At 33.7% G+C, this 60,948-nt stretch overlaps 3 protein-coding genes and 1 pseudogene across 4 annotated transcripts in view; 1 reads left to right on the forward strand and 3 right to left on the reverse strand.

Moving 5' to 3' along the window:
• LOC132053256 (probable bifunctional methylthioribulose-1-phosphate dehydratase/enolase-phosphatase E1 1) overlaps positions 1–300 on the reverse strand; it is a 6,701-nt gene extending 6,401 nt beyond the window's left edge. Inside the window, exon 1 of the mRNA XM_059445206.1 lies at positions 56–300. Coding sequence (XP_059301189.1) covers positions 56–124 — 69 coding nt within the window. The 5' untranslated portion in view covers positions 125–300. The remainder of the gene's footprint in view (positions 1–55) is intronic.
• Positions 301–33,899: 33,599 nt separating this feature from the next.
• LOC132053257 (early nodulin-like protein 1) lies at positions 33,900–36,253 on the forward strand. 2 transcript variants are annotated; one of them, XM_059445208.1, is made up of 3 exons: positions 33,901–34,223; positions 35,523–35,768; positions 35,808–36,253. In XM_059445208.1, exons 1-3 carry the CDS (start codon positions 34,058–34,060, stop codon positions 36,032–36,034), a joined length of 639 nt encoding a protein of 212 aa, XP_059301191.1. In that variant the 5' UTR covers positions 33,901–34,057; the 3' UTR covers positions 36,035–36,253. The 2 variants fall into 2 exon arrangements, with proteins under 2 accessions (XP_059301190.1, XP_059301191.1); XM_059445207.1 differs by having other exon boundaries at positions 33,900–34,223; positions 35,523–36,253.
• A 10,057-nt stretch (positions 36,254–46,310) lies between these two features.
• On the reverse strand, positions 46,311–48,262 carry LOC132053258 (early nodulin-like protein 3). The gene is made up of 2 exons (XM_059445210.1): positions 47,917–48,262; positions 46,311–47,325 (listed from the first exon to the last, which is right to left on the reverse strand). Exons 1-2 carry the CDS (start codon positions 48,080–48,082, stop codon positions 46,517–46,519), a joined length of 975 nt encoding a protein of 324 aa, XP_059301193.1. The 5' UTR covers positions 48,083–48,262; the 3' UTR covers positions 46,311–46,516.
• A 2,768-nt stretch (positions 48,263–51,030) lies between these two features.
• Positions 51,031–59,213, reverse strand: LOC132054098 (protein DETOXIFICATION 19-like; annotated as a pseudogene).
• Between the last annotated feature and the right edge of the window lie 1,735 nt (positions 59,214–60,948).

A 60,948-nucleotide genomic window follows, 5' to 3' on the forward strand; every position in this document is an offset into this window, starting at 1 on the left:
TCAAAATCTATAAATTTCAAAACCTAGAGAATGGTCAAAATTTTCAAATGCTTACCCTTAATGGCTCAATGTCACCGTTTGAAGCAGGACCACCCGCTTTTGCAGACATCTTGACATTTTGCATGCTGCTTAAAGCACCACTGGAATTACGAATAGGACCAATTTTACCTTTAAAAACAAAGGAGCACAATCAAAACACTTGGGGACTTATGCACGTAACGTTTGGTCGATGCTGCAGATAACACAGACTCATTTGAGCCAACACATACATATCCTCTTCCACCATTCTTTCCTTTAGCACCCCTAATCAAACAACCCAAAAAACACACAGAACTCAAAGAAGATAACAGAAAAAAAGATCAAGATTTAGTAGAGTTACATAGGAAAAGTTTTTAAATTAGTCACTATTTTCACCAAACCAAATTTTTTGATAACTGTGGTATCTGAGCCAGTTTGCACACACTTCAACTAATTCTACGGGTAATCCATTTCATTGATCACTATGCCACACACTTGTGTGACTTTAGGAAAGTTACTATCCACAAACTAAGACCAAGGGTGGATCTAGCTAACAACAAATGGATTCTTCAGAACCCATTAGCTTCAGAGGCGAATCTAGGATTTAGTACTTCCTCCTCTCAATTGAAGTGTTTACTTTCTTTTTTTGGTTTGTCCCAAAAACAGTGTATCTTTCTATATTTAGTAAGTTGATAATTCAAACATCATACGTGACAAGTTTAAGACCATAAGATTCAAAAGGACATTTTAGTATATTATACTCCCTCCATTCCAATTTAAATGTTTTAGTTTGATTGAGTACAGAGTTTAAGAAATAACGGAAAACTTTTGAATTCTGTGGTCTTAGATTAAAGATGTGTTTAGTCTTTTAAGTCTTGTGATCTTAAATTTACCAGGTAGAAAAAGTTAGACACTTAAATCGGGAAGGAGGGAGTACACATCTTTAATTTAGGATAAAAATATTCAAAAGTCTATCTTTATTTTTTTAATTTTGTGTCTACTCAAACTAAGACACTTAAATTGAGTCGGCGGAGTGTAAATAAGTACAGATAATAAATTTCAAGCTCAGTAAATTAAAGATAAGATGTTATATGGGTGCTTGCCTGAAGGGGCCATGACGATAAGTTGTTGAGATTTAGGAATGGAAACCCAACACTGTTTGTAGAAATGGCAACATAGGCCTTTTAAGTATGCTTGTGAATTTGTGGCCATTTTCACAACTCCATTCATTGCCAATGGGGCTGCTAAAGCTACTATAGCCATATTTGTTTTCTGCTAGTAGAATACTATGGTGTGTGATGTATTTCATAATGTATGGCTATATTTCTCTCAGTCTTCAGAAAAATGAAAAGGAAATGTCTTACACTTTGTTTGGATGATTGTTATATATTGTTTCATGATGTATAATACTGTATTGTAATGTGTTGTATTGTATTGATTTGATTAACATAATGTTTGAATTGTATCGATCAGATCGTTTCTCATTATTACATAATCTCACACATCTTTTGTATTTGAAAGATAAACCTAAAAAAAAAAAAAGTTTAGGATTTGGGGAGAAATGATTTTGTAGCCTTTTAGACATAAAAACGTATTGGTAAATGATAAAATATAATTATTAAATCCAAGTAAAAATGAGAAGGAAAAAAAGGTAATGACGCGATAACATTAAATCGGTCGTTATATAAAATGGGATTTTTCATCGTTACGTAGCGATGAATTTAACGATACGATACATTAAAATTCCCTCAAATTGTTGGTGTTTAACACTAAAAAAGACAATACAATAGGTAACAACCATCCAAACAAGCTGTTAGGCTCTTTATAAACTTTTTTTAGGTTTGGGCGAGAAATGGTTTTGTAGCCTTTTATAAATCTTTTGTAGTTTGGGGAGAACTGGTTTTGTAGTCTTCTATAAACAAAAATAGTTTACAATTTGGGGAGAAATGATTTTGTAGCCTTTTATAGTTGTTTTAAAAAAAAAAAGTTAGTGGGTCAGCAGATAGCCCAAATTTCAGGCGTGGACTGGTTTCAACATTTTCTAGGACTGATTTACGAAATATCTTTTTTTTACGTTACCTTTTAGATTTTTTTCCTATTTCTAAAAACTATGCAGATATAGTTTTAAAAAATTATCCTCCTGGACGGCATTAGACTCCGGTCTAGTGTTTGCTCATATATTACTCAACCTTACAGATGAAATATTAGACTATTGTCTAGCTTTTACTTATCTTATAGAAGTGTGAACGTGGTCTAATAATTTTTCATAAATAAAAAGATCACTCGTTTTTAAGAGAACTCTTTTAAAGCCCGGTACCGATCAAGAGCTCTCGACTCTAGAACAAGAGTCGATTATGGAATAGTCGTTTAGTCGGCTTTTTCGTTCTTAAGGACCTTCCTGCCGGTAAGTTAATTTTATAGAGGATATGTTTTGTTGACAACTAATACAATAGATGCATATTTTCTTGCTTTTACGGGTATCGAACACAGTGGCGGATTCAGGATTTTCACTCAGAGTGTTCGAAAAATAACATTATAATATATGTTCAGGGTGAATACAAAAAATTTACCTTAAATATACACTATAATTTTTTGTCTAGGGTGTTCGAGTGAACACCTGGCCCGAACACTCTGGCCTTTTACTGTATCCGCCCCTGATCGAACATCAGCTGAAAAATCAAAACAACAAAGTTATTTCTTATTATATATCAATTTTAATTTGATCGTATAAAAATTCTTTTATACCGTCAATCATGTAACATAAACTCATAAAGGAAAATTTCAATAGACAATTTATTTAACCGACATCAAGAAATTGAAAGTTTGACCAAATGCTTGCTGGGGAAAGTATTACTCCTAAGTCCTAAATTATTTATTCGGAAAAGGCTCAAATATGCCATCGAATTATAGAAAATCGCTCATTTATGCCATCGAACTATAAGAAATGAGTCATTTATGCCACTCATCAATAGTTTGACTCATTTATGTCATCGTCTGTTATCAAAATGACTCATCCATGCCATATTTCATTAAAGCTAGTTTTACAATATCATATATGACACGTGTATCATTTTTTATTAATTTAGTAAAAATTTGGTTGGTTTAATTAAGGTAAAATTTCTCAAATGACTACCTTTCCTACCATTTGCAGCTATACCCTTTTTAATATTATGGTTGTGGTGGGTAAGGTGTATGGATCGATTTTTTATTAATTTGATATTTAAAATTTGTTGATTTAATTAAACGACGTAGACCTTTAATCGGATTGACAAAACAAACACGTGTCATATCAATAGTATCATAAATGACGTTAATGAAAAATGACATGTAGATGAGTCATTTTGGTAACGGAAGATGGCATAAATGAGTTTTTTTTTTTTAAATTATTTTATTACATATTTGATGGGGGAACAAAAAACATAAATATATGGGGAAATGTGGGAGGGATTACAAAATACACAAATATATAGAAAAATTCAAACCCTATCACAAATACATATGATTCGTTTTCAAATTCTTCGTAGCCAACCAACAACCCTACTAGATCCCTACATAGATAAATGAGTCAAACTATTGATGGAGTGATAAATGAAAGCCATTTCCTATATCGTTATTCGGTGGATAAATGTAATTCAAATATTTCATAGTTCAATTAAAATAAAATTTTTAAGATAAATGGAGCCCAAACTATCGACATTAATGAAAAATTGATAAATGAACCATTTCCGATAATAGTTGGATGGCATATTTGAGCCTTTTCCGTTATTTACTATCAACAACAATCAATTTACACTCTACAAGGATGATACATATCCACTGGTAGACGTTGCCAATTCAAATAAGGAACGAAAAACAATTGACATGGACAGTTTTTTTAGCATCTTATCTTATAGAGACTTTGGCTCTTTATTTTATTTATGTCTATTAATATTCAAAATAACGCGAAAGTGATACATGAATTATGAATATTATCAATTCATATTGATAGTCGACCTTTTCAGAAAGATTTCTATTTTTGCTTTTGGTAGGGACCTTTTTGTTGCCAAAATGTACACATCGCCAGCTAATATTTTCAACGCGCAACATTAATTTATATATGAAAAATTTCCAAAAACTTTAATAAATATTAAATACCATTTTATAATTTTAAAAGTGCAATGAATTCGACGCTAAGAAATTTTAAATTTTGAACCCATTTCTACCTAAAATGTTTTCCAACTCAGTATTTTCTGATCACATACTTGTGCCTAATCTCAAGTAAATTGGTGATTGTCTTAAAAAAGTCTTGACATATTTTTTTGAAAAAGGAAACTACTTAACCAAACATATTAGTTTTTCCAGAAACCGAAAAGACATCACATTTTAAAGCAAAAAGAGCCACAGTTGAATTAGCTTTTCAATTATCACTGAAATTTAAAAACTTTTCCTCCAATTGCAATGCAACAAACTTTAGATTTTTTTTTTTTTTTTAAGTACTGTTGAGCTGGTTCAAAGGTAACTGTTTTTTTTTTTTTTTTTTTGTAAATGCATCCAAAGGTTGAACGATGATTGATAACTTTTCCTATTTAACGAAACGACAAGAAGAATACTACTAAAAAATTTCAGTTGAGACAGAGTCACTGAGAGAGCTTGTAGTAAGAAATTAAATTGTTGTGCCACGATTTTACGTGATTACGTTGACAAGATAAAAAATACTCCCTCCGTCCCAATTTAAGTGTTGTAGTTTGACTCGGCATAAAATTCAAGAAATATAGAGAGACATTTGAATTTTGTGATACTAAATTAAAGATGTATGTAATGTAATAAAATGTTCTTTGAATCTTGTGATTTAAACTCTTGGGTGACTTTAGGAAAGTTATTATCCACAAACTAAGACCAAGGGTGGATCTAGCTAATAACAAATGGATTCGTCAGAACCCATTAACTTCAAAGGCGAATTTAGAATTTAAATTCTATGTGGTCAACCTTTAAAGTTTTTAACATTGAAGCCGTTGTATTTTTAAAATTGTGGCATACTATTCTTTACCAAATAAAGTTGTGGTATACAATTTGTTGCCAATTTAATAATTGTTACACATAAATTCATACTCAGCCTCGAAAGTATTGGGTTAAATGAAAGCACATCCGCCTCTATATATTTTGCTTCGAACCCTCACTAAATTAGTATTCCTTCCTCTTAATTTAAGTGTTTTACTTTCTTTTCTTTTGTCGGTCGCAAAAACAGTGCATCTTTCTATATTTAGTAATTTGATAATTCAAACATCATACATGCAAGTTTAAGACCACAAGATTCAAAAGGACATTTTAGTACATTATACTCCCTCCATTCCAATTTAAATGTTTTAGTTTGATTGGGCACGGAGTTTAAGAAACAACGGGAAACTTTTGAATTTTGTGGTCTTAAATTAAATATATGTGTAGTCCTTTAAATCTTGTGGTCTTAAATTTGCGGGTAGAATGTTGGAATTAGAAAAATTATTAAATATAAAAAGAGATATTTTTTTTGGGACAAGCCAAAAAGTAAAGTTAGACACTTAAATCGGGATGGAGGGAGTACACACACATCTTTAATTTAGGACGAGAAGATTCAAAATCTTTATTTTTTAAATTTTGTGTCTAGTCAAATTAAAACATTTAAATTGAAACGGGAAGTGTAAAATAAGTACAGATAATAAATTTCGAACCCAGTAAATTAAAGATAAGATGTTATATGGGTGCTTGCCTGAAGGGGCCATGACGATAAGTTGTTGAGGTTTAGAAATGGAAACCCAACACTGTTTGTAGAAATGGCGACATAGGCCTTTTAAGTATGCTTGTGAATTTGTGGCCATTTTCACAACTCCATTCATTGCTAATGGGGCTGCTAAATCTACTACAGCCATACTTGCTTTTTACTAGAATATTATGGTGTGTGAGGTATTCCATAATATATGGCTATATTTCTCTCAGTCTTCAGAAATTTTGAAAAGGAAATGTCTTACACTTTGTTTGGATGATTGTTATATATTGTTTCTTCAGAAAAATGATGTATACTTTGTTTGGATGATTGTTATATATTGTTTCATGATGTATAATACTGTATTGTAATGTGTTGTATTATATTGATTTGATTAACATAATGTTTGGATAGATTGTATCGTTTCTCATCATTACATAATCTCACACATCAACGATTTGAAGGATAAAAAAAAAAAAAAAAAAAGTAGGATACGGAATAGAGTTACCATAAAAAGGTATGGTAAATGATAAAATAGAATTATTAAATAGTAAAAATGAGAAGAAAAAAAAAAGGTAACGACACGATAATATCAAATCGGTCGTTATATAAAATGAGATTTTTCGTCGTTACGTAACGATGAATTTAACGATACGATACATTAAAATTTAAGTAACACAGTACAATACAATAGGTAACAACCATCCAAACAAGCTGTTAGGCTCTTTATAAACTTTTTTTAGGTTTGGGCGAGAAATTTATCTATTCAAATTGTAAAAGGACAAGAAATCACATTTCCAGATTGGTAGATAAATACTTACTCGATTGTGTTATTTACCCAAATAATTTAATCTTATCATATAAATAGAAGTGACTGTGAAAGATATATGGGTTGGATTTTGTGTAAATACAAAATGCGTCTTAGTTTTTACTTTATTTGGTACGAAGGGAAATGTATTGTTTTTTTTCAAAAATAAGTTATTTTTTAATATTTGTTTGCCAAGGAAAACACATTTCTTTCACAAATATCCTAATTCTTGACGTCGTATTATTGTTTTAACTAACATTTAGACATTATTACACTAATTAATCAAAAATTGCTTCCTAAATTTATTATCTATATTATTTTTTGAAAAATATTTTCCTTTATCCAAGCATATGCCAATAATATTCTTCAAGGAAATATTTTTCAAAAAAATATATTTTAAAATAACAAATTCTATCATACCAAATACACTCTTGAATAAAATGATCAACTTTGTTCCTGATTTTATGGCTGAGAATTTGATTTTATCCCTGGTTTGTTTTATCTGCATCCTCATCGTGTGATAAGTAGTCCCATAACACTCTTAGCTAACATTTTTTTGTGCGGAATGTCCTTCAAAGGCACTAGTCTTTAATTTTTGTCCCTTAATTGTTGGTCTTTAATTTTTGTCCTTCGCCTAAAAACTCATGGATTTCGGGTTCGTCTTCCGTTCAATAAATTTTTTTTTAAAAAAAATCGCAAGACATGGTTTGGGCAAAAGTTAGGCCTTAAGACGGAGTTTTGTCTTAAGGCCTAATTTTGGATAAAAGTTTGACTTAAGGCAAACCTCTGCCTTAAGGCTTAACTTTTGCCCGCATAGGTCTAATTTTGCTACAAACCTCTGCCTTCCGATTCTTTTTTATTTTTTTATTTTATTTTATACTGAGCTGGGGTTCGAACCTAGAATCTCGGAATATTAGAAAAAGGCTAAAAATTAAAGACCAACAATTTGCGGGACAAAAGTTAAAGACCAGTGCCTTTGAAGGAGAATCGTGCAAATGACCCCTTAGCTAATACATAGCAACTGGGCTGTTGGATCAGCCCAAGAACCCGGCTGAAACTATCCAGCAAAAGAAAGCCCATAATTGGCCCAAAAAAAGTTACTGGGTCAGCAGATAGCCCAAATATCAGGCGTGGACTGGTTTCAACATTTTCTAGGACTGATTTACGAAATATCTTTTTTTAGGTTACCTTTTAGATTTTTTCCTATTTCTAAAAATTATGTAAATATAGTTTTAAAAAATTATCCTCCTGGACGGCATTAGGCTGATTCTAGTGTTTTCATATATTACTCAACCTTATAGATGAAATATTAGACTATTGTCTAGCTTTTACTTATCTTATAGAAGTTTGAACATGATCTGATAATTTTTCATAAATAAAAAGATCACTCGTTTGAAGAGAACTTTTTAAAGTCCGGTACCAGTCAAGAGCTCTAGAATCTACAACAAGAATCGGTTCTGGAATAGTCGTTTAGTCGGCTTTCTCGAACTTAAGGACCTTCCTGCCGGTAAGTTAATTTTATAGAGGATATGTTTTGTTGACAACTAATATACTATATGCATATTTGCGCTTGCTTTTACGAGTATCGAACATCAACTGAAAAATCAGAAAAACAAAGTTATTTCTTGTTATAAATCAATTTTAATTTGATCGTATAAAAATTCTTTACACCATTAATCACTTAACATAAACTCATAAAGAAAAATTTCAATAGACAATTTATTTTGCCGACATCAAGAAATTGAAAGTTTGACCAAATGCTTGCTGGTGGAAACTATTACTCCTAAGTCCTCTATTATTTATTATCAACAACAGTCAATTTACACTCTACAAGGATAATACATATCCACTGGTACACGTTGCCAATTCAAATAAGGAACGAAAAACAATTGACATGGACATTTTTTTTTAGCATCTTATCTTATAGATGTTGCTTCTTTATTTTATTTTATCTTATTTTATTTATTTCTATTAATATTCAAGATAACGCGAAAGTGATACATGAATTATGAATATTATCAATTCATATTGATACTCGACCTTTTCAGAAAGATTTCTATTTTTGCTTTTGGTAGGGACCTTTTTGTTGCCAAAATGTACACATCGCCGGCTAATATTTTCAACGCGCAACATTAATTTATATACGAAAATTTCTAAAACTTTAATAAATATTAAATATCATTTTATAATTTTAAAAGTACAATGAATTCGACGTTAAGAAATTTTAAATTTTGAACCCATCTCTACCTAAAATGTTTTCCAACTCAGTATTTTCTGATCACATACTTGAGCCTAATCTCAAGTAAATTGACGATTGTCTTAAAAAAGTCTTGACATATTTTTTCGAAAAAGAAAACTACTTAACCGAACATATTAATTTTTTGAGACACCGAAAAGACATCACATTTTAAAGCAAAAAAAGCCACAGTTGAAGTAGCTTTTCAATTATCACTGAAATTTAAAAACTCTTCCTCCAATTGCAATGCAACAAACTTTTGAAAAATTCTTTTTTTAAGTACTGTGTGAGCTGGTTCAAACGTAACTGTTTTTTTTTTTAATGCATCCAAAAATTCTTTTGAACGATGATTGATAACTTTTTCTATTTAGCGAAACGGCAAGAATAATACTACTAAAAATTTTCAGTTAAGACAGAGTCACTGAGAGAGCTTGTAGTAAGAAATTAAATTCTTGTGCCACGATTTTACGTGATTACGTTGACAAGATAAAAAATACTTCTTCCGTCTCAATTTAAGTATCTTAGTTTAACTAGGCATAAAATTCAAAAAATATAGAGAGATATTTGAATCTTGTGATCCTAAATTAAAAATATGTGTAATATAATAAAATGTTCTTTGAATCTTGTGAATTAATCATGTAGAATAATTTAATTGTTAAATTATTAAATATAAAAATAGATACTCTTTTTGGGACACATAAAAAAAACAAAACACTTAAATTAGAAAGGACGGAGTAATATTTAATAATACTAAAGTATGGCATGAAATGGACCATGAAAGTCCAGAGTCGTATATAAAAGTTTAATTTAATTCATGGATATTCCACACGAAATATAAAATTCCACATGAAAGTACGTCAAAAGGAATATTGATGGCATGTTTCAATTGGACTTTGTGCTGTGAGACGTGATGTGACATGCCGTGTATATTTTTGTCACATATCCGTCGATTTATTTATGTGCCTTTACTTTATTTTAAAAATATTTAATTGTGATTTGTTGATGTCAGGCTTTAAATATTATAAATTGTGAATAATTATGATTTATTGTATTTTTTATGTAGTTTCTAAATAGTAAATTATTTTTCAAAAAACTTAAAAATTTTATATTCAAATTCACATACAAAATAAAAGCTTAACTATCGAAATTCAAATCGTGTCACATGAATTAAGACCGAAGGAGTGATAAGTTAGTAGCAACACGTTGAAGTCGAGCATCCAAGAATTCTTTCTGTCTAGAGAGGAAAATGTATAGAGCTTACACTTTTTATGTTCCTTGATGTACCAAATTAGTTAGCTAGAAGAGGAATATTCGTTCTTGTCAGTGCCTATAATTTTTTGAGAGCTTATCGAGAAATTCTACTTATTCGATAGAATGAAGCTTGTTTCTGTATAGTCCTCATATATTCTGTATGTTTCTTTATATATATATATATATAAATATATAAAATGCTTCCAACTCTAGAAATAGAGATGGAGGAAATTGATTTACAAAAAAAATATATGGGTCAATACTAATCTCGTCATTAGTTTATGTAAGTGTATTTAGTACGAAGTTTAAAAAGGAATAGAGATTTTTGAAATTTGTTGTTTTAAATAGTCATGAGCCATGACGTTTTTGTGGTTGTAAGTAGAGGTGGATTCATAATTTAAACCTTATGAGTTCAAACTCTGAATTCATTATATTTTTAAAATTATGAGTTCAGACCTATAATTTTTTTGTGTTATTAAATTTTTGTCGCGTAAATTTATTTGCGATCAAAGTCTTAATTCGGATGAATAAAGGTAGACCTCACCAACTCCTAGTTGTAAAATAATAATATTAAGAGCAAATGGAAAATTTAACCTTAAATTGTTTTTAGGATTAATTTCAGAGACCTCCCCTCTGACTTATAACACTCACCTCCCTTGTGATTCGAAATATTACGTTCACCCCCCTTATTTATATATTTTTGTAACAAAACTAATTTAAATGATAAACTATTTATAATATTTCAAAACTACCCTCATTTGTCACCTTACTAGGGTATTTTTAAATATAAACCTCCTCCCGAAATTTTTCAAAACTAAAGAAGGTTCCAAAGACTAATAACTTGATATTCAAACGAAATATCAAATTCCTTAGCATGTGAATCTATCAATCCACTTCTGCAGATTGCAGCAATTTGAGTTAAAATGAAAAACTAAAAATCTACTGAACGATAATTAAACTCTTAAAATCTAGAGGTGGAGTTAAAGGAGTAATCACAAGCCAATGCGGAAATATGCCAGTTTATAGTTTCAAATTGCATGTTGAAAAAAAATTATAGACTTATAAATCAACTAGTTTCATGAGGCCAGTGTTAAGCCCGAATCCAAACTCATGGTACAAAAATAGTAATTTTAAATAACAAAAATATAGTAACTTGTGTCACGTTTTTCTACTGCATAATTAATTTAATCTAATGATACATTAATCATTTCTAGTAGGTAAGTCTTGTGGATATAATTCTTCACAAAATCTTCTTATGCAGTTTTAAAAAATTAACTAGGAAAAAAGATTAATTACACGAGAATCCCATGATTCAATACAAATAAAATATGACATCCTACAATCACTACAATTCAAGGTAGTTTTAACTGTTTCAAAGTGATTATTGAAATATATGTTTCTCTAATATTTCCTCCGTCTAATTTATGTGATACGTTTGACTTGACATAAAGTTTAAGAATGTGGTCTAAATAAGCTTTAGATATTTGTGTATCTATAAATTATTTCATTAAGGGCAAAAGGAAAAATTTAAAGTTAAGTTATTTTTAATTATAAAAAGGTGACATTTCTTTTTGACAGATTAAAAAAGAAAATTATGCCACATAAATTGAAACACATGGAGTTTGAGGTAAGAAGAACTTGACGAAAAGTTACCTCTTTTATAGAGTCTCAGGTAAATTGGGTTAAATAAATCAATGATGGAAAACTGAGAAAACATAAGTAAAAAGCAGCATCCATGTGGAGCAATTACATAGGGTCAAATAGTATGTGAGGATGACAACTCTTTTGAATTGACGCTTGTATATAATAGTAATTTCTAATTATAAACAGATGATATTTCTTTTTTACAAATTAAAAAAATTATGCCATATAAATTGAAACGGTTGGAGTAAGAGATAAGAAGAACTTCAGAAAAAGTTACACCTTTTAGAAAAGCCTAGGTAAATTGTATTAAATAAATCAATGATGGAAAAATGAGAAAACAAAAAGAAAAAGTAGTATCCATGTGGAGCAATTTCACAGGGTCAAATAGTATGTGCAGACGACAACTCTTTGGGATTGACGCTTATATATAATAGTAATTTCTAATTATAAAAAGTAATTGTTTTCCTAGTGGATCGGGTCTGATTCCTTTTAAAAAATATCTATGTGAGTTAAAAAAATAAGATTATTCATTTTTTAAACGAATCAGACCTAATCCACAAGAAAAAAAATTACCACGTGGCTTTAAAAAGTATGTCTACTAAAACAATGGGTAGACTTTTTTTTAAAATCACATGACATTTTTAAAATTAAAACATAAGCTAAATGAAATTTAAAAAAAAAATCCTTAAAAATGATATATTTGCGTGTTTGCCTTTGCGGTATATATATATGGGGCTAGAGGAGATATATTTTGCTTAATTCGCAAAGTTGAGGGGTATATTTGCTACCTTTTCTCTTTTTAAAATTATGAGTTCAGACCTATTATTTTTATAAATTATTAAGTTTTTACTGCAAAATTTAAAATCGCATCAAGATTCCTTTTCAAAAGGCGGACTTCATCTCCTGTCTAAAATAATAATATTAAGAGCAAATGGACAATTTAACTTTAAATTATTTTTAAATATAGAAAATAATCAAGTATGTTTTTTTAACAGACTATTAAGAAAAGAGTGTCAAGTAAGTATTAAATAATTATATACGCGTAACTGTAATCGCATTGATGTGCTAGTTGGTACACATATACAAGTAATACAACGTATTTACAGGTTCAATTGAATCAATCCTTTTCGGCTTAAATTGTTTAGACATATATAAAAAGAAATTTTGAAAGTATACATCTATTTAAAATCACAACGTTTTGAATTACTCACATTAGATTATGACTCTGATTCTGTGTGCCAAGAACTTAATACAAGCAAAAATCCATAAAAATGATATATTCGGAATTTTGGAGTAGGCCTTAATTGTTGTTATTGTTTAATTGAATCGTATGAATCTATCTTGAATATCCTATAAACATTTGGATATTCACAAAGAGATCAAAACACATCTCGAATATCCTACAAACTCATAGGTATTCGCAAGAGATCAAGACATAAATATTGTCTTTCAATTCAAAATACATCTTGGGCAAGCCGTTTTTGACAATCAAATACATGCCGTACCCGTCATCCGGCGTTAAATATCTTCTGCGTACTCAATTAAGAAAAATTAGAGAAGAATTAAGGGAATAACCAGAATTGTATTTGCATGGTTTATTAATAAAATATTCATGTTTCTTCGTAAAAAAAAAATCGTTCGAATCTTGTGTTATACTTTTTAGATTTGATGCTTTCTTTTCTAGATCATCTTTTATTGAGTGTTGGAATGAAAATAATTCTGATAGAATAAAACGGATATACTAATTATATTATTCCAATTTATATTGACGATTTCTTGACTTAGTTGAATGATCAATAAGCTGTGTACACTTGTAAAGCTAAAGCTATTGGTGTTCACACACTGGGCCTTCAGTTTTTAAGCTATTTCGAGATGGTTTTAACTTTTAAGTTTTGCCTTTCAAATTTGTCCTTCACCATTTTTTCACGCGCCATAAGTTTAATTCGTTCCCACAAATTATATTGAACACGATAAAATTCTCAAAACTCAAAATGGGCACAAAAAAGGATAAAAAATGTATGCCAGATAATTTATATAAACTTACGTAGAAACAAAGATTGATTATGGAAATATATATCATAGAATTTAGCGGCCAATTAAGTTTGGATATTTTCATTCATAACGTGACGAAAATTAGGAGCCACAGTTAGGGACAAAAATTAAAGATCAATGAGTTTGAAGGGCAATCCATTCAAAAACTTCGTTTTCAATTGGGCAATAGCTTCTCAAAGTTTCAATAATGCAATGTGAAAGGTCCAATTCATTGATTGATGCATGCACCATTTTTAAATTAAAAATGAATGGATAGTTGTTCTAGAGCTTAAGTGGCGTTCTGATTAGGAATTTCTTTTGTTTAAGATAAGGATCATCAAACTTCTCAATTCTCAATCATAAGTGATGTTCGGCCTAAAATCGCATATATTTATTGATTGTTCTTCATTTTAGTACTTTTAATTATTGTCTTTTGAGTATTAATTGTAAATGTTGTCTTAATATATATTTTCTGTCTTAGGAATAAAGCGGTGTAAAGATGCAAGAGATTTGAAGAAATGTTGAAAAGCGTTGAAGTTACAAAAGAAGAAAATAAATTTAAAAAAAAAAAGGGACGAAGGCATGACAAGAAGCCAACAAATAAGAGTAAAATGAAGGAAGCAGCTTAATGGAGCTTACCTTAGCTTTTGTCTATGTGGCATTAAAGTTAGCAATTTGAAGAAAGAAATCGAGAAACAGCCTCTGAATCCTTAACTGTTGTTCTTCCCACGAGGCGGAGCTAGTGCAGGGTTAGTTTGGTTTTTAAAAAAGCGAACGCCTTTTCGATTAAATACGTCTCGGGGGTTTGTGAGTGAAATGTTCACCTCGTACTTTAATCTTAGTCACGATCCTAGACTTAGAAAAATAATTGAGATTTTCGTTCGGTTATGATATGGTGGTTTATTATTAAGATACGGTCGTATTCAATTTACGCCCGTTAAAATTCGAAAACTGTGGATGTTATATTAAACCAAGAATTTACGAACATTACGGAATTTGACATTTTGATGTCACATTTATGGTTAAATACGGACCGTATTTCGTTTTATGACACGTATTTCAAAATTTATTTGGAATTTGGAAAACTTCCTTGATGAAAGTTGTAGAGCATTGAAATACCTTTCAACGGTATATTATGGGGTCAAACGGACATATGTGCAAAAAGTTATGGCCATTTGCGAAGAGACGCGGTGCGATCCATATGTCAAAATACGGACCGTATTTCAAAATTACGGCCCGTATTTCAACGACCAGCACTGTTGGGTCGAAAATCTAATTTTTCCGAACGGTATATATTCGTCCATATCAGTTCTAATCATTATTTTCATTCCTTCAAGCCCTAGAACGACTTCTACCCTCTCTATCATCAAGAACACAAGGTAAGCCTACTCTAATTATTCCAAATCAATTCTAACACCTATCCTTATAATCTAAACAAGAAATTATCATTCAAAAACTAGGGTTTTCAAGAAAACCCATCTCAAGGTTCAAGAATTCAAGATTTTGGGAATCTTCTTCAAAGCTCAAGTCTTTAATTCAAGTTTTGGAGCGACTAAGGTATGTAGAGTTACTATCTACGTGTGGGAACATCATTGTTCTTCCCCACGCCTCAAATCCATAAATTATGATTCTATACTAAAACTAGGGTTTTCTATACCATGCTCATGATAACCCTAGGTCCATGTCCATGATTATATTACGTATGAATTGTTGTAATTCCATCATTGAGTTCTTAATATTTCTTTATGATTATTGAGAATCAGTCCGTAATCCATGAAACCCATATCTTGTATTCCATGGGTTCTTGCATGCATGTTTTAGCTAAAATGATTATTTCATGAATATCCTACATGTCTACAAGTTTTCATGCAACTATATTATATAATTACTTTCATGCTATGATACAAGATACCAAATGCTAAATACAAGTTATTTCATGAAACCACGTTTACAAGTTATTTCATGATATCCATGTACAAGCAAGTTATATTCATGAAAACCATGGGCGGCAAGTGCCACTTATTTTACATGTTCATGTTTTTGGGAGTTGCATTAATTACGAAGGCTTCAAACGGCTTTGAAACTACGTAACCACCGTAGGATGAGGATTGTTCCACCCGTACTTAGGACGATCTCTCATAATATTGGATCCTTTCATAATATTATTAAATCTCATGTCCACGGCAAGGTATGAGTGTTAATTGGTAGGACGCAAGTACCGGACCATGTTGTCGGTTATATTTTCTCTCCTACTCACGATACTTTACACGTGTTATATATGTATATGTACTCATGCTCGGGATCATGTTTGCTCGGTCTCGTTATGTTATTATCATGTCCCATGTTATTTCTTTCGGTTGCTTTACATACCGGTACATTGATGTCTTTGCGTCCCCTTTATCGCCGGGGGCTGCATTTCACGATGCGGTACGGATTTACGGGACGACGCCTGCGCTCGGTGGGATGCACGTACCGGCTTATTGGTGAGCCCGTCTCATTCGGGGTTTAGACATTGTCATTCTTTAATTAGTTTTGCAACTAAAGGTATCTTTGGGGGCCTTGTCCCGGCAAGTATGTTTTCCGGTCGGGATTCACGATTAGAGGTTTCATAGACTAGTCGGTTTAGTTATGTTAGACATGCGAGGTGTTTAGCCATCTTTGGCTCGACTTATGTTATTTCGCATCATGATTTAAACAAGTATTTCATTAAATTATTATGACATCTCATGTTTTATAAAAGCTCGTCACGTTCATGCTATATTTTCCGCTCATGTATGCCTCGTGATGATTCGGCAAGCCATGTGGTTCGCTCGGTCACATGCGGATATGGCACCGAGTGCGTGTTTCGCCCGAGCCATGGTTCGGGGCGTGACAAAACTTGGTATCGAGCCTAGGTTCAAGTGTCTTTAGGGAGTCTATGAAACCGTGTCCGGTGGGGTCAACTTTTATATGTGTGAGGGCCCGTACATATAAATAGTTGACCACGAAGACATTCGGGATTGTCTCGCTTCTTTCATATTCTAGATCGTGCGATTAGAGCGGTACTTTTAGGATGCCTTTCTAATTCGTGCGTGTACGTATTTTCGAAGAAAATACTGCGAAAAAAGTACACCGAGAAAGGCTACGGCTACCGGCCAAGGGGGATGCGGAAGCAACTCGCGAAGAGACCGTTCCGACTCGGACAACGGTCCCGTTGCTCCTGCGGCTACACCTCCTAACACTTCGGACATGGACGTTAGAGGAGCCATCCGGTAGCAACACTCGGATTGTTGCCAACCGGGAGCGGCGACAAGAATCGGCCCCCTAGCTCGGTGCTGGTGGCGGGCCAAGCAGGTTCAAGAACTCGGGAATTCCTACGGATGAAACCTCCAACTTTCACGGGGACGAAGGGTGGGAGGATCCGCGAGAACTATATTGATGGACTACGAGAAAGTGTTTCGTATTATGCATGTCCGAGACGAGAGGCGGCGAGTTTGGTGCTTTTCGGCTGCGGGATGTTGCTCGTATTTGGTATGAGACATGGGAACAATCTCGAGGGGAGGATGCGTCATCTGCTACTTGGGACGAGTTCGTTGACGCTTTCCTTACTTCATGCCTATCGAGGTCGGGAAGCGAAAGCTATGGAATTTGAGAGGTTGAGCGGGGGTAACTTGACCGTTAGTACTATCTCAAATTTATTTCGTTATCCGGATATGCTCCTCACATGGTTCACGACATGAGGGCAACGGTTAGAAGATTTGTCTTTGGGGTTGAAACCGAATTGTATAGAGATGCCAAGGCTTGCTCAAAATGATAAGATGACTATCTCTAAGATCTTGGCATTTGTGCAAGGTAATGAATTGAGCGGAAGGAAGAGGAAGCTGCGAAACAAAAGGATAAGGAATTCAACAAGAGGGCTAAATCTTCAGGTAACTTTAGTCAGGGAGGAGGTAGGCGGTTCTTTAAGAACAGGTCAGCAGGACCCGCTCCATTTACAGCTAGTGCCCCAGTCCCTAAGTTTCGAAATGACAAGAAGTAGAACTTCAGATCATCGAGTTCTTATTCTCAGGCTAGTGTGGGTCAGTCAGCCTATACTATTCCGGCTTGCGACAAGTGTAGCAAGAGACACTTGGGTGAGTGTCGTATGGGTACGGATGCGTGCTATGGTTGCGGCCGGAAGGGCCACATTCGAAACATTGTCCGTCAAATAGGCAAGGTGCGGGAGGTAACGTGGCACGGTCCACAAATTCGGCGGCTCCTCGTCACGATCGGGCCCCGGCGGGGGCGTGGCACGACAAGGTCGCAATACGGGCGGTGGTCGAGCCGTTTGTATGCATTGACGGAGTCGTCAGGATACAGAGGCTAGAGCCGATGTTGTCACAGGTACACTCACAGTTTTCACTTTTGAAGTATATGCCCTTATTGACCCAGGATCCACCTTATCTTATGTAACCCCTTTTGTTGCTAAAAAGTTTGGTATTGAACCTGAAAAATTGTATGAACCCTTTGAGGTGTCCACCCCAGTTGGGGAATCAATCATAGCTAGACGTATCTATAGGGGTTGCCCAATTTTGGTCTATCACCATGAGAACCATAGGCTGATTTAGCGGAATTAGAAATGGTAGACTTTGATGTGATCATGGGTATGGGTGGTTAGCTTCGTGTTATGCCACGGTATGTTGTAGAACTAAAGTTGTAAGATTCGAGTTTCTAATGAGCCGGTCATAGAATGGGAGGGTAATTCGGTAGTACCCGGGGGTAGATTTGTTTCTTATCTAAAAGCCGGAAAAATGATTTCCAAGGGTTATATCTATCACCTAGTTCGAGTCAAGGATTCGGATGCCCGGACTCCAACTCTCAATCCGTACCGAGTTGTAAATGAATTTTCGGAGGTCTTTCCGAAGATCTTCCGGGAGTCCCTAACGACGGGGAGATTGAATTTGGAATTGATCTGCTTCCCGATACTCGGCCGATATCTATTCCGCCATGAATGGCTCCCGGCGAGTTAAAAGAGTTAAAAGCCCGGTTGAAAGATCTTCTTGACAAGGGGTTTATTAGCCCGATGTTTCGCCTTGGGGTGCGCCGGTTTTATTTGTCGAAAGAAGGATGGTTCCTTACGTATGTGTATAGACTACCGTCGGTTGAACAAGGTCACCATTAAGAACGGGTACCCTCTTCCTAGAATAGATGACTTATTTGACCAACTTCGGGGCGCCCGATATTATTCCAAGATTGACCTCGGATCGGCTATCATCGATTAAAGGTTAAGGAAGTTGATATTCGAAGACCGCTTTCGAGAACCGTTATGGCCATTTTGAATTTCTTGTTATGTCATTTGGGTTGACAAATGCGCCGAAATTTCTTTTATGGATCTTATGAACGGGGTCTTTAAGCCTTATCTCGACTTATTCGTCATTGTCTTCATTGATGATATTTTAGTGTATTCCGTAATGAGGTGATCATACGAGAACATCTCGGAATAGTGTTGCGGACTCTTAAAGATCGCGAACTTTTTGCAAAATTCTCAAAGTGTGAGTTTTGGCTTAAGTCAGTGGCATTCTTAGGCCATGTGATCTCAGGAGAAGGTGTTAAAGTTGATTCTCAGAAGATTGATGCGGTAAGGAGTTGGCCCAGACCCACTTCAGTTTCTGATATAAGGAGTTTCTTGGGTCTAGCAGGCTATTATAGACGTTTCGTTGAAGGATTTTCCTCTATTCTCCGTTGACTAAGTTGACCCAGAAGAAGGTTAAGTTCCAATGGTCGGATGCTTGTGAGTGAAGCTTTGAGGAGTTGAAGAAGAGATTGACTTCTGCTCCAATTTTGACGCTACCAAAAGGAACCGAAGGGTTCGTGGTTTATTGTGATGCTTCGGGAGTTGGTCTCGGATGTGTCTTAATGCAGCATGGTAAGGTTGTAGCTTATGCATCTCGTCAGCTCAAGGTTCACGAAAAGAATTATCCGACTCATGACCTAGAGTTGGCATTTGTAGTTTTTGCACTTAAGATATGGCGTCATTATTTGTATGGAGTGCATGTTGATATTTTCACGGATCATAAAAACAAATATATCTTCAAGCAAAGGGAGCTGAATCTTAGGCAAAGGAGATGGCTCGAATTGCTTAAGGATTACGATGTGGATATTCTTTATCATCGGGGAAAGCGAATGTTGTAGCTGATGCTCTTAGTCGGCGTTCCATGGGAAGTTTAGCCCGCGTGGACGTAGATAAGAGAGTTATGACAAGGAAGTTCACCGTTTGGCCAATCTTGGAGTTCGACTTTTGGACTCAGGGATGGTGGTGTGGTTGTTTAGAATAGAGCTCTTTCTCTTTAGTCGTCGAAGTCGAGGAGAAACGGTTTAATGATCCTACTTGTTGCGAGCTGAAAGAGGGGATTCACAAGCGAAGACGACGGCTTTCGAACAAGGGGAGATGATGGTACCTTGAGGTACCGAGGTAGATTGTGTGTTCCGGATGTAGATGGGCTCGGAAGGCGAATCATGACGAAGCTCATAACTCCGGGTATTCCATTCACCCGGGTTCTACTAAGATGTACCATGATCTTAAGGAGATTTATTGGTGGAATGATATGAAGAAGAATGTAGCGAGACTTTGTAGCTAAGTGTCGAATTGTCGGCAAGTGAAAAGCTGAACACCAGAGGCCTGGTGGCTTGGCTCAGAATATCGATATTCCGGTCTGGAAATGGGAAATGATCAACATGGACTTTGTATCAGGTCTACCTCGTTCAGCTAGGAGACATGACTCTATTTGGGTGATCGTTGACAGGCTTACTAAGTCGGCGCACTTTTTACCGATCAAGACCACGGATTCGGCGAGAAGATTATGCCAATTTGTATGTTAATGAAATTGTCGGATTGCATGGGACCCCGGTGTCCATTATTTCGGATCGTGGTGCTCGGTTCACGGCGAACACGGAAATCCTTTCAGAAAGGATTGGGTACCAAGGTGAACCTCAGCACAGCTTTTCATCCGCAGATAGATGGCCAGGCAGAGCGTACTATTCAGACCCTGGAGGATATGTTGAGAGCATACGTCTTGGATTTCAAAGGTAATTGGGATGATCACTTGCCTCTCCTCGAGTTTTCCTATAATAACAATTATCATGCTAGCATTGGGATGGCACCGTTTGGAGCTCTGTATGGGCGAAGGTGTAGATCACCAATTGGTTGGTTCGAAGTTGGTGAAGCAGAGTTGTTAGGACCAGATTTGGTTTATCAGGCTATGGAGAAAGTCAAGTTAATACAGGAGCGTTTGAAGACGGCTCAGAGTCGCCAGAAGTCTTACACAGATGTGAGGCGAAGGGACTTAGAATTTTCAGTCGATGATTGGGTGTTCCTTAAAGTCTCACCCATGAAGGGTGTTATGAGATTTGGCAAGAAAGGGAAGCTCAGTCCCAGATATATTGGACCTTTACGAAGTGCGAAAGGTCGGTCTAGTAGCCTATGAACTTGAGTTGCCACAAGATTTGAGCTATTGTACATCCCGTGTTTCATGTGTCCATGTTGAGGAAGTGTGTAGGGGACCGTCGTTGGTTGTTCTGTTGATACTATAACAGTTAAGGATGGTTTGACTTATGAGGAGATCCCCGTAGCCATTCTTGACCGTCAGGTTCGCAAGTTGAGAACTAAGGAAGTAGCCTCAGTGAAAGTCCTGTGGAGGAGTCAGAAGGTTGAGGAAGCTACATGGGAAGCCGAGGAGGATATGAAATCAAGTACCCATTTTTGTTTGAACGGCAAGCGAGAGAACTCTCAAGGTAACCTTCCATAACCCATGTCATCGTATTATGTCTCATGTTTCACGCTCGCGTATGTATCCGGCGCTCATGTTTCATATCTCATGCCAGAGTATCCATGTTTTCATGTAATCACATCATTTCATGTCTCATGTTTCATGTCATGTTTTCTTTACGTTTATGTGTTCAAGCCATGCTCAGCCATATTCTTAACCATGACCCATCATTCGAGGACGAATGATCCTAAGGGGGAGATATTGTAACACCTCGTATCTTTGACCTAAGCTTTGACCTTGATCTTAGACTTAGAAAATCAGATAAAGGATGTGAGAATTGAGATTTTCCGTTCGGTTATAATATGGCGGTTTACGCCCATGAATTTTGATACGACGTCGTATTACCAATTTACGAATATTACCGGAATTTGACACTTGGATGTTATATTATTAAATACGGACCGTATTTCGGTATATACCAAGAATTTACGAACCAAGAATTTACGAAGGGCGGAATTTGACATTTTGATGTCGCATGGTTAAATACGGACCGTATTTGTTTTACGACCGTATTTCAAAACGTATTTGGAATTTGGGAAAACTTCCTTGATGAAAGTTGTAGAACATTGAAATACCTTTCCAACGGTATATTATGGGGTCAAACGGACATTTGTGCAAAAAGTTATGGCCATTTTACGAAGAGAGCGGTGCGATCCATATGTCAAAATACGGACCGTATTTCAAAATACGGCCCGTATTTCAATTCCAGCCAGTATTTATTCGAGGCCAAAAATTGCAATTTTTCCGGAAACAGTATATATTCATCCATATCGGTTCTAATCATTATTTTTCATTCCAAGCCCTAGAACGACTTCCTACCCTCTTCCATTCATCAAGAACACCAAGGTAAGCCTATTCTAATTATTCCAAATCAATTCTAACACCTATCCTTATAATCTAAACAAGAAATTATCATTCAAAAACTAGGGTTTTCAAGAAAACCCATCTCAAGGTTCAAGAATTCAAGATTTTGGGAATCTTCTTCAAAGCTCAAGTCTTTAATTCAAGTTTTGGAGCGACTAAGGTATGTAGAGTTACTATCTACGTGTGGGAACATCATTGTTCTTCCCCACGCCTCATAATCCATAAATTATGATTTCTATACTAAAACTAGGGTTTCTATACCATGCTCATGATAACTCTAGGTCCATGTCCATGATTATATTACGTATGAATTGTTGTAATTCCATCATTGAGTTCTTAATATTTCTTTATGATTATTGAGAATCGATTACGTAATCCATGAAACCCATATCTTGTATTCCATGGGTTCTTGCATGCATGTTTTAATAAAATGATTATTTCATGAATATCCTACATGTCTATAAGTTTTCATGCAACTATATTATATAATTACTTTCATGCTATGATACAAGATACACAAATGCTAAATACAAGTTATTTCATGAAACCACGTTTACAAGTTATTTCATGATATCCATGTACAAGCAAGTTATATTCATGAAAACCATGGGCAGCAAGTGCCACTTATTTTACATGTTCATGTTTTTGGGAGTTGCATTAATTACGAGAAGGCTTCAAACGACACGAAACTACGTAGCCACCGTAGGATGATTGTTCCACCCATGCTTAGGACGATCTCTCATAATGACTTAGGATCCTTTCATAATATTATTAAATCTCATGTCCCCTGGCAAGGTATGAGTGTTCACTGGTACACGCAAGTACCCGGACCATGTTGTCGGTTATATTCTTGCTCTCCCTACTCGCGATACTTTACACATGTTATATATGTATATGTACTCATGCTCGGGATCATGTTTCGGCTCGGTCTTTGTTATGTTATTATCATGTCCCATATTATTTCTTTCGGTTGCTTTACATACCGGTACATTCAATGTCGACGTCCCCTTTATCGCCAAAACTTTCACGATGCGGTGCGGTTCTGAGGACGACGCCTACGCTCGGTAGGATGCCGCGTACCCGGCTTATTGGTGAGCAATCGTCTCGTTCGGGGTTTAGACATTGTCATTCTTTAATTAGTTTTGCAACTAAAGGTATCTTTGGGGGCCTTGTCCCGCAAGTATGTTTTCTAGTCGGGATTCACGATTAGAGGTTTCATAGACTAGTCGGTTTAGTTATGTTAGACATGCAAGGTGTTTAGCCATTTTTGGCTCAACTGTTATTTATTTCCGCATTAAATGATTTAAACAAGTATTTCATTAAATTATTATGACATCTCATAAAAGCTCATCACGTTTACTAAAAGCTCACAGTGAGGGACAATGGTTCGGGGCGTGACGGAATTGGACTTAAAGATCAATGAGTTTGAAGGGAGATATACCCTTTAGCCCTTCTTAGTTGAATACGGGAGAAATAAATGCGTTTTCATCATAGAGATATAGGCAATAGCTTCTGAATAGTTCGAGAGAATATTCAATAGTAACCCATGCAACCGGATAGTTAGTGGTCATAGTCTGAAGCTTCATTGATTGATGCATGGCAACCATTATTTTTTTTTATTTTTAATTAGTTTAAAATGAATGGATTTTATTTCTTGTTTAGATAATTAGCATTAGTTTAATTTGATAAATAGTTAATTATAAGTCTTTTGTATAAACTTAAAAAGTATTACCAAACTTATCTTCAATTCTTAATCATAAGTCTCGAACTTAAATTCTGCATTAGGCAGTCGTCTTTAATATAAAATGTTTTACTCTCTTAAAATGAGATTTTCTAGCATGAATTTGGTGCAAAACACGTATTGGATAGCAAATGAGAGAAAAGAACCAACAGCCCTCCTTTTCCTTCTTACCTTTTTATTTTTTCTTGCTAAAGTTTTAACAAACATTTTATAGGGCGGATCTAACTCTTTGACTATGACTTTCTGCAAACACAATTATTTCGACATGAAGCATTATATATGAGAATTTCACTAATATTTTATTAATCATTAAATTTAATTTGAACCCCTATTTAATGTTAAAAGTAGAACTCATCAAATCCAAATGCTTGAATCCACCTATTCGTTTCTTGGCTTTTAAAAAAACTTGTTAAGAAAATCAATTTTTTGTTTCCCGGTAGGGTTTGATTAAATTTTTTAGATGGTTTAGTGGATGAATTAAGCCATTAATAATATTATAAGTTAAGGACGGAATGGAAAATCGACGTTTTTATTCCTCTTCTATTCTTTACTAAGATCATGATCGATCCCTACTTTCTTTTTCAAGAAGGAGCAGAAATAGCAACTTAATTTTGAATCACCTATCCAATATGTGAGTAATCAATTTTGTAATTTATTTGTTCGAATACTCTTATCTAAAAGAATGAAGAGGAGAATTAAGATTCTCTTTGGTCAGAAAGTGCATGCCATATGGCAACATATATAATATGTACACCATGACAAAAGTAGGTACAGATTATTTTTCCTTTTTGCAAATAATTTTCTCATTTTTTTATTTTCTACTACTTTAGCGATGAAATTTATTATATCAATTTTTGGCGTTTAGATGAACATAATGATACATGACTAAGCCACTATAATAATATTGTGACATTATGTAAAAAAAATTGACAACAAGCTAAATGAAGACAAAATGTATTCATATTTTATCTCATATTAAATAAACCCGTTAAATACTCCAAAAATAAGAAGGCAGAAATAGTCTTGCTATGCGTTACCATTTTGTTTTTAAGTGCAACTACCACACAATTTTCATGTCTTTTACACAGCGTAACTTATCAAAGTGATGCATAATAACAATGTTTTTCTCCCATTTTATGTGAAGGTTGTTATTAGTCAAATAAGTCTCTTCTTACTATAATTTGTTCAATTTTTTTGAAAGTTTTGAACTATTAACTATGTTAAATTAAAGTATCTTTTATGTAATTTTCAATATATAATTTTTAATTTAAATTTTTTGAAGAATTTAGGTACGTACTAAATTTAATTGCTTTGACTATCGTATTTCTAGTTCCTTGTGAGACAGAGGAAGTATTAATTGGCATTTGCCAAGAAACAAAAAAAAGCAAAGAGTAGTGTTGTAGCTCGTTTGATAATAAAAGCAGAATTATAATTTTGAGTTTATGAGTTTGAATACTATAAAAAGCTTTGAATAAATTATTAATACATATTAAGTAGGCGTTTGGCCATGCGATTTGGAAACATGATTTCATATTTAACACTATACAAGAAATCTATGTTTCCTTGACGACTGTTAGCAGCGACTTATTAAGTCGCCACAAAAGATGATGATTTAGTGGCAACAATCGAATGTCGCCACAAAAGGTTATAGTTTTAGTGGCGACCGATGTAGTCGCAACGAAAAATGACATATTAGTGGTGAATTAATCTTAGTCGCCACAGATAGCTCTAATGAAATATGGCTGAAAATTTAATTGGCAGCGACGAAGAAGCAGTCGCCACAAAAAGGCCTTTTGCAGCAACTTTGTCTCCACTAACCGCTGCGATTTTGTGGCGACTTTTTTGGTTGTCACTACTGCGATTGTTTTTATATGATTTAGTATGTAAGTTCAAAGTTTAATTATTAATAAATTAAAAGATGCTTATGTGTTTGGTCCTTTATTAGTACTAAATAAATACTTATAAATTTTTATATAATAGCACGTATAATGATACTTGGATCATAAATTGAAAAGTTTTAATAGTTTGATATGTATTTGGAGTAATTTATATATCTAATATAATAATTATTATAGTTGGACTAGCTTAAAAATGAAAGAAAATAAATATAGGATAAAAAAATTTAGCTGCCGTTTTATTTTTATTGTTTTTAGCGTGAGGTAATTTTCTTACGTGTTGATACATTATATCTATAATTTAGTCATTAGTTTCTCATTTAATCTTGAGGAAAAAGAAAAACGAATAAGTCACCGAGCATGAAATTAAAGACTTTGTTGATTGTGTGCAAGACCTCAGTTTAAGTGAATTGATGTGGAGAGGGGAGTATTATACCTGGTCCAACAAACAGAAGGGAACAAACATAGTATATAGTAGAATAGATAGGGCATTTGGAAATGATGAATGGATGCTTAACTATGGCCAGCTAGGGGTGGATTATGGTTTACCACACATTTTTAATCATGCATCTATGATGGTAACAATGAAGGATCAGGAACCTTGCCTTATACCACCATTCAGTTTTTTCAATGTATGGGCTGAACACACTCAGTTCTTGCCACTAGTGGAGGAAAAGTGGGAAGGCAGACTTAGTCAAGATGCTATGAGAAGTGTATGGTACAAGCTGAAGTCTCTTAGAACCAGTTTCAAGAAGTTGAATAATTCTGAATTCAAAGGAGTAACAGATAGAATTGCTCAAGCCAAATCAGACCTACATGATGTTCAAGCTAAGTTAATTCTACACTACTCTGATCAACTGGTGACTGAAGAGAAAACATTGTTAGAAAAACTGGAAAAATGGTCTTCAATTGAAGAAAGTATACTCCAACAAAAATCAAGAGCTACATGGATAAAGTGAAGGGATTCCAATACAAAATATTTCTCCACTGTAATGAAAGAGAGAAACCACAAGAAGACTATATCTATGCTAATTGCTCTGGATGTCACTCTATTGACAGAAAATGGGCAAATACAAGCAGAGATCATTACCTTTTACAAATCACTCATGGGCAAAGCATGCACTACACTGCCAATAGTGAATATACAGACAATGAGACTGGGACCTGTATTGAATCATGCTCAACAGTTAGACTTATGTGCCAATGTCACTGATCAGGAGATATATGCAGGTTTATGTTCTATTGGGGATGATAAAGCTCCGGGGGTGGATGGGTATAATGCATTGTTCTTTAAGAGAGCTTGGCCAGTGATCAAGATGGAGATATGTGAAGCAGTCAAGAACTTTTCTGTTACAGGCAAACTGTTCAGAGCAGTAAATTGTACCCAAATCCTGCTAACATCAAAGAATATAGGCCAATTTCATGTTGTTCAATTCTGTATAAAATGATTGCTAAGATATTGGCTACTAGACTGCAGAAGGTGATGCCATCAATCATTTCAAATACTCAGGCTGGTTTCATTCCAGGAAGAAAAGTAGCAGACAATGTATTATTAGCTCATGAGCTAGTAAAGGCTTATTCTAGGAAAAATACCTCCCCAAGGTGTGTAATCAAGGTAGACAAAAAGCTTATGATACAGTGGATTGGAATTTTTCGCACCAGGTGATTGATGGTTTGGGATTCCCAGACAGATATACTAGCTGGATAATGACATGTGTGTCTACAGTCAATTATTCAATCATAGTGAATGGGGAACATACAAAACCATTTGATGCTGCCAGGGGACTAAGGCAAGGAGATCCTGTTTCTCCATTCTTACAGGTAGGGATTTAGGTAGTAAGAGGGAGAGTCTTCACCATCCTTATTCCTGATGCCTTACAAGATCCAAGAGGTTTCATGAACCTCCGGCATGGTAGGACACTAGGGGAAGGCTTAAGAACAAACCCCAAAAGCTACCTTAGTTTCCCAGCCAATATAGCCATAAGTAGAACAAAATTCTACATTCATACATAATCTTATTATAGATAGAAACAGTTTTGGTGTATTTAGTCATAGCATAATGTAAGTAGACAGAAACAAATAGGCATGGTGTGGACAGAAGCAGGTGGCAACATATGGATGTAGTATAACTAGAAGCAAATTGAAAGCACACAGACATGTCATAGATAGAAGCAAATGCTCATAGGGATAGCACAAGACAATTCACATAATGGTAACAATAAAAAGGGACATATGTAGGATTCATACACAACCAGGCAAACATGCACATAGGTTGAACTCAGATTTCCCTGAACTCAAGTGATCATATGCAGGACATGATGACATGCAGAAATGACAATTGTAATTTGAGTGATCATGGCATAGGCAAGGCAAAACAGATAGGACCAGGTTTCTCTGGTTCAAGTAAACATATACAGAAGGTGTAGCACACAAATGAGTAACTGTAGTTTCAACAACCATGACACAAGTATAAACAGATTGCAAACAGGACCAAGTGTGTAAGGAGGATGCAGGATTGCTCTTTAACACTGCAGTCAAGTTGTTAAATGGTGACAATATGTGACAATGATATGCAGGATCTATATACATATGCAGATTTAGAGTGATGAAAAGGATGCAAAGGGAACACAAACATGCATTTTTTGACAGAGCTTTAAGGGGAAGGGAATCATGTAACTCTTAAGTTCTATGCTTCTGTTGAGTTCTTTCCTATCTGTGTCCAAGTTAAGCACATATGCATTCAAATTCTTTATTTAGATATAACCAGTTGTTCATTAGTGATAGTTTGTTTACAATCTAAGCCCCTTTAGGTCTAGTGACAGTGTTTATATGGTCCCAAGGTCCTCATATGGTGAGCATGCATCCTATAAGCCATAGAAGTGCCATGGTGCTCTTTATATGGAGAGGAGGTGTTATGAACCCAAGCATTGCTTTGATTCTCCCTTAACCCTCTCCTCAGAACATCTTTTAAAAAGACCCTTCTAAGCTATGTGACTTTTAGCTCACCTATAGTCCTTTAGAACCATATGAGGTCCTGTCACTTAAGCTGTTCACAACTAGGTGTTCCTCAAATATAGATACAAGTACTCACAAACAGACAAGGCTATTTAGGTATAAGTAAGAATCATTCTTTGTTATCAGGGCCTAATTAAGCTCATACTAGGGCATAGGATAAATTAAAGGATCGTTTTTAGCTTTTATAAAAACTATCACAGACTTGTCTGAGTACTTAACAAACCCAACCATATCACAAATCCTTATGCAACTAAATCACAAAGGTACATACCAACTAAATAGTCAAGCAATGATGACTAATCGTACGGGGTTCTCGGATGCAAACAAGCGAGAGCAAGTTAAATGATGATCGCATTCATATGAGTAGGCTATCAGAATTCAGATCAGGGATTCAAGCAGTTCAAGCATGGATATGTCATACAAGTTTTCATTGAACATGCTCACTCTTAAATAACACAAAAGCAAGAAATTTTGAAATTTAAGACATGAATCCAGGTCCTGATAAGTTATTGATGCATGGATTTAGGTCCTGATAAGTTATTTCCCCCCTCCCCTTTTTAACCATGCATGCTATCAAACCAGTGAGCTTTTACACATCAAATTAGTAAGGACAGAGGCAGATTACTAAATGTCAAGACTTCACACCGTACAACAACTCAAGATCAACCAATGAGCATATATTAGGAATTAAGTATATTTCACACGTAACTTCCTATATGTAGAGCTAAGATAATTTCAATCTAGTCATAACAAAGTTAGAAGTGTCACGGTCCGCAGTCAGGGAAGTTAAACAACACAACATAGGCTAATAAGAGTTGCAGGCATGCTCAAGGTCCAGAACAAGGGTCATACAACAACATTAAAGGGTCTGTTTAAGTCATTAGACCTTTTAAACAAATATTATCGCATTAAGAGAGTAGGTAATCAAATAGTGATCTAATAAACATGTCATATAGAAAGCTACATTTTTGTATCATCACTAATCCGTACCTAATCAAATAGTGATCTAATAAACATGTCATATAGAAAGCTACATTTTTGTATCATCGCTAATCCGTACCTATTACGCCATAGTTAAGTAAATGGCGTCGCTAGCTACATAAGTTTTGACCCCTTTTTAAAGACTTTAACCAGAATAGATTACTTGCCGTACAACTTGCGGGTCAGAACTTGGCTACAAGTCCTGACCGATCGCCAGAATTTTCGGATGGATTGACAAAGATTTGCATTGTCACCAGGAATTTAGTACAAATTGTGTTGCAACTTTGAAAGAAATTGTTTACAAATCCTACCGGATCACAAGGGTTTGTTGATGGATGGGCAAAGGCTTGTCTAATGATAAGTTATGGCGATTACTAGTGTTGCTCCCAAACGCACACACAAGTATACGCGGTCGTACAAGTAATATAGGATTTAAAGTCTAGATATCGTACCCACAGAGACTTATGATTAACCGTCAACTAAATTAAACTAATGCTAATTATCTAAACAAGAAATAAAATCCAAATTTATATTTATAAACTAAATACAAATAAAAGAAAACAAATAATGAACTTCAACCAAGAAAGAGCGAATTTTTATCGGAGAAGAGATAGATCTAGGGCTATGACCACTAACAATCCAGTTGCGTCTTCAAATCGTTCTATATATGGGTTACTAGTTGACGGGTTGATGTTAATTTTATGAGTATCTTCCGAGTTGCTCACAAACTGCAGTGCTAATATAACGCCTATATTCCATTGGTCGCTGGAGGTAACAAGAACGCATTTACTTCTTTGTATTCAACTAAGCAAGGCTAAAGGGTATATTCCTATCCTCAACAGCAAAACGATTAATCGAATAAGCTCTATTTATTCTTATTACGCATTCAAATTTCCTATCCCTAGTTAAATTCACACGCCACAGATAGTGTCTAACTATTTCGTTAAATATCAAACAATTAAGACCAAGAATAAATAAATAACCCAAAGATGAAAATCAATAGATATAAACGATAATCAAACGTCAACTTTCATGTTTGAGCCAAAACCCTAGAACTAAAGAGTTTAGCTCCACATAGAAATGAAGGAAAAACAACAAATCATCCGAATAAAAATGTAAAAACGAGTATTACAAAGAAGAGAAGGTAAAATCCTGTAACTACGGCCTCCACGGTGGCTCCAAGCTCTCTCTAGGTCCAAAGTTCTGAACTCTAGGTTTCAAATTATCCAAAATTATGTAAAAATTGTGACTTATAAAATATTTATAGTTGTAGAAAAAAATTCAAATGAAATACCTGAGTCCAGAATAAAAGAGGAAGAGTTAGAATTTCAAAAATCCCTTTTACGCATGCACCGTGCATAGCAATAAAATTGCAACCCATCAGGCCATGCGTGCAGAACGTTGCCAGGTACGTCTTTGGTCTTCTTTTATAATATAATATTCCAATCATGAAATAAGCATGACACCATATCACTTGATGTCACCATTCAACGTGAACTTCGATGTCTCCATTCAACGTCAACTTTCTACCATTTTCTTAATTTTCCGCTTTTTATTTAATATTATTTCAAATCTCTTCATCTTCACACAGTTTTATTTTTACATAGTAAAAATATAATAATAAGAACAAAGTAATATAATAATACTTAAAGACGACTAAAAGTATCAAAGTGTGAGATAACTAATAGCTAAATATATGCATTTTAGGCCGAACATCAACAAAAACTTTACTACAATTTGTGTTGCGATTTTAGAACAAATTGTTAACAAATCCTTGCGGATTATCAAGAATTTCTGATGGATGAGTAAAGACTTGCTTTGCCACAAATTATGGGTATCACCGGGACTTTAATATAAATTGTGTCTTGATCTTAGAATAGATTTTTCACAGGTCCAACAAATCACCTTGACTTGAACAAAAATATTACCAACACTTTACTTCAAAATTGATCCAAATTAGTCTAAATCAATTTTAAATTTGATATTGAACCTTCTAATATAAATTTCTAACAATTCTCAATGATCAGATTGAATGCAAATTTTTTTAAGCCACATGTTATATTTTGGCTTCGTTTTAAATATTCTTGCAAATATATAATCAATGGTCGATGACCACTTTCATTTCCACCTTTTGTTCTCCTTCATCCCCCTTTCCTCCTATCTTTTTCTTCATGGTTCTTGGTTAAGTTAAATTCCTAACTGAATTGCGTAGCTTCGTTCTTTATTGAATAAAAATTCGATATAATTTGAGAAAAAATTGATAATATTAAATTTTGATCCTCCAACGAAATTTGTGAAGAACTAAATAATCGTAAATTTTTTCAATTATGCAACGCCAAAACTATTTTTACAAAACTTCCTTAAAGGGAAACACAATATAAACCGTGGCCACAAATCATGCTATTTGAGCAAATTCACGCCGCAAATGGCAATCAAACATTAAGTCCATTTAGTTATTTAATTAAATATACTTACCGTTATGTCCTTAACATTTCTCGACGTCTGCAATACATCCATAAATACTTTTGTCCTTTTTAACTCTTCGGGAAAATAGCTACAGTGCACTCTAACATTTGGCCGGATTATTTATAACATACTCAACCTTTATGAGGGGCCTATTACCCACCTGGTCATATTTTTTTGTGTATTTTAGACACCATTACCAGGTGATTACTAAGTGACTCTGAATTTTTTCCATTTAAGTGCGACACACGCGCCTTCAATACCAAATTCTTCTTCCATTTCCTTCTTCAAAGCAACTTCTTCTTCCATTTTCTTCTTCAAAGCAACTTGTTCTTCCATTTTCTTCACCAATTTGTGAATAATGAACTTAGATCTTTGATCAATAGGATCATCTCTCCACTCAAAGAAATTACATTTCTTCACCTAAACAAAAGTTCAACCAATCAAATTCATTGTAATGCGTTTTGAAAATAACGAAACATAAAAAATTAAAAAATAATTCCACACACCATAGAAGGAGCATAACCAAAATCTTCTTCCGGGATTGTTCAGAGACCAAGAAATCTGCGTTTTTAGTAATACCCCGTGATGGCATCGTACCTTAAGCTTCATCTTTGGATCTTCATTATCAGTACAAAGTTTATTCAACTCTGATTTCACCTCTTTCATGAAGAACCCTAGACAAAAATTTCAGTGAAATTAGAAGAAATTTTAGAGAAATATAAGATATAAATAAAAGAGAAGAAAAAATTTACATAAAGATTAGCTTATCACTTGATTCCATTAGCTAATTTGAAGGTTTTTGATTGAAGTTCTAAGCAAAAATGGAGTCCAAATCGGGTCAATAAAAGGGTAAATGAAAAGGGATTTTTTTTACCGTTATTTGCGCCATGTGGGAAAAAATTAGAGGTTGAGGTCAGTTCAATATACTTATCACGCGCTCCTCGGTCGTGTTCTCACATTCCATGCCACATCACCTGATAATGGTGCTTAAAATACACAAAAAATATGACCAGGGGGGTAATAAGCTCCCGTAAAGGTTGAGTGTGTTATAAATAATCCGGCCAAATGTTAGAGTGCACTGTAGCTATTTTCCCTAACTCTCCTAATCAAAATACATTTTGCCAATTATTTTTTCTCACCAAACACATTTTTCCAAATTGATCTCTCTTTTCTTAAACAGTAAGTCAATTTAATTCAATTTAATTAAATTGACTTACCGTTATGTTCTTAACCTTTTTCCACGTGTACATATATAATAATCCGTTCACGCTTTTGTCTTGTTTTTTTTCCTCAATCAAACACATTTTCACAACATATTTTTTTTCACCAAACACATTTTTCCAAATTATTGTCTTCTGTTTTCTTCTTTACTTTGTAATCTCTTCAACCCCACCCCCACGCCCACGCCATCCCCCAAGTGTAGGCTATATATATAACTCTAATTCTCCTCCATAAACCTCAACATCAGTTTACACAATTTCCTCTTAAATTCCTCTATTAATTATTTCCCCCTTTTTGCATTTTGTTGGTAGACTCATCTTCTCTTTCTTGTAATATAAATCTACTTATATCAGCACATCATATAAAACAAAGTGTTATAGTTATCCATGGCTTTGCAGAAACATCTTTTAGTGATTCTCTTAGTTTGTTTGATCAGCTCTTGTTATGCTTATCAATTCTATGTTGGAGGAAAAGCTGGTTGGGTCCCTAATCCATCTGAAAATTACAACCATTGGGCTGAACGAATGAGATTCCAAGTCAATGACACTCTTGGTAAGTACTAACACGCCTTAAATTGTCTGATCATCTCATCCGAAAGACGTAGTCGTATTCACTACTAGAAATATGCGTATCTTTGAACAAAATCCTTCAAAATTATACTTGTTTGAAACAGTGTTTTAAAAGGCGTTTTCGGGGCGACCCTCGGGGTGGGGCGTATCAAAAATGCCCCGGGGCGATGGTTCGAGGCGAAAGTCTCAAAAGGCGTACGCCCAGCAATTCGGGGCGTACGTCTGGGCGTTTGGGGCGAGTTTTTTTTGTTGGGGCGTAAGCCCAGAAAACTTCTTCAAATTAAAACAAAATTTGTTAAATAATTCCTCAATATAATGCCCAAATTCTCAAAAGTCAACTAGTAATTACTCAAATATTTTAAAAAGGAACCGAAACATTAAATTTAAAAGTCACGACCTTTTTTTATTGCTAGAATGCCTAATATATGTTCCTTTCCAATTATTTATCTTGTCTTCTACTATCTCAAAAAAGTAACGAGCAGTCACTTGGCTTGTAAGTACCGTATAATAGATTGTTCTGATTAGTTTTTTTGTGGGGATGGAGCATATATTTATAGTTTTCTTCAAATTTTTACGCTATTTTACCTATTTAAAAGAATTTATTATAATTATATCCTTTTATGAAATACTAAAAATTAAAGTCCCATGAGGCTTACGCCCCGTGCCTCGGGGCTTACGCCTCGCTGAGGCAGACGTAAAGCGCCTCGCCTTACGCCCCCGCCTTTTAAAACACTGTTTTGGAATAGTTCTAACATTCTTTATGTTGAAAATCCGGGATTTCTGAAGTCCTTCCGACGAAGGCGTTTGTCGGGATTTCCACTATCCACCGAAAATTTGGGATTTTTGATGTCGTTCCAAGGGACGTCTTTTTAGGAAAGTCAACCTTTCATAGAAAAGTTGGATTTCAGATGTCATTTTGCCAGATACATTGAATAGTTAGGATTTCTGATTTCATTCCGACAGATGTTTTAGTTACAAATATGACTTTTTGTTGAAAATTTGAATTTGCTAATATCGTTCCAAGGGATGTTTTTGTAGGAAACTCGACCTTTAACTAAAAATTTGGGATTTCTGATGTCATTCGAAAGACGTTTTAGTCGGAACTATGACTTCTTTTTGAAAATTTGAAATTTATGATGTTGTTTTGACGAAAGCGTTCTCTCTAATATTTGCATGTTTCTAGTAGTGATTTTTTTGTGTTACCTATCTTATTGGTTATTATTAATTTTGTGTGTATGTATGTGTTATTTTTTTTTTTTTTTTTTTTTTTTTTTTGTGATAGTGTTCAAGTACAAGAAAGGATCAAACTCAGCGTTAGTGGTAAACAAGGATGATTATGACAAGTGCAACACAAATAATCCTATCAAGAAGATGGATGATGGCAATTCAATTTTCAAGTTTGATCAGTCTGGTCTTTTTTACTTCATTAGTGGAAATAAAGATGATTGTGAAAAAGGATCACAAAAATTAATTGTTCTTGTTTTAGCTATTAGACCTCCTCCTCCTCCTCCTCCTTCTCCTACTCCTCCTTCTCCTCCTTCTCCTACTCCTCCTTCTCCTACTACACCACCCTCAACCCCGGGAAAATCTCCGGCAACATCTCCCGTGGTGTCGCCCGCAACATCTCCGGTGAGCCAAACGCCTTCTTCATTACCCGTAAATTCTCCATCTCCCATGGTGTCGCCCGCAATATCTCCCATGGTGTCGCCCGCAACATCAAAGAACTCAGCAGTAAAAGCATTTACTACAACTCTTTTAGTGTCAATTATATTGACTATATTTATTTCTGCTTAGTGGAGTGATAGACAAAAATAAAGTTAGTAGAAAATAAAAAATAGTTTTTTTTTCTTCTTATTTTGGTGTTGTTTGATCTTGGTACATTGAGTTACTGGGAGGTTTAGATGTACAAAGGTGTGTTTTTAATTTTTAATTTTATCTTTTGCTGTTTTGTTGTTGGCATGAAATTGATTTCATGAGAGTATATAATCAAGTTTTTGTTCTTGTTCTTAAAAATGGCAGTTTGCATTTAATCATACTCTTTATACAGATAGTTTATGACTCCCTCCGTTGAACTTGCATTTATTAAATTTGAAGTAAATGTCCTGTTCGAGCAAGTATTTACCTAATTTGGATCGCCGGGAAGTTTATAAAAAATGAAGACTTAAACATATTATACATAGAATTAATGTAGCGATAAGATTTTTGAAACTTTTAATTTTAAACTCAAAATACTAATTGTGTGATTACAAAAGTAAAATGAAAAATACAATCAACAAAACGTATGTAAGTCATCAATATAACTTAATGCAGTTGTTTTTTGAAGATAGAACTAATCGATAGAATGAAATGAGATAATCGTAAACTTAAGAAGAAGACAAGGATGTAAGAGAAGAGCTAACTGAAGTACGTTTGGAACGACAAACAAAGAGTATGAAAAAAGAGTTTTGAATATCAGATCGGATTGAGACAGATAAAGCTTGTATGTCCCAGGTCAACAGAAATTACAAATTGGTATCGCTTACAAGAAGCTAACATGCTTAGACGAGATTGGTTTTTGTTCTTGGTTCAAGAGGGAGAAGAACAGTGAATACTTACCCACAATGAGTGTTTAGACCAAACTAATGTAATTTACTATAGTTAAGTAATTTAATGTAGTAAATATATACATTTACTAATCATGGTTAAGTAATCTATATATAATATAAAGCTAGGCATAGACAATCCCATGTGGCACCTCTCTATGACTTCCATTGACATTTATATTTTTTCTCCTTTTTTTGGCTTTTTCTCTATTTTATTCTATTTTTTTCTAAATACATTGCACAATTAATGAGGAAGGCATTTAAGAAAATAAGTTACCAAGACTATTATTCTTTTCCTTAACTTCTGACTTTTCATTTTCACCTATAATAAATGAAGAAGGAAAGAACGTGATGTAGCAAACTAAAACAGCCAGCATTTCCTTTCAAATTAATATCATTAATTCCTCTCATTATTCTTCTACCGAAAAGGCTATAACGTATAAGTGGGTTGTATATATACTAATTTGAAGTTTTTGAACTCAAAAATCAGATCTTTCGTTTGCTCTTTGTAAATGGGTGTTGACAATGCTCATTGGTGACGGTCGCGCTTCTAGGGAATGCAATAGCGAACAAGGATCCCAAATCCAAAATAGAGGTGTCGTATACAAGTGTAAACATGAATGGCATGCGTGGTTGTTATTTTTTTAATCATTTATATTTGAACATTAGGAATTTCGATTTTCAATAATTATATATTGAATAATTTCTCCATATATGATTGGAAAATTTTTAATGTCTTACTTGGGTTTTGTTAAAAGCGTTCGTAGGGGAAAGTTGAGCATTCGAACTTCCATTGGTTGACTTTTTGAACAATGTTAGAGAAGAAGTTTATTGTCCTTGAGAAATACTCAAAGGTCTGATTCTTCATCTTTTGATTGGTGTTTTATTTCATGTAATTATGTATTATATCTTCTCTTTTTCTTTTTTTACATGGAATTTGGCAGAGTACGAAGCATGAAAACTCTAATCAAAATTTTTCTTGAACATCATCTCTTTAAGAGAAACGATAATGGAATTGGTTAACAATGAGACGATAGAGGTATAGAAACAAAGCCAATTATATTTTTCAGCAAATTTTTTCATAGCAAAATTCATATCATCTCACCATCGTGAAATGACCCATATTTTTATTTATTTTTCTCCTTGAACTTCGCTTTGTACACGATTTTATTCTCATTTTTGTGTTTTTTCCCTTACTTTGTTCTCTTAACTCATTTAGTATGAATTTTCTTAATTGATCAATCTACCAGTTATTTTCTTTAAAGTTTAGGATGTTGTTTTTCTCATTTCAGGATTGGATGGGAACCATCAAATTAGGTTGAAGCAATTTAATTTCAAATGTTCCGAATATGCATTTACAACAAAACAAAGGCACTTGAACGTTTCTCTCGTGTATTACTACTTTTTGGTCTTTGTTGGGTTAGATTTTGAGTTATTAAAAATTATTGTGTTGGTTTAGTTGAGTTGACTTCGAAATCGATTAAAGATAATGATCAAAAGCATATAGAGAGAATGTATATGAAATTTGATGTGCAAAAACATTTTTCACTTTACCTCGTTATAACTATTGTAATAGTTCTATAGTAAATCATGAAGAAATATTTGATCAAATCGTTTTCTTTTACACGACAAGAAATATTTAGTTATACTTTATTTTTCGAATAAATATATATGTTTTCAATAATTCTCTATTAATTAAAAGAAAATGAAAAAAAAGAGAAAAAAGATAAATCACTTTCTTGAGCCAAAGAGAGGTGCAGAAAAAGTGAATTGGCACCTCTCTTTGGCTCAAGAGAGTGGTTTGTCTTTTTTCTTTTAGCGTCTCTTTTCATTTTTTCTGTTAAATATATGTTAACCATTTCTTCCTTTCGCAACAATCGTAATGGTGCAATTAAAAAGTAAGAAATAATCTCTTTAAATTTCTACAATAAGAATATAGAATGTAAAAGGCTAATGGATTATTCAAGTGTAACTGTCTAGGCTTCCACATTTATTTTGCAATTAATACATTTAATTTGCTTCAGCCATAAATAGTGAGAGGTCAAGGATTATTCATATCCCTTTTGTTTGTACTAATTTTCTCTAGAGACAATTGGTAGTGTGTCAATGCAAGACCACGTAGAGAGATATAGAATTGTTTATTAAATTTATCGCTTTTATATTTATTAGCATGTTAGTTTTATTCTATGCATTTATTTTGTAGTTTTCTTTTTCTTGGTTGAAACAAATGTTTTAAACTAAATGTAGACATAATATATATATATCTTTATTTACGATAAATTTTTTATATTCAATTTTTACAATTCTAAGAGAAACTATATTTTACAATCGCGCGAAGCGTGGACTTTTTCACTAGTGTTATTATATATTCATACACATGACATGCATCCATTAGTTTGGTGTAAGCACCCGTGTGGGTGAGTTTTTACCGAGAAGAGCTACCGCGCATTAATACTTTAATGAAAGTATAGTCACTTTTGACTAATACCTTCTCGAGACTAGAAAGTAGAAAGTCAATCCTTTGTAATTATAGAAATACATCAATTTTTTAGAAACGAATTATTTTTTTCCAATTACAGAATATATTATTATTGGAATGGATTAATATGGAATCTATAGTTAAAGGAGATATTTACTTGTAGATAACGTAATCAGAATACTATCTGGAACATTGTGATTAATGCTAACCAGATTACTTTGACCTTTGATAGTTTAACGTAAACTTAATCAGCAATTAAACGATGTTAAAGTTTGACCGGCCTTCCTAAATTTAATGTTAATTTACTACTCACATAAATGGTCCTTATCAAGCCGGGGCAGAGCTTTAATTCTATTTATGGATTCGGTATAACTCAATAGTTTTGACGCAGATCTTCATATGATTACCATTAATTTTTTTAACTGGTCCCATTTGGGCATGATTTGAAATCATGATATGAATTCAGTAATTTGAAGTCAGGTTGACTTGAAGTTGAAGTTTTGCTTAAGCATGCAATTTGGATTTCTTATGTTGTATTTTTCACATAAACATTACAACCCCACAAGTTGTGAAAACTATCAAAACTTCCTCAACTCTTATACAATCTTACTCAATGAGAAATTCATAAATGATAACAAAGTTAATATGCTATCAAAAGGCCTTTTTAAAAAAAATACAACATCTATTGATCGAACTTTAGTTCAATAATAAGGAAAAATGAACATGAGTTGTAGTATAACTAATCTTTAATGTAATCCTCTCATATGGCACGAACAATCTCTTCACATCGAGCATGCATTTTCAATTAGATGATCGAGAAGACGAACCAACATTGTTACTTTGAATCAAGTTTTACATTTAAAAAATATACATACTAACTTATGGATCTTTTTTTACAAAATATAAACTTATGGATCAAGCTTTACATTTAAAATTTTTTAAATCATGGTATGAAGTTGAAGTTGAAATTTTGTGCTAATTTCATAAACAAACACTGATTTGAAATTTAATACTACAAGAAAAGAGCCTTGGTCGCCACGAAAGCTAAAAAGTGCCGCGAATGATCTTTCCCATTGCTCATTGGTCGTTGGCTACACTAAGTGTGGCGACAAAATAGGTCACCACCAAAGGTTCTGATCTGTGGCAACTTGTGTAGCCACAAAAGCTGATTAAAATCACCACCAAAACTACCCATGAAAACTGTTTCAAGAAAGGGCTGCCACTGATAATATATCTTTGGCTGCGACTTAGTCGCCACAAATAACTCACTGGCGATAGTTTTGTTGCCACAAAAAGTCCTTAGTTTTTTAAAACTATTTCGTGGCAACCGTGGTCGCCACTAAAGACTCTTTTTAAAAAAAATAAAAAAAAATAGGCTGGTTAATTCCTACCAATTGTCCAACAACATTAAAATTGTAATAAACACCACCAAATACACTAAAATACACTGTAATTGTATACAACATCCAAAATACATTATAATTGTATATACATTGTTACGGTTCGCATTTCGCGGGCGGGTTAGCGCTCGGAAAGATACTTCGAACTTGTGGGTGCTCTTTCACACTTTGTTTTAAAAGAGTTGCCACCTAACTTTTAGGAAATTAAGAAAATCAATGGTGAAGGATATATTCATATACAGTGAACAAGCATTCGTAATTCAAAGTTCTAGGTAAGGGTTCTGGTGATCCCCTAGGAAAGGTGTTAGGCATCCTAGTATTAAGGATCTGTACTATACGGTTGACCTTCGAATTCCAATGTATGAGTATTTCCAGCCCACGTTTGTTTGGTGTAGTTGCATTCCAAAAACAAATGGTCCCTTGTTTCTGGCAGAGATTTACATAAATTGCACTTATCATCAATTGGCATGCCCCATCCTTTCAATCTATCAGCTGTGAGTAATCTTCCATGTAATTGAAGCCACGTTGTGAAAATGGCTTTTGGTCTTGCTAAGTTCTGATATAGTAATCCTTCCAAGCAACTTTAGGCAGATCCCCAAGCAAATGCAAGTAAACCTATTTAATAATGTTGGTCTCATGTCCGTTGCCTATTCGAATAGGTGAAGTTGACCTCAGCACAAAATATCTTTCGAACCATCCAACATTTTGTTCAGGTATGTTCATGCTCTCCATATTCTCGTCGTAATAACTATGGATCCATCGATCCATAATTTATCCTTTACTTGCTAAATCCCAACAGTCTTGATTATTACGCCTTTATTCCAAATCCTCATGTTAATCATATTAATGCCACCAGCTGCTTTAGGAGAACACATTCTATCCCATGCCACCAAAGCTTTCTTAGTAATTGTATTCTCCCCCGACGAGATAAAGCTTCGATAATATGCTTCAATAGCCTTCATTATCTTGGCTGGAATGATGAACATTTGTGCCCAATAAGCCTGAATCCCAAATATCACAGTTTGAACTAGTTGAATCCTACTTGCATAAGATAGCTTTTTTGCTGTCCAATAAGCTATCTTAGCCACCACCTTATCAATCGAGGTTGCCATTGAAGAGTGCTCAGTTTGTTTGTGGCCAAAAGGATGCCAAGGTACTTAAAAGGGAAGTTCACCCTGCTATACCCCCAGACTCTGAACCGTCGCTTAACCTCCGGACCTACCCCCCATAGTAGACCGAACTTTTGGACAAGTTTGGCTGCAGCCCGTAACTGCCTGAGAAAGTTCAAAATCTCTCATGAAGTAAGGAAACCGAAATGGTATCACCTCTGGAGAATAGTAAAAGGTCGTCTGCAAAGCACAAGTGAGTAATGTCTAGTCTTGAACACATAGGATCATACTTGAACTGTTTTTCCTAATTGAGTGTTTTCATGTTTCTGGTCAAATACTCCATCACTATGGCAAACAAGAATAGAGGGGTATTAATTGCCTGAAGCAAGTAGCACAGATGTGGCTATATTAATTGCATGACCCTTGAATGAATTTGATATATGTGCACTTGTAGTTACATATGTGATAAGTTTAGAAAATTATAAACTAACAGGGTTCCCTTTTTTTTTCTCCTCCTCTACCACATGGCCCCTCGGGCCGGACTGAAAGCCAACTTTGTTGCCAATGGCCCACCAGGGAAATTCTTTCATAATTATCGAGTCTGTGAAGATAGGAAGCTAATATTAAAAGAAATGCGTAGAAGGCCCAGCCATGGGTAAAAATGGCCAACTAGGGGCTTGGTACGCCCCTAGTCTTCCTTTCCTCTTTACTTATGTACTATTTGTATTTTCTTTTATATGTAATTGATTGTATCTCGTATTTGTAAAGTTGTAAAACTCATATATATTATTGGAATCATTATGATTATGAATTAGTCGTCTTAGGACAACGGTGCCTACGCTGTTTAGTTCGACTTTAGGTCCCCACACGATTTTTAAAACCCGAGCTTAGTATAAATAATTTTTTTTTAAAGAAAAAATGTCTAAGTAAATGAATCATACAAGTTAAATAATGAGGATAAAGGGGGGTTACATCATTATGGAGCATTGTCCCAGTTTTCTTGAATAAACCAAATTGACATTTTAAACCACAAGAACATTTCCTTTAAACTCAGTTTTTCCTAAAACAAATAAAAGATTTCAGACCAAGCCCAGTCGGAAAAAACGAGAATTTGGGGGCTAAGTCCCAACTAAAACCACATCTTTTTGAACTACACTTAACTAATTTTCGTAAGGGAATAACTATTTTGGGCCAAGCCCATACGTAAAAGGGAACCTCTTTTGCTAGTATTGGGCCTAAAAACTCAAAGAAAAAGCAAAATGTTATAAATCATTTGTCAAGTTGTAATTTGGATGTATTATTAATGATTATACAACTAGAAGTGTATATTATACCACTTGCACATTAAGTGATAAATACAACTTGCACTTGCAAGTTGTATCTTAGTTGTAGCAAGTTGTATCATAGTTGTATATTAGTTGTGCCAAGTTGTGTCCAAGTTGTATAGCGACTTGTACAAGTTGTATATGTTGTAGGTTGAGAGGCAAAACTCTTCTATAAATACGGAGCTTTGCCTTCTCATTTGTAACACCAAGAAATGTGATAATACTCTCTCTACAAAGTTATTGGTTTGCTTCTGTTAGTTATTTGCAATTATATATAGTTTTATAACACAAAATCTTTTATATTTATAAGTTGAAATCCGTATAAATCATTTGTAAACATAGAAGTTTTAGATAAGGACATTTTGAAAATGTATTAAACTGATTAACCCGAACCATGTATAAGTCAAGCATGAACAGAACCCATTCATTCCGCACTTTAAATAAACAACTTTTTCTTATATCTTTACAAAATTAGTACTATCCTTATATAAAAAAGGAAACTAGTTGTATCTGAATATTATAAATTCGAACCTAAATAACCTATATATAAAGGGGATATACTTAATTTTTTTTTTTAAAAATGATATGCAAACGACAGACTTTATAAATGCGGGAACAAACACTAAATAAACAGTTCATGCAAATACTCATACATTAGAATTCAAAGGTCAACCGTATAGTACAGATCCTCAATACTAGGGTGCCTAACACCTTTCCTAGGGGATCACGTAACCCTTACCTAGAACTTTGAATTACGAAGGCTTTTTCACTGTATATGAATAAATCCTTCACCACTGGTTTTCTAATTTCCTAAAAATTAGGTGGCGACTCTTTTAAAACAAAGTACGAAAGAGCACCCACAAGTTCGAAGTATCTTTCCGAGCGCTAACCCGCCCGCGAAATGCGAACCGTAACAATGTAAATACAATTATAATGTATTTTGGATGTTGTATACAATTACAGTGTATTTTAGTGTATTTGGTGGTGTTTGTTACAATTTTAATGTTGTTGGACAATTGGTAGGAATACACCAGCCTATTTTTATTTTTTTATTTTTTTTAAAAAAAAGAGTCATTAGTGGCGACCCTGGTTGCCACGAAATAGTTTTAAAAAACTAAGGACTTTTTGTGGCAACAAAACTATCGCCAGTGAGTTATTTGTGGCGACTGAGTCGCAGCCAAAGATATATTATCAGTGGCAACCCTATCTTGCAACACTTTTCATGGGTAGTTTTGGTGGTGATTTTAATCAGCTTTTGTGGAGGCACAAGTCGCCACTTATCAGAACCTTTGGTGGCGACCTATTTTGTCGCCACACTTAGTATAGCCAACGACCAATGAGTCGCTGGGAAAGGTCATTCGTGGCGACTTTTTAGCTTTCCGTGGCGACTAAGGCTCTTTTCTTGTAGTATTAGTTTTCAAATCAGTGTTTGTTTATGAAATTTGCACAAAATTTCAACTTATTTTTTAAATGTAAAGCTTGATCCACAAGTTTATATTTTGTGAAAAAAAGTATGTATATTTTTTAAATGTAAAACTTGGTTCAAAGTAACAATGTTGGTTCGTCTTCTTGATCATCTAATTGAAAATCACGCTTCGATGTGAACAGATTGTTCGTACCATATGAGAGGATTATATTAAAGAGTAGTTACACTACAACTCATGTTCATTTTTCCTTATTATTGAACTAAAGTTCGATCAATAGATGTTATATTTTTTTTTTTAAAAGGCCTTTTGATAGCATATTAACTTTGTTATGAATTATGAATTGCTCATTTAGTAAGATTGTATAAGAGTTGAGGAAGTTTTGATAGTTTTCACAACTTGTGGGGTTTTAATGTTTATGTGAAAAATACAACATAAGAAATCCAAATTGTATGTTTAAGCAAAACTTCAACTTCAAGTCAACCTGATTTCAAATCACTGAATTCATATCATGATTTTAAATCATGCCCAACCGGGACCAGTTTAAAAAGTTAATAGTAATCACGTGAAGATCTGCTGCGTCAAAACTATTGAGTTATACCGAATTCATAAACAGAATTAAAGCTCTGCCCCGGCTTGATAAGGACCATTTATGTGAGTAGTAAATTAACATTAAATTTAGGAAGGCAGGTCAAACTTTAATCATCGTTTAATTGTTGATTAAGTTAACGTTAAACTATCAAAGGTCAAAGTAATCTGGTTAGCATTAATCACAATGTTCCAGATAGTATTCTGATTACGTTATCTATAAGTAAATATCTCCTTTAACTATAGATTCCATATTAATCCATTCCAATAATAATATATTCTGTAATTGGAAAAAAATAATTCGTTTCTAAAAAACTTGATGTATTTCTATAATTTCAAAGGATTGACTTTCATTAAAGTATTAATGCGCGATAGCTCTTTCATTAAAGTAAAAACTTAGCTCTTCCGGTAAAACTTACCCACACGGGTGTTTACACCAAACTAATGGATGCATGTCATGTGTATGAATATATAATAACATTACTTAACCATGATTAGTAAATGTATATATTTACTACATTAAATTACTTAACTATAGTAAATTATATTAGTTTGGTCTAAACACTTGTTGTGGGTAAGTATTCACTGTTCTTCTCCCTCTTGAACCAAGAACAAAAAACCAATCTCGTCTAAGCATGTTAGCTTCTTGTAAGCGATACCAATTTGTAATCTCTGTTGACCTGGGACATACAAGCTTTATTTGTCTCAATCCGATTTGATATTCAAAACTGTTTTTTCATGCTCTTTGTTTGTCGTTCCAAGTGTACTTCAGTTAGCTCTTCTCTTACATTCTTGTCTTCTTCTTAAGTTTACGATTATCTCATTTCATTCTATCGATTAGTTCTATCTTCAAAGAACAACTGCATTAAGTTATATTGATGACTTACATACGTTTTGTTGATTGTATTTTTCATTTTACTTTTGTAATTACACAATTAGTATTTTAAGTTTAAAATTAAAAGTTTCAAAAATCTTCGCTACATTAATTCTATGTATAATATGTTTAAGTCTTCATTTTTTATAAACTTTCTGGCGATCCAAATTAGGTAAATACTTGCTCAAACAGGACATTTACTTCAAATTTAATAAATGCAAGTTCAACGGAGGGAGTAATAAACTGTCTATATAGAGAGAATGATTAAATGCAAACTGCCATTTTTAAGAACAAGAACAAAAACTTGATTATATACTCTCATGAAATCAATTTCATGCCAATCACAAAACAACAAAAGATAAAATAAAAAATAAAAAAAAACACTAAACCTCCCAGTAATTCAATGTACCAAGAATCAAACAACACAAATATAGAAAGGAAAAACAAAAACAATTTTTTTATTTTCTAGTAACTTTATTTTTGTCTATTTTTCCACTAAGCAGAAATAATTATAGTCAAAATAATTGACACTAAAACAGTTGTAGTAGTAGTAAATGCTTTTACTGCTGAGTTCTTTGATCCAGTAGGGGACTGAATATCCGCCGGCGGAGTGTTTCCGCCGGCGCCGGGTGGCGGGGCAACACTTCCCGGCGGCGACTTCCTCGGTGATCCCGGGGGAGATGAACTCGGGGAGGACGGCGATGAACCATTCGATGGCGATGGTGAAATTATTGCCCCCGACGGTGATGTACTCGCCGGAGAATTCGCCGGCGCCGGAGATGTTGCCGGAGTTGGACCATTCTCCGGTGACCCCGCCGGAGAAGTGGACGAAGATGGAGCATTTTCCGGTGACCCTGCCGGAGAAGTCGCCGGAGATGGAGAATTTCCGGGTGATGAAGTTGGGGGGTGGCTCACCGGAGATGTTGCGGGCGACACCACGGGAGATGTTGCTGGAGATGGGGAATTTACGGGTGATGAAGAAGGCGGTTGGCTCATCGGAGATGTTGCCGGCGACACCACGGGAGATGTCGCCGGAGATTTTCCCGGGGTTGAGGGTGGTGTAGTAGGAGTATGAGGAGGGGGAGGAGGAGGTCTAATAGCTAAAACAACAACAATTAATTTTTGTGATCCTTTTTCACAATCATCTTTATTTCCACTAATGAAATAAAAAGGACCAGAATGATCAAACTTGAAAATTGAATTGCCATCATCCATCTTCTTGATAGGATTATTTGTGTTGCACTTGTCATAATCATCCTTGTTTACCACTAACACTGAGTTTGATCCTTTCTTGTACTTGAACACTATTCAAAAAAAAAAAAATTAATAACAACCAATAAGATCGGTAACACATACAAATCACTACAAGAAACATGCAAATATTCGAGAGAACGCTTTCATCAAAACAACATCATAAATTTCAAATTTTCAAAAAGAAGTCATCCGACTAAAACGTCTTTCGAATGACATCAGAAATCCCAAATTTTCAATTAAAGGTCGAGTTTCCTACAAAAACATCTCGTGGAACGATATTAGCAATTCCAAATTTTCAAACAAAAATCATATTTCTGACTAAAATGTTTGTCGGAATGACATTAGAAATCCCAAATATTCAACGTATCTCGCAAAATGATATTTCAAAGACGTCCCTTGGAACGACATCAGAAATCCCAAATTTTTGGTGGATAGTGGAAATCCCGGCAAACGTCTTTGTCGGAAGGACTTCAAAAATCCCAAATTTTCAACATAAAAAATGTTAGAACTATTTCAAACAAGTATAATTTTGACGGATTTTGTTGAAAATTCCGATCAAAGATACACATGTTTCTAGTAGTGAATACGATTACCTCTTTCAGATGAGATGATCATACAATTTAAGATGTGTTAGTACTTACCAAGAGTGTCATTGACTTGGAATCTCATTCGTTCAGCCCAATGGTTGTAATTTTCAGATGGATTAGGAACCCAACCAGCGCTTCCACCAACATAGAATTGATAAGCATAACAAGAGCTGATTAAACAAGCTAAGAGAATCACAAAAAGATGTTTCTGCAAAGCCATGGATAATTATAACACTTTTTTTTTTTTTTTGATATGATGAGCTGATATAAGTAGATTTATATTACAAGAAAGAGAAGATGAGTGATTAGAAAATAGAGGAAACTTCAAGAAAAGTCTACCAATAAAATGCCAAAAAGTGGGAAATAATTAATAGAGGCATTTAAGAGGAAATTGTGTAAACTGATGTTGAGGTTTATGGATGAGAATTAGAGTTATATATATAGCCTACACCTGGGGGATGGAGTGGGCGTGGGGGGGTTGGGTTGAAGAGATAACCGTTGCAAAGTAAAGAAGAAAATAGAAGACAACAATTTGGAAAAATGTGTTTGGTGAAAACAATATGTTGTGAAAATGTGTTTGATTGTGGAAAAAAACAAGACAAAAGTGTGAACGTATTATTATATATGTACACGTGGAGAAAGGTTAAGAACATAACGGTAAGTCAATTTAATTAAATGGACTTAATGTTTAAGAAAAGAGACATCAATTTGGAAAAATGTGTTTGGTGAGAAAAAATAATTGGGAAAATGTATTTTGATTAGAAGAGTTAAAAAGGACGAAAGTATGTATGGGAGATATTGCAGACGTGGAGAAAGGTTAAGGACATAACGGCAAGTATATTTAATTAAATAATTAAATGGACTTAATGTTTGATTGCCATTTGCAGGGTGAATCAATCAATCAATATCTAATATATAGCATAAAGCTAGACATAGACAATTCTATGAGACGCCTCTTTATGACTTCCATTGGTATTTATTTTTTTCTCCTTCTTTTTGATATTTTTTCTCTTTTTTCCCATTTATGTGTTGTATTTAAAAAAAAAAAAACTCAAAAGTCACAAAGTTAATTCTCTTAATTATGTTTAATGTACTATGTTAAAAAACTGAAAAGTAACTTCTTGTAATTCTCTTAATTATGTGACATCAAGTGATATGGTGTCATGATTAATTCATGATTGGAATATTATATTATAAAATAATTGGATGGAGAATAGTGAAAAAGCTAAAAAAGGAAAAGAAGGTTGAAGACCAAAGACTTACCTGGCAACGTTTGTTCGCAAGGCCTGATAGGGTTGTAATTTTGTGGCTATGCACACTGCATGCGTAAAAGGGTTTTTGAAATTCTAACTCTTCCTCTTTATTTTGGACTCAGTTATTTTATTTGGACTTTTTTCTATACCTAATATTTTATAAGTCACAATTTTTACATAATTTTGGATAACTTGAAACCCAGAGTTTAGAACATTGGACATAGAGAGAGATTGGAGCATTACCTTCTCTTCTTTGTAATACCCATTTTTACGTTTTTATTCGGATGATTTGTTATTTTTTCCTCCATGTCTATGTGGAGCTAAACTCTTTAGTTCTAGGGTTTTGACTAAAAAACGAAAGTTGACGTTTGATTATCGTTTATATCTATTGATTTTCATCTTTGGGTTATTTTTTTATTCTTGTTCTTAATTGTTTGATATTTGAAGAAATAATTAGACACTATCTGTGGCGTGTGAATTAAACTAGGGATAGAGAATTTGCATGCATAATAATAGAGCTTGTTCAATTAATCATTTCACTAATGAGGATAGGAATATACCCTTTAGCCTTGCTTGGTTGAATACGGAGAAGTAAATGCGTTCTTGTTACCTCTGGCGACCATAGGAATATAGGCATTATAGTAGCATCTACAGGCTTGTGAGCAACTCGGAAGATACTCATAAAATTAACATCTAACCCGTCAACCAGTAACCTATATGTAGAACAATTTGAAGACTCAACTGGACTGTTAGTGGTCATAGCCTTAGATCTATCTCTTCTCCGATAAAAATCAGCTCTTTCTTGATTGAAGTTCGTTATTTGTTTTCTTTTATTTGTATTTAGTTTATAAATATAAATTTGGATTTTATTTCTTGTTTAGATAATTAGCATTAATTTAATTTAGTTGACGGTTAATCATAAGTCTTTGTGAGTACGATATCTGGATTTTAAATCCTATATCACTTGTACGATCGCATATACTTGCGTTTGCGTTTGGAAGCAACACTAGTAATCACCAGAACTTATCATTAGGCTAGAATTTGTTGACAATGCAAATCCTTGTCGATCCATCCGAAAATTCTAGCGATCGGTCGTAGACTTGTAGCCAAGTTCTGACCCGCAAGTTATACGGCAAGGAACCTATTCTAGTTAAACTCTTTAAAAAGGGGTCAAAACTTATGTAGCGACGCCATTTACGTAACTATGGGCCTAACTTGGGCTCCCAAATCGGTTGTTTCTTGTGGTTGGCCCAATAGGTACGGATTAGTGATGATACAAAAAGTAAAATTTTCACAAACAGCTACCTTTTAGCTCCTTCTAACAACCTATAACTACATGTTCTACATTTACAATTCGTAGCTGGAGGACCCTATATTTAGCTAGTAGTCGCGTCAACTTAAATATAGGATAAATATAACGGAAATACACACACTGAGAAAACTGAAAGTGCTATATTTATGGAAACAAAATCTATTCCAATTTAAATTAAAATCAGTTTTTAATATTCCCTGATTCATGCAAATATCCTCCCATTCCATATCCGATCTCATATCTCATTCAAACAGCTAACAAGATGCTATGTTATATTGGTGGTTTAATAAGATTTGAAAAGTCTACTCTATATAAACTGATTTGACCTTTTGTTTTGGATTTATGTTTTAATAGTTGTATTTCGTATATATTTTGGCTATATTTTAGTTGCATTTTGACTGATCTGTTAGATACTACTTATTCTGGTTTACTGTTAACTATATTTCATATATATTTTACATATATTGGGAGTGTATTTAGATGAAATTTTAACTTCTGTAACACACTGTACATTAAAAGTGGACTTATGGAATATATCTAAGTTATATTTGCTGTATATTTCGACTGTATTTAAATGGTTAAATATACTACAAAAAATTACAGTTATGGTGAAGAACAATAAACACGAATTAACTGAAGAAACATGTGAAAAAAATAAACAATACAAAATATACTTAAAATGCACATAAAATATAGATCTGTTAAGTCACGTATCCGTAATAACCGTACGAAAAAAAAACTAAAAAATACAAACGAACTAAATATACTGAAAATACAACAAAAATATATAGGTTAAATACACGGTGAAATGTAAAAATCAGTATAGAATCTTACCTTTTTTGGGAATTAGATTTGAATGATGAGTGAAATTAATGAGTAGTTAATTAGAGATAAACAAGGGAGATGAACTATTGTAAAACTGATTTGGAATTGGAGGAAATTAAGGGATATTGGGCATAATGGCGTGTATTTAGGGGGATAGGAGAGAGGGACCTTTTTTTTTGGCTTAAATTTAGGGGTGTGGGAAGTTATAGTGGTAAAAAAGTGGTAGCTATAGGAAGTAAATATATTATATTTTAGTTATTAAATATAATTATTGTAAAGTTTAGTTATGTTCCATAAATAGGTAATAATGTAAGCTATGCCAAATAAATTTTAGTAGTATCAAACCCCTAAGGTTTGAGAAAAATCATACAATACGAAATATGTTCAAGTGAACCCAATATCAATATGATAAAGTAAAAATTTCATGGGGTATTCTATTGGGACACCGTTATTTAATTTGTATCTAATTTTTAATTTTTTTTGCATGTCTATCCACTTTAGAATAAGTTCAGACATGCGGTGTCAATTTGTGAAAGTTGGCTTGATGTCTCCTTATGGAATAAGCCCTATTTTATAACACAAAGTTTAGGGTTTTGCAAAATGTCAAGAAATGATATTCCATTTATTCTTTATTAAGTTCACAAAAATGAATGAATTCAGCTACCATAATAAATTACATATTCCATAAAAATCAAGCACTCGAAGTTTCAATTTCGAAACCATACATTAAAATATGAAGTTAGGTTTTAATAATTTAATTCATTGACTAATTAACTTCAAAACATCGCATGTCTGAAATTATTTTAAAGTAGGTAAACTTATCAACTTTTACGCACTGCAAATACAGCTTAAATTGTGGTACCAAAATTTTGTATCTGTGTACTTCAGCACATGACAAAAGCAAATAGCTAATTAAGAGAAAATGAGTTGAAATAAGAAATTGAAAGTCAGAAACATGAAAAAGAAATGAATGTAAATGGATGAGGAGAATTTAGAATTGAATAGGGAATACTAACTAATGCTAGAGAAAAATTTACCATTTTTTTGTTGCTCATATTTGCTGCCTCAACCAAATAAGAAAATGTTAAAAATCTGGAAACACTTATTAATAGTAATAGTTATATAAATTACTCCATATGTTATATATAATAATATAATATAGTATGTTTGAGACCATATGTATTTGGGACCTAAGGCAATTGACTTCAATAGTTTTATCGTTCAGTTGTCGTTGTGTAGCATAAATATATTACGTAAAAAACCACAAATTTTAAAAAAATAATATTATATTAAAATTATTATTTCAAAATATAATAAGTTTAAGATAAAGAAAAAGTTTCAATTTTGAATATGTTTCTTGATAGCGAAAACAAGACATACCAGCATGGCATGCACTTGATATACCTGACCATGTAGGTTGAACTTGAAAGCAAGGAGACCAACAATTGGCATGCCAATGAAATATAATGTAGCCAAGTTGATGCACATAGCCAAATGCTGCCATCCACATCCCCTAGCCACCCCTAATGATCAATTCAATTACAATTTATCCTTTAGCAAGGTCATGTATGTTGAATGCAAAAACTAATGAGTTAGGCCAAATATTTGTTTCCAATTAACCATCAACTCTTTTGTACAACAATATTTCAGTAGACATGAAATTTAAGAATCTGACCTGATAAAATTCCTTGAAAGAAATCGAATATGAAGGATATTAAGAGCAGAGGCATCATCGCGGCAAACTTGTTTATTATTTCAGTGTTATCACTGAAGAGGCCAACCCAGAAATTATGACAAAAAAATAGAGCCAAATCATCAACTAAAAGAGCAAGAAAAATACATAGCTTGAGAGTAACAACCATAGCATGCTTAGCTTTGGCAGGATTTCCAGCTCCTAACTCATTGGCCACCCTGGTACTGCATATATTTTGAAATGCATGCACGTTAATTTGTTGTCAGTAACAGTCAGTGACCAGAGGCGGATCTAGGATTTGAAGGTGCCGGGTGCCACAATTTTCTTTAATATACATCTTGTTAGGAATGTATATTTGGGTCGGGTCCATTTCTTTTTAATTTATTCGGATCAACTTAATAGGCTTTTGTCTTAATTTGCAAATATGAAAATTACATCCCAAAAATCAAGAAACGAACATGATTGACATCTTAAATAAGGAATCACACTCATTAACATCCATTAACAATAGAAGTAAAATCTACATTTTCACCAAGGGACTTGCATCTCTTATATATATATATATTAAAAAATGAATTAGCACAAGTAAAATAACATCTTCAATAAGGGAATTACACCAATCAAAATAAGAAAAATAATAGAAAAACTCTTCAATAGGTAAATACTTTAATAAGTAAATGTAGAATTAGATAAACTACAAAGTTCTCAAAAATAAATCATAAATTTCATGTTTTTTTCTAAGCAATGCTTACGAAATTTCCATCACAATTTAAGTAGTAAAGTGATTTAAATTGAATTTAACAATTATAGAATAACATAAATTTTTATGATACACTCCCTCCGTCCATTTTTATTTGTCCATTATACTAAAAATATATGTCCACTTTTACTTGTAAGTTATATAGTTTGGAAAACGAAGACATAATTTACCATTTTATACCTATTTTACCCTTATTATTAAGTACTCCAATTCATTTCTCACTTTATTTATTGTTTATTAAGAGTGTCCCTGGTCAAATGTAGACAAGTAAACATGGACGGAGGGAGTAATAAATAAAAAAAATTATAAAAAAAAAAATTGAATTTTGATCTCAATCCACAATTCCCATTGAGACCCAAGTTTTTTGATTTAAATACTCATAGATTTGAGGTTAAGAAAAATACTTAATTTAAGGGATTTTGAAGTTTCTATTTGTGTGTTCTCACTAGAGATCACGGATAAAATAATAGAAAAGAGGAAAATCAATATAAATAATAAAAAGATAAATAGAAAATTGGGAGGGCCGAAAAGGGAATTACTGGTACAAAGGAAGTATAAATTGCAAAGGAAAACGGGAGTCGAAAAATGTTCAAGATAAATTCAAACTTGTGTCTGTCAGCCGTGGCACCTTTATCTAATTTACGACTGGGGGTGGCAGGATCAAATATTTAACCTAATTTAAGCAAATTACAACATAAGTATATAAAAAATTTATTAATTGAGGGGTGCCATGCCACCCCTATTGTAAAGGGTGGATCCGCCCTTGTCAGTGACAGAATCAAGAATCCTGATAACGGAAGAGAAAAATGAAAAAAAAGAAAAAAGAAGATATACTATAAAATTTCCTTTATCTTAAAGGGATTCAACAATTTATATATGTAAAAATATTAAATTTTAGACAAAAGGGATTCTCTTAAACGTGCTTCTTTAAATTTAGCTCCGTCGTGGGGTATGGCTTAAATAATTGTTATATTGTCTATGCAAGTCAAACCGTTCTAACAAGTCATTTACCTTATCTTTTAGTAACTAATCTACGTTATCATAAACGGTACGGTTACCTGTAATTATTTCTTATGCGACTTCATAATGTAGACGTTCCTATGTTGCTAGACGTCAGTGTATAACAGTTTATCTCATATTTTTACTCTATCAAGTTACCTAAAAGATATCTACACATAACCTTCTATAAAAATTGAGATTTAAATAAGGCACATGGCAAATCAGAATTTTCGGTGGATGTTTCTGTTGAAATTTGGTATTTTTGACGGAAAAATAGTTAGAAACAATTGCAAAGAGTGCAATCCGTCTAAAATTTTGATTTTTCTAATAGTGGCAGGTTACCTGCTACATTAGGTAAAGACAACTTGAAATGATATTAGTTGATTAAATTCATAATTTGTATTTCTTTATGTCACACTGTCAGTATATAAAAGTTAATGCTCATGCATGGTACATTACCTTGCAGCTGCACTCAGACCATACGACACCATGTAGGCAATGGTTTTAGTATTAACACTGTAAAGTCACAACCAAAAACAAATAGTGTCTGGTAGACTAAATTTTAGCCTTTAATAATGTGAAAATGCGATGGGTTAAAGTAGAAAAGCTTAATTAATTACCTCATTGCAATCACAGAAGTTGTTTCTGAGTTTGACATCAAACCAGCTAATAACACAAGAATCTCCAAAGCCCAGTACTCCAAATTGTATAATCAAATTGCGAAATTATGGGTTCGAAACGCGAGAACACAGGATCAAGCCAAGTCCTGACATGCCTAAATAGAATTTATATCTTATTCGTCTAGTAAAGAAAAGGAGGGGAAATTGACTCTGCCTATTCTAGTACAATTACGTTGAAAGGGTAGACTAGAAATCTCTAGTAAAATGCTCACGCGTAATCCAATAGAAAGTATATTACATAGTCCATGGATTGACGACTTACCTTTTTAGTGGCTCACGCACTTACATTAATACACGAACTCTACGAACAAGGGGTTTAGGTTACGCGTATTTTCAATATAATCAAGTACATTTTGTTGGGTCCTACACATTTTACATAGTATAATTAAGGATTGATGACTACTCATTCAGTGACTTTGACAGTAGACATTCAGATCACTTACAATACACGACCTCTACGAAAGGAAGGGTCTAGATTAGGGGCCTTTTCAATATATTTCTTTTCCTACTACTATGTAAAAATATGAAACGTGCTCCTAAATCAACCACAAAAGCTAATAATGAGGCAAAGATGGTCCAAAATCATATAAGGAGACTCATTTCTTATCTCACCACTGATGTGGGACTTCTAACACCTCCCAGGACTGAACATCTGGAGCTAGCTTAGACTATATAACATGGGGGCCTAATTGAGATTAGTCTTTCTCTGATACCAGGTAAAATAATGGATATTGATTCTAGCTCAACTTCAAAAGCTAGCTCATGAGAAAATGATTGCTCATGACCATATAAGGATATCGCAGCTCATTCTCTCAACCGCTGTGAGACGTAAAAACTAGAATAACAAAAATTAACATATATGAGGTTACTCACCATATCATGGCAGCAGAGGGCAAAGCCAACTTCAAGTTTGTAAGGATATGATCAAATGACACGAACGAGAGACCATCCCTCCATATGTGACTGAATCTCTTCAAAAAAAAAAAAAAAAAAAAAACACGTATACTCCCAACATGAGGACCGAAATCCAAATTGAAATCGAAGCTGCTAATGGTGCTCCTTTAAAACCAAGACTTGTCCAATGAACCAAGCCGTAGGCAATGCCAATGTGTATAACTAAAGATCCAACTGAACACACAACAAGAGGCATTATAATTGATTGTGCTTGAAGAAATGCCAAAACATTTTGCAAGAAGCCATATGCAAATAATCCTGGTATGAGGAATTTCAAGAACACCCCTGCTTCTTTTGCTATGTCAGGATCTTGATGAAGTAAAATGAGAATTTTATCAGAATACCACCAGATAATAGCAATTGTTGTAGAAAATAAGAATGATATGATGCATGATATTTGAAGATGTATCCCGATCATCTTGTACATTTTAGCTACATACCCTTGGCCGCATAATGTCTCAAATGCACCACTTAAGCCAACCTATGTTAGAGATTTCATTAGTAGTGTCGACATCTAAGAAAGTCAATAAATAAATAAATTGAAATAATAATATTATTGTAATAAAATGAAACTCAAAAATATAATATGTCGATGAGATTTTTATAATCTTCGTCTAAGCCGTCATGCACTACTATAAATTGGAATTAGCTAATATCAATCGCTAAATAGCTCATCACCAAATATATAATCCGTTACAAATAACCAATATATGATATCTATCGCTAAATAGAATCAGTGGTAAATTTTTGTTGTTTAGCAATGAAGTATGTCCGTCGCTAACCTTTTTTCAGTGAAAAGTGCAACCAAAAAAAAAGAAGAAAAAGAAAGTTCCTAAGGTAGTGCGCTGGCCATTTGTTAATATATGCAAGGGAAAAGGGTCAAATATACTCCTCTACTTTAGTTTATTGGTTAAATTTGTCCTTCGTTAGTCAAAGTAATCAAATATACCCCTCTGCTAGCCAAGTATAGACGTATACCCCTTGAATGGATAGAAATCCCAAATCAGCCAAAATTACTCAATTTCAATTAAAATTATCCGACCCGTCTCTTATAACCCGACCCGCGACCCCATCTCCTCTCCCTCACTGTTGCTTGCTCCATAGCCATCATTGCCGGCAAGCTCGTGACACGGAGCTCCGGCGAGCTCGTGACACCACAGCTCCGGCCACTATCACATCAAAGCATAGGTAAGAAAGAGGCGGGCAAACAAATGGCTCCGAAGAACTTGATTTTCAAGGCTCGTTTTTTCAACATTCAAGAGCACAATGTTCTGTTCTTATTTGAAAGTGAAAGCTTGTTTTCAACATTCTTTAATATACTGAATTTAGTAGTACTAACGGTTCCATATGTTGAATTTAGTAGTACTAACGGTTCCATATGTTGAAAGATAATCCTGGGTTCTTCCTCCATGGCACGTCAAAAAATTCTAGCTGGCATGGGTTATGAATTTAGACTTATGGTACGTTCATTCTAGGAGATTCTGTATTTTTACTACAACTCGCATTTTTTGGCCAGTTTAGGTTTTGGACCTTGTTTAAGAAAATGCTCTGGTGAAGATGTGGCGTGTCATTTGCTAATCAAAGTAGGAGCAAATGATGTGATAGTGGCCGGAGCTTGCCGGAGCTCTGGTGTCACGAGCTGGCCGACAATGATGGCTATGGAGCAAGTAACAATGAGGGAGAGGAGATGGGGTCACGGGTCGGGTTATAAGAGACGGGTCGGATAATTTTAATTGAAATTGAGTAATTTTGACTGATTTGGGATTTCCATCCATTCAAGGGTATATGTGTATACTTTAGCTAACAGAGGGGTATATTTGACTACTTAACTAACGGAGGGCAAATTTAACCAATAAACTAAAATAGAGGGGTATATTTGACCCTTTTCCTTATATGCAATGCATGATCCAGAAAAACTTGCAATCTCTTGTAATATTTTATAGGACCATAAGGTTAGCAAGTAAATATTGATCAACAACATATACATAATTATGGAAGTAATTATTGTTATTCTTAAGAGGAAAAAAGTAAGACACATAGATTAAAACGGAGGAGTAACAATTAATGAAACTAATAGTTTTAGCAGCTTAAATCCTCATTATGTGTAGCAAAGTGCTAAACCAAAATGCACAGTAAACAGTTTTCTAAGGCACTCCTAGACCTTTATTAAAGGATTTAAGTTATATGAATAAATAGTGTAAAGTATTTTGTATTATTACGACAATTTTATTGGTTATACTATATTATTGTAGGTAAATTTCATCCGATAATGTAAAAAATCTATGAACTTTCAGTGCACCAATCTTTAACTCTTATTGATATGCAATGCTCCAAGAAAACTTGCAAACTCTTCCATAGTTAGAACCTCTCTATAATAGTCATCCTTTGAAACAACATTTTACTATAATGGTCAAGTTTTCTCTTAAATCGATTTTAATTTTCATGTTATATTAAATTATATGTTTGGTATAACAACATTTCACTATAACAACAAAAAATTATCCACACAAACAACGTCGTTATAACGGGATGTTTATCTCAATGTATAAATAAATCATGTAATAAGAGGAAATAATATTTGGATGCTCACCATGAAAGACAAACCAGAGATCTCAGCCCATGAATTACCAAGATTTGAGGCAGCAAGTTCAAGTTTACCAAGATGACCGACAAACATGACAGAGACAAGGTTAACGAAGTAGAAACAACTAGTCACAATAATCACTGGCAAAGAGAACAATGTCTGTTTCTTGGCTTCTTCAACATCTACTACCTTATTAATAATAGAAATAATCCACCATTTGTTTGTGTCCAATGATGCTTGAGGCAACATAGGACTTTTGAGACTACTTGTTGATGAGCTATCTATGGTCATATAAATATCTCTCTCTTATTATGATTGAAGGACTATTCTGTTTGCTTCCTTGTTCACCACTATCGTCTTTTATACTTATATAAAGGGCAGTCCGGTGCACAAGCATCCCGTGTTAGCATGGCCTGAGGAAGGGCCACATCCAAGGGGGTGTGAGACAGCCCAATCTAATGCAAGTATTAGTAGCTGGCTACTTCCACGATTCGAACCCGGTCACACAGAGACAACTTCACCTTTGCTCTAAGGCTCCCCTCCAATTTTTTATTATATATAATCAGTGTAATTTAACTTGTTATAGAGTAGCACGTTACTTGTCATTTATTTTAGGTTATCACTCAATAATATTAAGATCTTAACTTATTATATAATTTTTTTTTATATATTTAATGTTGTAGTACGCAAATTGCTTTAATCTTAAGAGTATTATAAGACTCAATTTTTATGGAAGGTCATATATAGATATGACAGTGTAGAATTCTTTTTACCCCTTTACTTGTCACAGCAAGTAATATATCTTATTTTCAAGATTACAAATCACACATTTTATATATGAAGCGTTATCGATACGCAGTACATAGAATTAAAACTCGATAGAATTACATGCAGTTAGTTTTTAAGCAAACTGTTTATATATAGATTTTCTTATACCATCATGAAATTACATGCAATTATTTATTATTTGTTGTGGTAGTCATTGAAGACGTAAGAGGAAGCGAATTCATTGATGACATGATGGTAACGATTGTATGTATAAAGCCACGCGAAGAATTACCTAAACTACCCGATTTTAGTTATATTTGTAGTGTATATTAAAATGCAAGTTTACCTATTTCGGAATAATTTCAGATACACGGTGTTTGAAATTTTATATGGCTGAAGCTTATTACATATAATTAAAACTCACTTATTTTTGCTTGAAGTTCTCACACATATGACAAAAGATTGTAAGGGATCGTTTGGTTCATGGCATTAAGTTTGATGATATTCTGTCTTAAATTAAGTTTGATGTTAAATTTAATATATTTGGGCATCTCTCTAAGTTTTTTTCAAATAAATTTATACATTATACGTAAAAAAATACTATAAGGCATAATAATTAACAATTCAAAATATTTTGAGAGTCGTAAAAAAAACAATTTAATCTTTGGCCGCAACATATATATTAATTTGGGCATGAAATCTTTAAGTCAAATAAATTCATACATTTGGAAACTACGTAAAGAAAATACGGGATAACTTAGCCCACAAACCAAACGGCTCCTAAATAGTTTGGCGATAATTATAATTAACTATAATTCAAAATAAAATTTAAAATACAATATTTGAAAAAAATACAGAATGATCCGACTTAATGGCCAGGTAAAAAAGACTTGTTTATATATCTCTAAATACCCATTTGTTTCATTTTATTTTCAAGAAGTATAGTCTTGATTAGACAATTATCTCGCAATGAGAAAGGGAAAATCAAAGACCTAATTGCATATATATATTTTGCACATTTGTTAGGACATGTTAGGGATTGGTAGAAGGAGAAGGAGAAAATCCCTTATTTTTTGGAGGTAGATTTTCTTAAAAGCTCATTTGACATGAATTTAAAAATAATTCATTAGAATAAATTTATTCAAGTTTAAAAAGAGTGGGGATATCTGAACCAATTACTCCATCAAACTTGCTGTTATTTTATTCAACTCCTTCCCACCTCGGTAGGAACCCTTATTCCAACAATCAAAAATATATA

The sequence above is a fragment of the Lycium ferocissimum genome, chromosome 4 (assembly GCF_029784015.1).
Source record: "Lycium ferocissimum isolate CSIRO_LF1 chromosome 4, AGI_CSIRO_Lferr_CH_V1, whole genome shotgun sequence".
Lineage (NCBI taxonomy): Eukaryota > Viridiplantae > Streptophyta > Magnoliopsida > Solanales > Solanaceae > Lycium > Lycium ferocissimum.

Bases quoted from the DNA above. Each gene is read 5' to 3' on its own strand.
- LOC132053258 (XM_059445210.1), bottom strand. From the start codon at position 48,082: ATGGCTTTGCAGAAACATCTTTTTGTGATTCTCTTAGCTTGTTTAATC. The intron at 47,326-47,916 runs GTAAGTACTAAC...TTTTTTGAATAG, and splicing joins CCAAGTCAATGACACTCTTG to TGTTCAAGTACAAGAAAGGA.
- LOC132053257 (XM_059445207.1), top strand. From the start codon at position 34,058: ATGGCTTTGCAGAAACATCTTTTAGTGATTCTCTTAGTTTGTTTGATC. The intron at 34,224-35,522 runs GTAAGTACTAAC...TTTTTGTGATAG, and splicing joins CCAAGTCAATGACACTCTTG to TGTTCAAGTACAAGAAAGGA.